The sequence below is a fragment of the Glycine max genome, chromosome 13 (assembly GCF_000004515.6).
Source record: "Glycine max cultivar Williams 82 chromosome 13, Glycine_max_v4.0, whole genome shotgun sequence".
In the NCBI taxonomy this organism is placed as follows: Eukaryota; Viridiplantae; Streptophyta; class Magnoliopsida; order Fabales; family Fabaceae; genus Glycine; species Glycine max.
In genome coordinates this window covers 12,181,224-12,239,869 of record NC_038249.2, presented here as the reverse complement: position 1 = coordinate 12,239,869, position 58,646 = coordinate 12,181,224, and the positions used below count along the sequence as shown (strand labels likewise).

General features: G+C 36.4%; 1 protein-coding gene across 3 annotated transcripts; it reads right to left on the bottom strand.

Moving 5' to 3' along the window:
• Window positions 1–8,784: 8,784 nt before the first annotated feature.
• Window positions 8,785–15,184, bottom strand: LOC100796580 (RNA polymerase sigma factor sigE, chloroplastic/mitochondrial). Of its 3 annotated transcripts, XM_006593695.4 has the most exons (7): window positions 14,961–15,114; window positions 13,805–13,978; window positions 13,187–13,732; window positions 12,674–12,817; window positions 12,231–12,467; window positions 11,530–11,793; window positions 8,785–9,188 (listed from the first exon to the last, which is right to left on the bottom strand). In XM_006593695.4, exons 2-7 carry the CDS (start codon window positions 13,880–13,882, stop codon window positions 8,991–8,993), a joined length of 1,467 nt encoding a protein of 488 aa, XP_006593758.1. In that variant the 5' UTR covers window positions 13,883–13,978; window positions 14,961–15,114; the 3' UTR covers window positions 8,785–8,990. The 3 variants fall into 3 exon arrangements, with proteins under 3 accessions (XP_006593758.1, XP_006593757.1, XP_003541542.1); XM_006593694.4 differs by having other exon boundaries at window positions 13,187–13,892; window positions 14,961–15,184; XM_003541494.5 differs by having other exon boundaries at window positions 13,187–13,978.
• Window positions 15,185–58,646: the final 43,462 nt, after the last annotated feature.

Genomic DNA, 58,646 nt, shown 5'->3' with positions numbered 1-58,646 from the left:
ACCTCACTATCATTCCCCACCCAAAACCTTATAAACTTCAATGGCTTAATGAGCAAGGGGAAATGATAGTTAACTAACAAGTGAAGGTACCTTTCTCCATTGGGACATATAAGGATGAAGTTAATTGTGATATAGTTCCCATGGAGGTAGGACATATTCTTTTAGGAAGGCCATGGCAATTTGATAGGAAGATCATTTACAATGGCCTAAATAATGAAATTACCCTCACCCATCTTGGCACTAAATTTGTGTTGCATCCTCAAACACCTTCACAGGTGGCCAAAGATCAACTAACTATGAAAGATAAGAGGGATGAGGAAGAAAAACTAGAAAAACAAAAGAAAAAGAAGGATAGTAAGGCCTTGTCTTCAGAGGCCAAGGAGAAGGAAAAGGAGGAAAAGGATTCCTCCAAGAATATTGTTAAGAAGGAAAATCATTTTGCAACAAAAGGTGATATTAAAAGAGCACTCCTTCTTAAACAATCTTTCAACCTTCTCCTATCAAGGGAAACATCCCTTAGCACCGCCATACCTCTTGAGCTTGAGGTTATTCCTCAAGCAAAGGAGTTGTTGGATGAGGGTTTGGTTTACAAGAGCTTAAATCCTTGTGCTTTGTTGGTGCCTAAAATAGGTATTATTAGGCACCAAATCCCTATGATAGGTGGTATGATGAATGTGTTGAGTGGTGCAACACTCTTTTGGAAAATCACTCACGCACCCAACATCTTCATGATTTGTGTACATAGGGACTCATTAGGTAGGTTTGTTCTTATTTTTTGTTTCAATGCAAACCTAGGTGCTCATCTGGGACACCTTGGGTTTGTCGTAATTTTTTGTAGGAATAATCAACATGAAAATAAAGAAAAAGGTATGTTTTATTCCATTACTTTCCTTAACTTTTTAAATAGTGATCAAGGGCTTCCCATGGATCCTAAGAGAATAAAGGTCATTCCTGAGTGGCCTACTCCACCAAGTATAAGGGAAATTTGGGGCTTCAATATCTTAACAAACTTTTACAAAAGGTTTGTCCCATATTTTTCTATACTTGTAGCACCACTCATTGAGTTGGTGAGGAACTATATTCTCTTATGGGATGATGGCTAGGAAAGGGGTTTTCAATCCTTACCGTACTCTAACATACCCAACATCACTAATACATATGTTTTTATTCTTTTAACAGGTGTTGAGGAAAGAAATAATGAGTTTCAAGAACCTCAGGATTTGAGGTCAAATCCTTTTCAAGGGGGAGAGAATGATGCAATCCTACCCCCCAAGGGCATTGGATAGAAGACTCCAAGAAGATTGGGCCAAAGATGCAAGAGAAGGCCCTAGGGTTCTCTTGAGCCTTAGGGTAGATTTCGGGCCCATAGACTAAGTATGAGCCCACTTATCTTTGTACATATTAGATTAAGGTTTCATTAATTTTGGGTCTTGTATTTAGGGCTCCATAATGTAGGTAGGGTACCCTAGAAATATAGGATTTTCCAGTCCTTGTATTTTAGGGCATCTAGACTAGTTTTTGTATTAGGGGTAGTTTTGTAATTTCACATGCACTAAGTGAATATTTGATGTGTGTGGTTGGAAATAAATTTAATTGAATTGGTAGAATCCCAATCCAATTAAATTTTAGAGGGGGAGGTGAGCATTTGCTTACTACACCCCATTGCCACATCATATAGTCACACTTTGTGCATGTCCTTCATGCTTTACATGTCTCATGACACCTAAGCACACTTAGTGAAGAATCTTGGAATTGATCTTGGATTAGTGGGCTGAACCATAACTAAAATTCACTAATCATAATTAGTGAAATTTTGGCTCCAAAGTTTGGCTCCACAAATTCAAGTAAAATTTGATTGAAATTCAAATTTCCCTCCAATTTTGTGTGCACTTAGGCTATAAATAGAGGTCATGTGTGTGCATTTTTTTTAACTTTGATCATTTGAAAATTAAACTTCAGATTTCAGAGCTCTTTTAGAACACAAAATTTCGTGCTCTTCTCTTCCTCTCCTTTCATTCATCTCTTTCTTCCTCCAAGCTCTTATCCATGGCCTCCTATGGTGATGAGCTTCTTCTAGACTCATCTTCTCCTTGAAGTGGCGTCTCTTCTCTCTCTTCCTTCTCCATTCCACTGCCATTCATCTTCCAAGAAGCAAAGGAATCCATTGTTGAAGAAGATCCTAGTCCTACAAGCTCCAATGGAGCTTACATCAGTTCCCATGGAGGCAGGGCATATTCTTTTAGGAAGGCCAAGACAATTTGATAGGAAGATCATTTACAATTGCTTAACTAATGAGATTTCCCTCACCCATCTTGGCACTAAATTTGTGTTGCATCCTCAAACACCTTCACAGGTGGCCAAAGATCAACTAACTATGGAAGACAAGAGAGATGAGGAAGAAAAACTAAAAAAACAAAAGAAAAAGAAGGATAGTAAAGCCTTGTATTCAAAGGTTAAGGGGAAGGAAAAAGATGAAAAGGATTCCTCCAAGAAGATTGTTAAGAAGGAAAATCATTTTGCAACAAATGCTGATATCAAAAGAGCACTCCTTCTTAAATAATCTTTCTACCTTCTCCTATAAAGGGAAAAATCCCTTAGCACTGCTATACCTCTTGAGCTTGAGGTTATTCCTCAAGTAAAGGAGTTGTTGGATGAGGGTTTGGTTCGTAAGAGCTTAAATCCTTGTGCTTTGTGGGTGTCCAAAATAGGTATTATGAGGCACCAAATCCCTATGATAGGTGGTACAATGAATGTGTTGAGTGGTGCAACCCTCTTTTGTAAAATCACCCATGCATCCAACATCTTCATGATTCACATACATAGGGCCTCATTAGGTAGGTTTGTTCTTATTTTTTGTTTCAATACAAACTTAGGTGCTCATATGGGACACCTTAGGTTTGTCATACTTTTTGGTAGGAATAATCGGCATGAAAATACAGAAAAATGTATGTTTTATTGTATTACTTTCCTTAATTTTTTAAATAAAGATAAAGATCAAGGGGTTCTCACGGATCCTAAGAGAATAAAGGTCATTCCTAAGTGTCCCACTACACCAAGTATAAGGAAAATTTAGGGCTTGCATGACTTAACAAACTTTTACCAAAGGTTTGTCCCATATGTTTTTATACTTGTAGCACCACTCATTGAGTTGGTGAGGAACCATGTTCCCTCATGGGAAGATGCCTAGGAAAGGAGTTTTTAGACCTTACCCTACTTCAACATACCAAACACCACTAATATATATGTTTTTATTCTTTTTATAGGTGTTGAGGGAAGAAGCCTAGAGCATCAAGAACCTCTGGATTTAAGGTTAAATCCTTTTCAAGGGGGAGGGAATGATGCAATCCTACCCCCAAGGGCATTGGATAGAAGACTCCAAGAAGATTGGCCAGAAATGCAAGAGAAGGCCCTAGGGTTCTCATGAGCCTTAGGGTAGATTTTGGGCCCATGCGCTAAGTATAAGCCCACTTATCTTTGTACATATTAGATTAAGGTTTCATTATTTTTGGGCCTTGTATTTAGGGCTCCATAGTGTAGGGAGGGTACCCTAGTAATGTAGGATTTTTCAGCCCTTGTATTTTAGGGCACCTAGACTAGTTTTTGTATTAGAGATAGTTTTGTAATTTCTCCTGCATTAAGTTCACTATTTGATGTGGGTGCTGGAAGATAAATTTAATTGAATTGGGAGAAGCCCAATCCAATTAAATTTTGGACCATATTAAGGGGGAGGTGAGCATTTGCTTCCTACATCCCATTTCCACATCATATAGTCACATTTTGTGCATGTCCTTCATGCTTTACATGCCTCATGACACCTAAGCACACTTAATGGAGAATCTTGGACTTGATCTTGGATTAGTGGGTTGGACCATAGCTAAAATTCACTAATCATAATTAGTGAAATTTGAATAGAAATTTGAATTTCCCTCCAATTTTATGTGACACTTAGGGTGTAAATAGAGACCTTGTGTGTGAATTTTTTGAACTTTGATCATTTGAGAATTACACTTCAAAGTTCATACCTCATTTGAGGCATAAAATTTCATGTTCCTTCTCTCATTCTCCCTCCACTCATCTTTTCCTACCTTCAAGCTCTTATCCATGTCTTCCTATGGTGGTGAGCTTGTTCTTGACTCATCTTCTCCTTGAAGTGGCATCTCCAATCATCTTTCTTCCTTCTCCATTCCGCTGTCATTGATCTTCAAGAAGTAAAGGACTCCATTGATGAAGAAGATCCAAGCCGTACAAGCTCCACATGGAGCTACATCACCTTGTGTTGTGCCAGTGTTGTTGGTGCCCAAAAAGGATGGTAAGTGGAGAATGTGTACAGATTGTAGGGCCATCAACAACATTATTGTAAATTATAGGCATCCCATTCCTGGACTTGATGATTTGCTTGATGAGTTGCATGGTGCCAATATATTTTCAAAAATTGATCTTAAAAGTGGTTATCACCAAATCAGGATGAAAGAGGGTGATGAGTGGAAAATCACTTTCAAGACCAAGTTTGGTTTGTATGAATGGCTAGTCATGCCTTTTGGGCTCAATAATGCACCAAGCACCTTTATGAGGCTTATGCATCATGTCTTAAGGGATTTCATAGGTAGATTTGTAGTTGTTTATTTTGATGATATTTTAGTGTACAGTAGGAGCCTAGATGATCCTTAGGACATCTAAGGCAAGTTCTTTCAGTTCTTAGGAAAAACACTCTCTATGCCAATATAGAGAAGTGTACCTTTTGTGTAGATAATATAGTTTTCCTATGATTTGTAGTTGGTAGAAATGGGGTCCAAGTGGACCCTGAGAAAATCAAGGCCATCTGAGAATGGCCCACCCCAAAAAATGTAAGAGATATTAGGAGCTGCCATGGGTTAGCAAGCTTCTACAGAAGGTTTGTTCCTAATTTCTCTACACTTGCCTCACCTCTCAATGAGCTGGTGAAGAAGAATATGGCATTCACTTGGGGTGAAAGACAAGAGCAAGTCTTTTCTTTGCTCAAAGAAAAGCTCACCAAGGCCCCTGTTCTAGCTCTTCCTAACTTTTCTAAAACTTTTGAGCTATAATGTGATGCCTCTAAAGTGGGTGTGTGAGTTGTATTGTTGCAAGGTGGACACCTTATTTCTTATTTTAGTGAAAAAATTCATGGTGCCACCCTCAACTACCCCACTTATGATAAAGAGCTTTATGCCTTAATAAGAGCCCTCCAAACTTGGGAACATTACCTTGTTTCCAAGGAATTTGTCATTCATAGTAATCATGAATCACTTAAGTACATTAGAGGGAAAATCAAGTTAAACAAAAGGCATGCAAAATAGGTAAAGTACATAGAGCAATTTCCATATGTTATCAAATACAAAAAGGGAAAAACAAATGTGGTAGTTGATGCCCTCTCTAAGAGGCACACATTGTTTTGCTCCTTAGGAGCTCAAATTTTAGGATTTGATAACATTAAGGAATTGTATGCTTCAGATGAACATTTCTCTCCTATTTATGAGAGTATTGGGCAAAAGGCCCAAGATGGATTCTATTTGGCTAAGGGGTATTTGTTCAAAGAGAGAAAGCTTTGCATACCCCAAGGATCCATCAGGAAATTACTTGCGAAAGAGAGCCATGAGAGTGGGCTCATGGGCCACTTTGGGATAGACAAGACCCTTGTCTTACTAAAAGAAAAGTTCTATTGTCCCTATATGAAGAAAGATGTCCATAAGCATTGCACTAGGTGTGTGGCTTGTTTACAAGCCAAGTCTAAGGTGATGCCTCATGGGCTATACAACCCTTACCCATCCCATTTGCACACTGGGTAGACATTAGTATGGACTTCGTCCTTGGGCTTCCTAGAATCCAAAGAGTTGTATACTCTATCTTTGTGGTGGTGGATAGGTTTAGCAAGATGACACACTTTATACCATGCCACAAGGTAGATGATGCTTCTCACATCTCAAAACTCCTCTTCAGGGAAGTTGTGAGACTCCATGATTTGCCTAGGACCATTGTGTCAGATAGAGATGCTAAGTTCCTTAGTCACTTCTAGAAAACCTTATGGGCTAAGCTAGGAACTAAGTTTCTTTTCTCTACCAGTTGTCATCCACAAATTGATGGCCAATCAGAGGTAGTGAATAGGTCTCTATCCACCCTTTTAAGAGCTTTTCTAAAAGGCAACCATAAGTCTTGGGATGAGTATCTTCCTCATGTAGAATTTGCCAACAACAGGGGGGGTTCATAGAACCACCAAGCAATCCCCTTTTAAAGTTGTCTATGAGTTCAATCCTCTAACACCCTTAGACCTAATTCCCCTCCTACTTGACACTTCTTTTATACATAAAGAAGGGGAATCTAGGTCAGAGTTTGTAAAGAAGTTGCATGAGGGGGTTAGGAAACAAATAGAGAACCAAACAAAGGTGTGTGCAACTAAAGGCAATAGAAGAAGAAATGAGCTAGTTCTTAATAAGGGGGATTGGGTTTAGCTCCATCTTAGGAAGGATAGATTCCCTACTAAAAGGAAATTCAAGCTTAGTCCTAGAGGTGATGGACCTTTTCAGGTCTTGGAGAGGATCAACAACAATGCCTATAGGTTGGACCTCCCAGAAGAGTATGGAATCGACACCACTTTTAACATTTTTTATTTAATTCCTTTTGCAGGTGGAGCTAATACTAAGGAGGAGGAACCAACAGATTTGAGGTCAAATCCTCTTCAAGGGGAAGGGGATGATGCAATCCTCCCTAAGAAGGGACCAATCACTAGAGTCATGAGTAAGAGACTCCAAGAGGATTGGGCTAAAGCTGTTGAAGAAGGCCCTAGGGTTCTCATGAATCTCAGGGTAGATTTTTGAGCTCATGGGCTAAGATTGGGTCTACTTTTCTTTGTAAATATTAGAATAGGTTTTCCTTCTTTTGGGCCTTGTATTTTGGCCATTTTAGGTTTGTAGGGTACCCTACAAATTAAGGGTACAAGTTAAGGGTACCCTAGTAGTATAGGGTTTTAGCCTTGTATTTCAAGGCATTTTGAGTAGTCTTTGTAGTAGGAACTTTTTTGTATTTTCATGTATTTTGGCATGGGGTGAGCTTAGCTATTAGAGGGTGTGAGTAGCCCCCTCTAGCTTTTCAAGGAAGCTTTCTTCCTCTAGCTTCCCAAGGAAGTTGCATTCTTTACTTCTCAAGTAAGCTTCTTATGTGCTAGGCTATAAATAGAAACATGTGTAACACTTATCATAACTTTGTTGAATGAGAAACTTGTAAGACACACTTCAAAGTTCAACTTCTCTCCCTAATCTCCTTCAATTCCCACGCCCCCCCCTCTCTGTCTCTCTCATTCTCTTTCTCCATTGAAGTTTCATCTCTAAGCTTCTTATCCAAGGCACTCTTTTGGTGGTGAAGCTTCTCCTTCCATGGCTTATTCTCTAGTGGATGATGCCTCCTCTCACCTCTTCTCCTTTATCTTCCGCTGCAACTCCATGGCTAAAAATCACTATTGAAGGACCTTGTTGGAGCTCAAAGATTTAGCCTCCATAGAAGCTTCTCAAGTAAGGGTCCATCAATAATTTATAGAAACTTAGTTATTTTAAAATCTTTTTGTCATGACATGTATTTTGTAGAAGTTTGTGAAAATATTATAAACTATTCACTAAAATATGTTTTTCGCCCTCATAAATATAGAAATGCTCAAAATTCGTATTTGCAAATTTTTTAGTATATCTTTTTATCCTCACAAGATTGAAATTTGTTACTTACTGGATGTAGATTCAGGTAAATTTGAACCTACAATAATGAGTTTTTTACATCAACTATGCATATAACAAATATAAACATAATATTTTTTACATCAGTTATACATATAAATGATGCAAAAAAATAATACATATAAGTTCAAATATTTAAACCTTCCTTCTTGCCTAAAATTGACCCATTTTAATATTGTGAGGACAAAAAACATTGAAATTTTGAATTTGGAACAATTTGAAACATTTTTATATTTATGAAGACAAAGAACATATATTAATCTAAACTCTTTCTTGCCCCCAGTAAGAAAAGTTTCTAATTCTATCACTGTTCGTATCCTAGCTACCCTGCCTTCATCATATCTCACATGATAAATTTATTGATAAACACTAATTAAACTTTCTTATGAATTAAAATCATTTTGTACACTTAACATTTACTAAAAAAAAACTCTTTTAATTTGCTTAATTATCAGTTTGGTCCTCAAATTATTTTATAAGCTTCAATTTGATCCCAAATTTTTAAAAGCTTTAAATTGGTTCCCAATTTGTTAAAAAATACATCAATTTAGTCATTTCCATTCAATTAAACTAACGTCGTTTGAATTATGTATTTTGACAATTTTCTTTTACATAGATTTTAGCTACCACTATATTTATTATTTTCTAAAAAGCTTCAGATTTAATTCCCTAAGCACCACCGCAGCCACCATCCCAATCTTTCTTCCATAAACACCACAACTGTTTACCATCAACGCCAACACACTGCCACCTCCTTCCCTGCCTATACATCACTATTATTGTCAACACCACCATGCCCACCTTTAGTTGGATGAAAAAGACTAAATTGATGCATTTCTTAAAATTTTTGAGACTAAATTAAAGTTTTTAAAAATTTAACGACCAAATTGAAATTTTTAAAATGATTTTAAAACCAAATTAATAATTAAGCCTACATTTTACGATCTTATTACCCTCTTAAGTGTTTATGGAAAAAAATGATCTAAACAACTTAATTCACAATGCAAAGACATGAACTCTAGCAACTATTATATAATTTGGAATGTAATTCATGAACACAACACATTACATGTAACATGTATTGGGTTGTTATTTCTTATGAGCAATAACTCCTTCATATACAAATTACATGACAAATGATTATAATTTTGTATACTTAAATAATTGTTATGAGAATTATCAAGGGCATGGCTATAGGTAGCGTACGTGGGACTAAAATGACACCAATGGAAGCATATATATATATTTGTTAATTTATACAACATAACGACGAAGATAATCCAACCGAGCTGGATGCTTAAGCTTCATGAGAGCTTTGACTTCATGCTTCCGGACAATTTCCCTAGAAATATTCAAGTTCCCAGCAATTTCTCCCAATGTTCTGTCACCCTTGCCATCAAGTCCATATCTCTGCCTGATCACTAGGCTCTCCTTTGGCTTCAGGGAATCAAGCTAGAAAAAATTCAAGAATTTTTTTTAAAAAAAATTAAAATTACTATAGTTCCTATATATAAGAAACAAATACCTAATTCATTAAGACCAATAAATTAGTTAAGTTGGTTAACTTTAATTAATAATATCATAAATTTAAAGTTTAATCCAATAATATATGTTGAATTAAATGGTTTTAAGTGGTGGTTGTCAGAACTTCAACAACTCAGGTATGTATTTGGAACTACCGCAACGACAAAATTTGGCAGCAACATGGAACAACCACTGCCGCTATCCATTTCTTGAGCCCATCAATATGCACGAATGGAATGCTATCCAAACTTCCAGAGTTAAAACTCTGGTGAATGCTCAATTTTTTCCGGATAATTAGTGGTCTCCTCCTTCCGGTTTTGCAAAATGCAATGTCAGTGCCACTCTTTTCTCCAGCAGCACTTCTTTTTCTGCTGGCCATGTCCATTCAAGATAGCAATGGCCAGCTCCTTTCGGCAAAATCTTCTGTTATCCATGGTCTTGTTCGTCCATGAAAAGCTGAATCATTAGCACTCTATCAAGCTATATCTTGGGCAACTGACCTTGGATACCAAAATGTTAATTTTGAAACAGACTGTAAGTCCATAGTGGATCATCTCTTAAGCAACAAACCTGGTTCTTCTGACCTCAATGTCATACTCAGAAATTGTAGAACAAAATTATCTAGTTCTCCAAAGTCCATAGTGAGTTTTTGTTGGAGACAAGCTAATCTTGTGGCCAATAAGTTAGCAAGGAAAGCAAGACGTTATGCTAGAAACAAAGTGTTTAACTATTTTCCTGCTTGTATTTCCCACTTGTTGAGAAATGATATTATATAAGTTTGTTTCTTCCAAAAAAAAAAGTGGTGATTTTTTTTTTTGTTTTAATGACACTACTCATTTTTCAATGGATAACTTTGTCCACCAATGAGTATGAATTATCTTATTAATAGTCTTTCTAATAAATAAGAGTATAGAATGAAATTAGCAATCAATGTTTCCTATATTTAGGAACAAAAATATGTTTCCATTGGTTTCTTAAATATATGAACGGAGATAGAATTATGTTATGATTTTAGAAATATCACTAACTGGTAGACCCAACATAAGATGAGAAAAACCTTCTGTAATGACAAGCTGAAAAGTAATATCATTCTATAAATTGATCTACAGAATTTCATTTTCCACTGATTAACTGAATCATAAATAAATGATCTGCCAGTGAATTAGGCAAGCGCTTGTTTATGTATGGGAAAAGACATCTGGACATGAGATGTCTCTTAGCCATGGTTCACCAACGAAGACAATTGTTGCATGGGCACAGTGCTTATAAATGTAATTATTCAAACTTTGGATAACATTGAAATAATTTGAATGGATTACACTTCTTTTTCTTGAAAAGCACTTAAATGTAATTGTTCACCAAAGTAATGGTGGTGAACAACTTAATATGTAATGTAGTTGTTTACCTTAATGGAGGTGAACAACTTAATATGTAATGTAGTTGTTTACCTTAATGGTGGTGAACAACATAATATGTATATACCTTAATGGATATGCCTTGTCGGTTGTAATGTAAACAACCTATGGGGTAAACAACTATTATGAGCCCCATTTTTTCTTCCTCTACAGCATTGAATATTAAGAACAGTCAATTTTAAACACCATATTGTTGATTCTAGGACTGTGGAAGATGAAATAAAGTTTACACACGTTTTAAGCTTTTAGAAATTCTGTCATAATCTTTATAACATCTAAAGTTTCAAATTTGTAAGTAGAGGGTTTAAAACTAGTTGTTATAATGTCCAAAAACTCAGCAAGAGAGAAAAGAAAATATAGGGTTTTCTATCTTTTTAGTCTCTTAACTTTTTAGAATGTTTGTTTAGTCCCTGAATTTTTTTATCTGTTTCTAATCCTTTAACTTTTTTTTCATCCTAACTTTTAAGTAAAGACGAAAAAAAAGTTAAGGGACTAAAAACACGGTCTTTGTTGTCTTTTTTTATTGTCCTTACCTCTAGTCCCTTAATTTACTAGAGTAATTTTAGCAAGGTCTTGTTGTCTTTTTTATTAATACTTATATATTAAGCTGTTGAGTAGTTATGCTTTCCATATGCACTGCACTCATGCAAAAATTACACCATCAAGGATGGACACCAAAAAGGACAATGGAAAAAAGATTTTTGGTTGGCAAGAATGTGATCATCATACTTATTTAAAGGTAAAGCAAGCAGCAAAAAACTTTGACATTTATCTAAGTTTCACTAACTTCTAGCATGTTAATCAAATTTCACTTATCATCAAAAAGAGAGAATATCAAGGAGTTGAGTAATTACCACATCATCAAGAGCAAGTCTTAGAACAGCAAGTTGCCTCCTATTATCACCATTAACACCATCAACATCAGTAATCCCATTAATATACTCCTCTTGCGTGGTTATATGTCTTGAATGAAGGGATAAAATGGGTTTTGATGCCTTCATTACTTCATGATATCTTTCAAGTGAGATCCCAATTCTTTCTACTAACTCTTCTTCCGTTGGTGACCTCTGGAGCTCAAATGTTAACTTAAGTTTTGTTCTTTGGATATCTACTCTAACCTGTACCAAATGAATATGAGATGTTATAAAAAGCTTCTACCTGAGCAAAGTCAAATAATATAACTAAGTCTACAAATAATTTCCTAACCTACATATCTTCTTTGAATATCTTTGGAAAAATTAGATGTCGTCAAACCAGCAACAATCAGATTCTTTTTATATTGTATTTTATTTATAAAATTAAAAAAATTAAAAAGTAAAGCCTTCAAAATCTAGTACCTAAGGAAAACAATATTGGATCTTTCCTTCTTTCACTTTCAACCACAACAAACAGGCCAATTAGTAATTTCAATTTCTTTAAATTGCCATATGATTCTGGCCAAATGTAATAAAGAATGCTGCTTATCTAAAATCTAAAATTAGAAATAAAATCTATTCATCCATTTGATACTTAAACCCAAAATTAATTGCCATGCACTGATAAGAAAAATGCATACCCTTTCAAGTCCAAAAGGAACACGTGTGAAGCTTGAGAGGGTTATGGAACGAACGATAGAATGTCTTATCCAAAATAAACTGTATGTAGATAGCTGAAGTCTTCTTTTTGGCTCAAAACGATCAATTGCTGTGATAAGTCCCTTAACTCCTGCCTGACAAAGATCTTGAAACCTCGGGCCACTTGCAAAATCTTGAAAATATTTGTTGATCACGAACAATACAAGCCGGAGATTGTGCTGCAAACGATATCACCATGATTTCTTAATCTCAGTATAACTATTACTCATTCCAAAGAATAGCAACAAACACAGCAACAATTAATCCATTCATATCCAAAGAGACAGAGAAAGAGTAGTAAAAGGAATGGAGATGTAACATATCACTGATCTTCGAAGGCTTCTTATAAGCAAATCTAAAATAAGAGTTGAACATTCCATGATACCTTTATGAGTTTGTTTCTCGCAGCTCGACCAACCTCTATAGCTTTCCTTACTTGAATAATACTCATGTTTGTTGCATCAGCTAGTTCACCACCTGTAATTTCTTTATCCACTTCCTTTAAATCTTCTTTTGCTTGTAGGAGTGCCTGAACAATAATTATCGCTTAATATCCGAAATTCATAGATTTTCACTCAGCATCTTAAGCTGTTAAATTTAAAAGATTCCTTGACAACAAAAGCTTTCATGACCATATGCTCAAGAAGCAGATCCGGGACAACTCATTCTCATGATTAAATTTCCATACAGTTAAGAACAACCTCTGCTTTATGCATCCTCCAAACCCAAATTGACTTTGACATTAAGTGTACCCAATACAAAATCAGTTCAAAACCATCATCTGCCAGCTTAAGCTTTTAGGTTGACTAGTTCATTGACATTCAGCAATTGAAGGAGATATACATCTATTTCAAGAAAAGAAAAATCATAAAAGACAGTGTGCATTAAAAAAAATCACCTTCATTGGCTGCATCAACTTGAACAACCATGCATGTTCTGAAGAAGGAAGAACTGGCGGAATCTTCATTTTCTTCCAGTCCATGCTAACTAAATCAGTTGATGCTGAATAATCCCTGATAAGCACATCAATATTTTGTACTCTATTCTTAACATTCCTTTTCTTCTGAGTTTGATCAATCACCTCCTCCTTTGCATTATTTTTCAATGCAATCCTCTTATCAAGACTCAATCGTTTGGCCTTCTTATTCTGGTTTCTAACCACATTATCACAATTTCCATCATCACGTTCCTCACTAACCTTCTTCCTCCTCCGCAAGACTCTCTCGATTTTACTATCTATATCTTCCACATTACAGGTATCAGATACAGGGCTGAGTTTATATATATTTTCAAGTTTGGCTGCAGCTTCATTGTAGTCCACATCCAAGGTGCATGGAGAGGTTTCAACAGTAGAGACGGCTCTCACTCTCTTCAGTGACTCACTAGTCTTTCCTACTCTTTTCTGGTGTTTCTTCGCTGTTTCTAGGGGTAGAGGAATTTTCTCCTGAGGTGAAACCAAAGTGGTTTTATTCGATTTATTTCCTTTAAAAGCTAAAATTATGGGTCGTTTATGCACCTGCTGATGACTGATCAACCTTGTATTCAATCTTAATGGAGTCCTAGCAGCTGAGGTAGAAACAGTAATAACTCCCATGCCAGGTTTCCTAAGCCGTGTTTAGAACATATAAAATGAAACAAATTTCCAGTGCAGAGATCCAACAGCAGAGCAATTCAATATCAATCACATGTGCTAGTAACAAAAGTGCATAAAGTATTGATTAACCATCATTGTAGCATCAATATCAATACCAATATCAACATTACTACCCAAAATAATATTACAGTGAAAAGCCAAGATATTTATTATTTTTTAGACACCGATTAGTCCGATACCAATTTTATGCCAGTAAGATGGTTTCAATTGATACACCGGCACTTCAAAATAACAGCAATAACTTCATAACAAATCAACAAAAAAAAAATTCAATCAGCAAATATTAGTTTGTTAGTTTTGTTAGAAATGTTAGTTAGTGGGAGGTATTCCAACCCGCGACCTCTCTCTTCCCCCTTCTCCTTTCACCCTTAAGCCCCCCTTCCCAATCATCAAGTCAATCTCATATCTCCAATCAACAAACTATAAAACTCACAATTACGTTTTTCTTTTCATTCACAACTCTTGAATCCAAGACCTTGCTTGAACGATCTGTGCCTAATGTCACTTAGACTAACGAGTAACGACTCATTGATGAACAATTTTCTTGGTTTTACTTTTATCTTGGGTTAGAGACCACGGATGCCCCCAATCCACTAGATCAGAGACTAATCACACTCGCGGATTGTGGCTGTGGTTGGCCCAAGGATATTTTCACAAGGTGAGAATCCAACACAAGTTCTCCTATTAAATAAATTATTCTGACTGATGTGAATAATTTTTTTGGATTTTTTTATTAGTGAAAATCAAAGACCATTTCAGAAAACTTACAATAACTCAAGTAATCTTATTCAATCAACTGAACTAAGTCCCTTAAAATTTTTTTGGTTTGAGATTCAATCAACTGAACTAAGTCCCTTAAAAAAATTTTGGTTTGAGAATACATGTAATCAATCAAATAATTAAAATTTGTAACCAAAATGAAAGGCTGGTTCAGTTCTACTATAAATACCAATGAACACAAAGATACAATGTTTCAAAAAAACAAATGAAGCGAAGTAGGAGGCAGCATTACTCTTACCTTAAACTGCAATGTCCGAGCCAGATTTTTCGACCAAAGCGAAAATCTATGAGAACGCACGCACGCGTTGAGGTGGTGGTTTTGTTTTGTAAAACGCGAGATACCCAAAAAATTCGCTGTCCACAATTTTTTGTGTTTAAAAAAAAAGAACGGTGAGATCGGACGGTGGAATTAGAGCAGTGGCCTATGATCGAGACGCGTGGCAGGATGTGGCGAGTAAGCCATGACGTGGCGAAGAAAGTGAATGTGGCGCTTTTAGAATGGGGGAGCAGATATTTCTCGGGGGAAGCAGTGGATCACATCTGGGACACGTGGTTGGCTGTTGGTTGAAGTGGAAAACATTTGATTTTTTTTGTTTGGACCGTGTTACGTGTGGTGGTGGTGTGTCCAATACATGGCGGAATACCCACCATGCTTCACTAATAATGCAACGAATAATAATAATAAAAGTTAATGTTAGGGTAAATAAATTAAATTTTAACTTCTTAATTGAGTCCATTTGAGTAAATAGCTTAATGAAGATTCGATTTAAATCGAAGAGTTTATGTTACATGTGTTTAAAATTGAATAAGTTATTTGTATTTACATGTTAAAGTGTAGTTATGTAACTCTGGACAGGGGTATAGGGACGATCCGAAAGCGTAGTAAAGGGAGTAAATTTTTTTTATACTATTATTTAAATATATAACTTTTAATAAATAATAAGTTTAACAAAAATATTTATTATTAATTTTATATGTAAAATTAAATATATAATTTACTACTAGAAAAAAATTAAATATATCAACTCAAAAATCTATTTTTCTTGATTAGTACTTTTTAGTTTTAATTTTTCTTTTTTTTACCTTATATACACGTAAAGGATCCTAAGAATGCTCCCTTGGATGTTTCACTTTTGTAGTGGAGGGGAAAGACACGATATATACCAAAAAGAAAATATGCTTAAGGGAATTGCTATTAGTCTCACTCTAATTGCTGTTGATCCATGCCAAGAGATTGATCCCCTTTTCTTATTCCCAGAATGTCATTTTCATATAATCACGGTTCTGTTATAGGTCATACATAACATTACCATGATTTCATTGTAAAACAATATTTGCACTCCCTTTAACACAACGAAATCGCAATTTCGTTATATTATTATTAAGTCAAAATATATTTGTATCTTAACACAAATTAGAACCTCTAATAATTTTGATTAGAAGCAAATAAATGTAAAAGTTAAAAGTTGTTTTAAGTGATATCAGCTCATGCTTCATGATCATGAATCTTAAATATCATACAAAAGCCGGTTTAAGTTATTATTTGATATAACATTAAATGATGTCATTTAAGACTTCATTTAATACTTTATGTTTAAGATTCATTTTGCAAAAATATTCTTCTAAGATCTGTCAAATCCTATAAAAAATAAATGAGACTCAAGTTCTAAAGACATCAAAAGATGCACTATGTTGTGACAGACCTGCTCTCACTCAAAGAAAGTAGCTTTTTGCTTAAGTATTCAACATGAAAGGCAATCTACGTGAAGAAGGACATGCATTTAATGCTCACTACTAGAAAATATAGATTTAACATTGCTAAGTTAACATTGGTTTTCGATAAAAGCGATGTTAACATAAACATTATGGCATAATAGTAAATAACGTGTATTCGTTCACATCAGTTTTCTAAAAAATCGATGTTAATGTATGATAAGTTAACATCGGTTTCTTCCAGAAAACCAATGTTAACGTTAACATCACTTAGTTAACATTGGTTTTCAATAAAAAAATCGATGTTAAACTTAAATTTAAAAATTTCAGAATATGAGCCCTATTTTCCTTGTGCTCTCTTCTTCTTTGACTCAGCTCTATCTTAGCAGCGTTGCATCTTCTTCGTCTCAGCTTGGTCTTCCCGACTCTGCCTCTCTTTGCAACCTTATCGCCACCATGCCCTTACCACTATGAGTAGGTATTTTTCTTCTTACTTTTCGCGATTGTGTCTCTCTCTACATCTTTTTGTGTTGAATACCATGGCTGAGTTTGGCTCACCTTGCATGACTGAGTTTTTGCCAAGTGCCATGGTGGAGTGGCATGGCATGGCCTCGACTATGGTGGCCACAACGTTCTTGGCTAGATCTTGCATGGTTGTTTTGATAATTACATTTAGCAGGTTGCTGTAGTAGCCAAGTTTGTACAGTGACATGTTTAGGCTTCTTCTATTTAGGGCTTGCAAACGTTTGTGGCATGTAGGATATTACTCCATACTTTTACCTTGTTTCAGTTAAAGTCATTTGCATAGAACATTTTCATTCAACTGCTTAATAAACGTTGGTGTCAGTGGCCCTCTGACTCATGACTACTGTCATGCATAGTCTAAAATTGTTAAGCAATTTTTGGTTTGACTAGTTAAAATCTGTAATAGTGCTTGCTTAAGTACATTTATGTAGTTCACTATACAATCTTGCAGGGAACCATTAACACATTTTGCTCAACACATAATGAACCTATTTAGCCTTTGGTTATAGGAAATGTAAAAGGTAGATAACTTCTTGCAAGGGCATGGTATCAGGAAAAAATAGTATTAAGTAGAAACACTAGAATATTTAACTCATGTAAGGTCTTTTAACTTTCTTTAGTTCTTGATCCCTGTAATGGATGTTGTATTCTTCATCTATTATCACATGGTTTCTAATACATCCCATCCCATATTAATTGATACTTAAATGACCAAAACACCCTTGGTATCTACTCAAGAGGGTCACTTACCTATATAGCATGGGAATTGAAAATTATTTTCCACTTTATATATATTAATAGTGTTGAAGAATGTGATGCATCATTTTATATATATGTTTGTTACTTCAACCCAAGTTGACACTAGTTTGTTACTACAATTGTTGGTAAGTTTGATTCATTATGTATTAAATTGTTGAACTTTGTCCAGAAAAGGTGACTCCCTGTTGCAGCTAAGGCTTGTGTTAGTGTTTTGTACTACAAATTCTATATTATCGGTACAATAAACTTTTGTATGTCACATGTTAGCAATATGGTTGAACAAATATGGTTGCTTTAATTCCTTGTCTCCATTTTTTGCTGTTGGAAACTTGTAATTCAATGGTAGTAAAGAACTTAATGTTTTCAACTGGAGAATTAGTTGCTTTATGCCTTTGGTATTATGTTATTTACTTATATAGAGTTAGGGATTATGGATCATGGGGGGTTTTGGACTGTGATTTTCATTGTTTTAAACTTTAAATTTAGTTATTATTGTCATAAATAATAACTTTGGATAATGTTTAATTTTTAAAGGATGTGCGAAAGAAGGCACAGTCCATTCAGAAACAAAAACATTATCCCTCATGTGTTGTCTCATGGGGATTCTGAATTTCTAGAAAATAAGTTGATGGGGGAGAAGAAAAAGAAACAACTAGAGGAAGCTACTAAATCTGGAAGCACTGACACTGTCATTGATCTTCCATCTCCTATTAGACGACACGTGAAGTGAAAGATGGCTCGCACCAAGAAAACTAGCCAAATGACGTCTGAGGCAGCAAAGGAAATTGCTGACAAGATTGTAAGTCACTTTCAATTGTCAATTGCAATTATTTATATTTATTTTTTGATTGAGTAAACCAATAAATGTGTTTGTTACAGGATTCCATGAAGGAGCAGGCCTCACAGGGTTCCTTTGTCGCCCATGGACGTCAGGATGTACTGATTGCTGCCATTGGGCGACCAGAACACCCTGGTCATGTGTGTGTTGCTGGAGCCAGTGTCACGATCAAACAATACTTTGGACTGGCTCCAAGGACCTCCTGCACGTCTTCGTCCATGGCTCTCGAAGACCTAGAGCAGCTAACGCAAAAAATTAGGGAAGCTGGAGGAGTCGATCACAAAAAAAGTGACTTGACAACTAATGTTGTCCTTCAGCTAGATGCAATCCCAGTTTCAATCGCAAATAAAATCACATGGACTCGCACTGCCTCCTGAGCCTGAGGATGGTCCTTCATCTGCTCGTCTCAGCATAAAGAAGAGTTGTGTTGATCCCTCAGGGAACGACCTAGACATGGGTGACTCAGTGAAATTCGGGTTGTACGTCAAAGAAAATCCTCCCCCTTGGTAGCCCTAGGAAGACATTATGAGGGGTCGAAAACCGTTCACAAGATCCCTTTGGGCAATGATCAAGTCAAGGTTGGTGTTGAGGAAGTTAGAGATGCAGATGCTCATATTCCTGTACCCACTCAAGAGGTTCAATTAGTGGGGCAAGCACTTAACACCTTCGTTGCTTGGGTGACACATCTTGTCAAGTGTTTCTTAGAACAAGTATTTCACTATCATTAAATGTTTTTTCCAATTAAAGTGTTCACTGTCATTAAATTATGTTAATTAATTGTGTTGGATAAACACGGAGCTGTAGGACCGGAGAAACTTGCAGATAGGCCAGATCATGATGTCGATGATCCCCTATATCTGATGACATTGACCATCCCACAGCTTTTTCTAAAGCCGTTGCAGGTTATGTGGGATGCTACCGTTTTTGGGGTGTTTAATGACAACTTCCCCTTGTACATAAAGCATGAAGATCTGTCTTAAATAGCACACAGTGGTCAATGTCTCAGCATCTCTGTTATACAATTGTGGATTCTATAAGTCACTTCAAATTATTGTTTATTAACTAACTTACTGTTTTAAATTCATACATAATTTAATTTATTTTAACAACAATAGGCATATGATTGAGAAAGTATGCGAGCGGGGAATGTCGATGTGTATGGATTCCTCAAGCCACAGTCCATACAGAGATCTAGGCAATCACAATTTGAATAATAAAGTTATATTAAGAACTGGATGCAGAATTCAAAGAGGGATGTGTACCTAGGAGCCTACTTGAATGTGTAAGTTAAACTGAATAAATGAATTTAAATAATGTATAATAATATAATAACTTAAATTGTTCTCCACTGCAATGCACGTTGGCAAATGTCGTCATTTTGCCTAAGGAAAATGTTGTCATCTGGTTTTGTTCATTGCTCAATAGGCCAAATGATAAGTGCCAAATTTCAGTTGTTTTGAGATTAAATTGTTAACACTTATCCTTTGATTGTAATAGTTTTCTTATAAACTACCCTTAAATCTAGTTGTTTATATATATTGTACATTTACTAATATTGTTGTTTAAATATGAAAGATTCATCCATGGTTTTGTAGGTTTTGATGGTTGTTTGTTAGATCCAGAAAGAAGCTAAAATGTAGGGCAAAATGGTCTTTTCATGAAGGTTTCTGACCCCAAATTCGCCCAAGCTAGCATCTAGCTCGCCTGGGCTAAAGGGAAAACTTCAGCCCTGAGCAAGCCACTCGTCTGGGCGAGCTGATACCTTCAGCCCTAAGCATGCAACTTGCCTGGGCGAGTTTCCCCTGCACTAAATGGCTTTTTCTATAAATAGCCATGCAGGGGAAGAGAAGAAAATATACCAGTAGCCTAAAAACTAGAGAAAAATGTAGAAGAAGAAAAAGAAGAGGAAAAGTGGAGTCGAGGCACTGCAAAGTTTTGACCGTAGATCACTTCCTTTGTCATTTCTCCTGTTAGTCTTGTGCTCTGCACAATGATTGGTTTGTTTTTCTAAAGGATTGGATGTAATCTTTGTACCCTTATATATCTCTTTTGATATTATATGTATTAATTTTTTCTACTCATTATTGGTAATTTCATTCTACTCGTAATGCTTGATTCTATTTGAATACTAGTGTCATGAAATTGTATTTTAAGTGAGACTAGAAAGTAATCTTAGAATTTGAACCAAATGATTTTACTCTTTACGTTACGTTGCTAGGAATAAAGCATAACGTTTTGATTGGAAAAAGCACGAGAATATAATTGTAATGTTGGGATATTTACTGCACATGCGAGGGATCAATATTTAGTAAATATTCTTAGGTTCCAAGTGTGAGGAATCGACTTGGGATAACTATGTGTGCATTAATAATGTTAGAAAATGATTTATATATGTTAATCTTATTAGGGTAATAAGGGTATAAACGATGAAATCCAATCCTATGTTTTCTTGAATTAATTTAAATCATTTCAGCAATTTTCGTATTTCCGATGCACTGAATTCCATTATTTTCGTATTTATGTTATTTTTGTAAATCCGTTATTTATACTTTTCTTTTACTTTAAGTTGTCTTTAGTTAATCAAACCAAAACCAATGACATTCGATTAAATTTGTACATAACTGTTAAACTGATAACCTTTATCCGAATGAATTAAGTAAACTCAAGTCTCTGTGGAGACGAACTCTTTTATAAATGTGAAACCTACAACGACGATTAGTACGCTTGTCGAAAGTTCTAACAAGTTTCTAGCACTGTTGTTGGGGACTCGAGTCATCCACTTAGTTCTTTCGGATTTAAACTTTCAGTTTGATTGGTTAATTTCCTTTGTAAATTTCTTTTGATTTTGTATAAATTCCCTCTTTTATTTTTTCTTACCTTTTTACTTATTGCTTTCATTTTAAATTTTGTATAAATTTTCTCGTACTTCTATTTTCACTAACCTTGGTGCTTACGGGTTATTGTAGTGTGTTCTTTTTTCCTTTATGTGAGGTAAAAAGCCATTGGATACAACGCCGTTTGATCCGAAAATTACCAAGACAGAAAGGAAGAATAGAAAGATAAAGAAACAAGCAACCACTAAAACACCAGATAAGTCTTCTTATTCTTATTATCTTTTAACCGATAAGCCACTTGTAGAAAATAACATGGTTGAAAGAGGAGAAGGAAATAGACCACCATGGAGGACGCTGGGTGACTATGCTTATCAACAAGGCCCAAAACATTACGATAGCATAGTCATTCCTCCTTTCAGCAATAAGGACGTGGAATTAAAGCCAACACGGCTTAGTCTAATTGGCTCACATCCATTTTCTAGAATGGATTATGAGGATTTATACACACATTTGTCTACCTTCATGGAACTATGCAGTACTATGGGAGCCTCTGATGAAGATGCTAAAGCTGTCTACCTCAGAGCTTTTCCATTTTCATTAGTAGGTAAGAAAAAAACATGGCTCCAATCACATCCAAATAAAAGCCTTAACACTTGGGAAGAGGTGGAGGAGAAATTCATAGCAAGGTTCTTTCCTCCTTCAAGATTTATTAGTGCAAAATCTGCCATCGCGACTTTCTCCCAAGGATCTGACGAACCTCTCTGTTAGACATGGGAAAGATTCAAAGCTTTGTTGCAGAGGTGCCCAAACCATAACTTTGATGATGCTGCACAACTGCATATCTTTTATAGCGGTTTGAAACCTCAAACAAAGATGATCCTTGATGCCTCAGCTGGAGGCACTATGATGTCCAAGAGTCCAAAGGAAGCCATAGTAACCATTGACTCCATAGCAGCCAATGATTATCAAAGTCATCATGATAGAGCTCCGACTCAAAAAAAAGGTATACTGGAACTGGATACTCAAAATGCAATTCTAGCACAAAACAAACTCTTAACGCAACAAATGAAGGCCTTAACAAAGTAGATAGGCCAACTTCTTCAGCAATATCACCAAGGTGGACCACAGAAAACACACCAAGTTCAACAAATTTTGAGATGTGATTTTTGTGGAGGCAACCATCAAAATGGCCACTGTTCAACACCTGGTGACGGACAACAAGAAGAGGAGGACCATTATCTATAGAACCAAGCTAGACCTCAACAAAACTTTCAAGGAAGCTACTAAGGCTATAGGGGTGGCTCAGGTTCAAATTAGCCTTATGGTTGGATGATGGAAGCTTGCTTGTGAAGCTTCAATGGAGGCTGAATCTTTGAGCTTCAATGAGGTCCTTTAATGGTGATCTTCAACCATGGAGATGCAGCGGAAGACAAAGGAGAAGAGGTGAGAGGAGGCGCATCCACAAGGGAATAAGCCATGGAAGAAGGAACTTCGGCACCAAGAATGTGCCTTGGATAAGAAGCTTGGAGAGGATGCTTCAATGGAGGAAAAGAAAGAGAGAGAGAAAGAGAGAGGGGGGAGCATGAAAATGAAGGAAGAAAAGAGGGAGAGAAGTTGAACTTTGAAGTGTGTCTCACAAGACTCTCATTCATCAAAGTTACCACAAGTGTTACACATACTTCTATTTATAGCCTAGGTAGCTTCCTTGAGAAACTTCCTTGAGAAGCTAGAGCTTAGCTACACACTCTCCTCTAATAACTAAGCTCACCTCCTTAAGAAGCTTCCTTGAGAAGATTCCTAAAGAAGCTAGAGTTTAGCTACACACACCTCTCTAATAGCTAAGCTCACCTTCTTGAAATGAGAAGCTAGAGCATAGCTACACACACCTCTCTAATAGCTAAGCTCACCTCCTTGAGATAAGAAGCTAGAGCTTAGCTACACACCCCTTATAATAGCTAAGCTCACCCCCATGCCAAAATACATGAAAATATAAAAAAAAAGTCCCTACTATAAAGACTACTCAAAATGCCCTGAAATACAAGGCTAAAACCCTATACTACTAGAATGGCCAAAATACAAGGCCCAAAAAAAAGGAAAAACCTATTCTAATTGGGCTCATAAATCTACCTTGAGGTTCATGAGAACGCCAGGGCCTTCTTTAGCAGCTCTAGCCCAATCCTCTTGGAGTCTTCTATCCAATACCCTTGGGGGGTAGGATTGCATCATCCCCTCCACCTTGGAAAGGATTTGACCTCAAATCTCGAGGTTCTTCATACTTTGAGCTCCTTCCCTCAACACCTGTAAAAAGAATAAAAACATATGTATTAGTGGTGTTGGGTATGTTAGAGTAGGGTAAGGTCTGAAAACCCCTTTCATGGGCATCTTCCCATGAAGGAACATGGTTCCTCACCAACTCAATGAGTGGTGCTACAAGTATAGAAAAATATGGGACAAAACTTTTGTAAAATTTTGTTAAGTCATGGTAGCCCCAGATTTCCATTTTACTTGGTGGAGTGGGCCAATCTGGAATGACCTTTATTCTCTTAGGGTCCGTGGGAACCCCTTGATCACTATTTAAAAAATTAAGGAAAGTAATGCAATAAAGCATACCTTTTTTTGTATTTTCATGTTGATTATTCCTACAAAAAAATACAACAAACCTAAGGTGTCCCATATAAGCACCTAAGTTTGTATGAAAACCAAAAATAAGAACAAACCTACCTAATGAGTCTCTATGTACATGAATCATGAAGATGTTGAGTGCATGACTGATTTTACAAAAAATGGTTGCAACACTCAACACATTCATCATATCACTTATTTTAGGGATTTGGTGCCTAATAATACCTATTTTGGGCACCAACAAAGCACAAGGATTTAAGCTCTTACGAACCAAACCCTCATCCAACAACTCCTTTACTTGAGGAATAACCTCAAGCCCAAGAGGTGTGGCAGTGCTAACAAGTGTCTTTTTACAAAGGAGAAGATGTGGAGGTTGTCTAAGAGGGGAAGTCTCTTTAATATTTGTCTTTATTTCAAAATGACTTTCCTTCTTAGTTAACCTCTTGGAGGATACACTTACCTCCTTACACTCCTCCTTAACCATTAAAGGTTGTCCTTCTTCTTGGGGGTAGATTTCTTCACTAGATTCTTCCATTTTTGCTTCTTCACTTTCACTAGAGGAAGGTGAAGTAGTAGCCTCATCTTGGCTACTAAAAATGTCTTGGCCCCTCATAATCATGGTTTTCTTGGTGGGGCATTGAGAAGTAATGTGCCTTCTTCCAAGCACTTCATGGAGCTAGTTTTCTCTTGCATACTAGCCTTAAGGGGTTGCTTTTCTATTTTCTTTCCCTTATCATCTTTGGGCTTAGAAGGTGTCACCCTTAAGATGCCTTGACCTTGGTCTTTCTTTGGATAAGAGTGAGAGTCATAAGATTTTGAAGTAGACTTCCTTTTAAGTTGTTGCTCTACCCTTATTTCCCAATCTAAGTTACCCTATACATTGTCCTTTCCATGGAAGTATAGGAGGTTAATGTTAGCCTCTCGAGGCTTTCTTTCCTTTTCTCTCCAATGGGAGTGAGGTCTAAGATGTGCCCTATGCCTTCATTCATAATAGTCACAAAATTCTTCACTTAGGCTATTGCAAGAGTTATGACTACTATAGGAGGCATGTTTTTCTCTTTTCATTTCTTTCATTATTTTTCTTCTTTCTTCCTCTCTTATTTTCTTTCTTTCATCTTGAATTATTTCTTCCACTTTTTTTTCCCTATTTTCTCTCTTGTTTTTCTTCCACGACAAAAAGGATTTCAACTCATCTAATATCTTATACAAGGGGTCCATAGGAGTAGAACCCTCAACATTAACACTAGATGAAGAATGAAGACTTATGTTGGTTTCTAAGTTGTGGTTCTTTCTTGTTGGGGGTTTGAAAACAAAAGGTAAAAGAAACTATGGTTGAAACTAGCCAAAATAAACACTAAAATAGGTGTGAAAGATAAGGTAAAAACTAATTGGTAAAAGGCAAGCAATCTTGGTGGTTTGACAATGGAAGGTAAAGGAAATAAGCTATGAAAGTAAGCAAGAAATGTAAACTAGGTGAATCCTAAGAGTGTTTGGATGACCACATTTAAGGTTCCCAAAAAAAAACTCAAAATCCTAAGGAAAAATTGCCTAAAATTATTACACACAAATGGAAGTAGGGTGACCTATTGGAGGCTCCCAACTTACTTCCAATGAAAGACCTTTTTGTTACAAAATTTGAAAGTAATGAAAGTAAGTAACTTGTCAATTACAAAATTACAAAAAGGTCCTCAATTTTGGTGGTTGTTCTCTCTTTGGTGATTCACTCAATTTGGAGTGCTTCTTAGTCCAATACCTCTTAAGGTGGTTGGCCCCTTGTGATGCAATCCTACCCCCCAAGGGCATTGGATAGAACACTCCAAGAAGATTGGGCCAAAAATGCAAGAGAAGACCCTAGGGTTCTCATGAGCCTTAGGGTAGATTTCGGGCCCATGGACTAAGTATGAGCCCACTTATCTTGGTACATATTAGATTAAGGTTTCATTAATTTTGGGCCTTGTATTTAAGGCTCCATAATGTAGGTAGGGTACCCTAGAAATATAGGATTTTTCAACCCTTGTATTTTAGGGCACCTAGACTAGTTTTTTGTATTAGGGGTAGTTTTGTAATTTCACATGCAGTAAGTGGATATTTGATATGTGTGGTTGGAAATAAATTTAATTGAATTGGTAGAAGCCCAATCCAATTAAATTTTAGAGGGGGAGGTGAGCATTTGCTTACTACACCCCATTGCCACATCATATAGTCACACTCTGTGCATGTCCTTCATGCTTTTCATGCCTCATGACACCTAAGCACACTTAGTGGAGAATCTTGGAATTGATCTTGGATTAGTGGGCTGAACCATAACTAAAATTCACTAATCATAATTAGTGAAATTTTGGCTCCAAAGTTTGGCTCCACAAATTCAATTTCAAATTCAAGTGAAATTTGAATTTCCCTCCAATTTTGTGTGACACTTAGGCTATAAATAGAGGTCATGTGTGTGCATTTTTTTCAACTTTGATCATTTGAATATTAAACTTCAGATCTCAAAGCTCATTTAGAGCACAAAATTTCGTGCTCTTCTCTCCCTCTCCCTTCATTCATCTCTTTCTTCCTCCAAGCTCTTATCCATGGCCTCCTATGGTGGTGAGCTTCTTCTAGACTCATCTTCTCCTTGAAGTGGCGTCTCCTCTCTCTCTTCCTTTCTCCATTCCGCTGCCATTCATCTTCCAAGAAGCAAAGGAATCCATTGATGAAGAAGATCCTAGGCCTACAAGCTCCAATGGTGCTTGCATCACCTTGCTTCTTGACTCAAATTCTTCAAGGGATGGCACCAATCCTCATTTCCAATTTCCTATATGGCAACTCACAAACAATGAAACAAAGAGACAAGCAATAACCAAAGACAAAAAATGAATTGAAAGCTAAACCAGTAGAGTTTTAACAAGACAATTTTTCAAGGATTATTCAACAATTAAAGCAATGAAAAGGACATAGAAGCAAGCTAGGACTCAAAGAGAAACTTAAAATGGCTCTAGAGTAGAGTTAAAAAACTAAAAAAAAAGACACAACAAACCTCTAGCTTTGGCACTTGTTTTCACACTAATTTTCAATTGAAATTTTGGAATTAAGATTGGCATAAAATAGGCGCCAATTATAGAATAAATTTTGAGTCAAAACAACAAGCACACTTTCCTTTCACCTTTTTTTTTCTGGATACTAATTTTTTTGCGAACTTGTGTGATTTTTCGTATTTTTTCCTTTTATCCAAATCACTTGATTCTTTTTTGCTAACTTGTTTCCAGATGTCTAGAAAATTCAGTGAAAATTTCAGCTCAAAATTCGAAGTAACCGATTCTAAGTAATTTTACAAGTTTGTATGTCCAAGCTGCCAGCACCAGCGATTTCAGACTTCGAATTTTTTTTTAGCATGGAATATTGATTGCCTTAGGCTTACTTTCAACCTTCCTATGTATGTTGAACTCAATAGGCTTGTTTACCACAGTTTTAGGAGTTCAATATTCACTTAGAATCAAAATTTCAGCCAGTAATTCATTCACCAAAACTCAAATTCACAATAGACACAATCATAAGGAAACCTAAAAGTTCAAGAAAAGGATCACAGTCAAAGACTCTCTAAGAATTTTGCATGAACATGTTAAGGACTAATTAACATGCAAAGATTTGAATCAAATCAAATAATAGGCTAAAAGAATTTCATACAATCATGAACAAATGAGTTAGACAAAGAAACAAGAAAAATAAAATTCAGCACAATATAAGAAATCTTATGTGACAAGTTTCATGACTAGACATGACTTCTATGACAAAACTACAATAGGTGAACAAGCCACTCTATATTTTTGAGGTTTTCTTCTAATTTAATGTTTTTGAAATAATTTTATGGTTTAGGTTTCAGCCACAAAAAATAACAAGACAAAACTCAAAGGAACCTAAACTCAACACAATTCATGGTTCAAGAACAAGAACAAGAACAAGAAATTTGAACCATAGAAAATCAAATGTAGCTTCTATAGCAAGATTAATCGGTGGAAATTCTAAAGAATCATGTTATTCATTGATGGAAGCTTGCTTGTGGAGCTTCTATGGAGGCTGAATCTTTGAGCTTCAATGAGGTCCTTCAATGGTGATTTTCCACCATGGAGATGCAGCGGAAGGCAAAGAAGAAGAGGAGATGGGAGACACCATCCACTAGGGAATAAGCCATGGAAGAAGGAGCTTCACCACCAAGAATGTTCCTTAGATAAGAAGCTTGAAGAGGATAATTTAATGGAGGAAAAGAAAGAGAGAAGGGGGGAGCACGAAATTGAAGGAATAAAAGAGGGAGAAAAGTGGAACTTTGAAGTGTGTCTCATAAGACTTTCATTCATCAAAGTTACAACAAGTGTTATACATGCTTCTATTTATAGACTAGGTAGCTTCCTTGAGAAGCTTTGTTGAGAAAACTTCCTTGAGAAGCTTCTTTGAGAAAACTTCCTTGAGAAGCTAGAGCTTAGGCTACACACACCCCTCTAATAACTAAGCTCACATCCTTGAGAAGCTTCCTTGAGAAGATTCCTAAAGAAGCTAGAGCTTAGCTACACACACATCTCTAATAGCTAAGCTCACCTCCTTGAGATGAGAAGCTAGAGCTTAGGTACACACCCCCTATAATAGCTAAGCTCACCCCCATGCCAAAATACATGAAAATACAAAAAAAAGTCCCTACTACAAAGACTACTCAAAATGCCCTGAAATACAAGGCTAAAACCCTATATTACTATAATGGCCAAAATACAAGCCTAAAAGAAGATTTACAAAGAAGAGTGGACCCAACCTTGGCCCATGGGCTCATGAGAACCCTAGGGCCTTCTTTAGCAGCTCTAGCCCAATCCTCTTGGAGTTTTCTATCCAATACCCTTGGGGGGTAGTGTCGCAACATGCCCTTTTGCGGGCGTGCGAGGCGAGGCTCACGGGTGCGCTTTCCAAAGGAGGAAAGATGCACGGAGTCGCCACCAACGTTTATTTGTGGAAAACATCGGAAAAACCGAAGGAAACCGGTCAAAATGAAAATTCTAAGTTCGGGAGTTGTATTTACGTTTGAGGAAGGTATTAACACCTCTCACGTTTGTCTCAAAGGACAACAACCTATTTTTAGAATTGTGAAATTGTGATATCTTACCTTTTATTTCTTTTTTATTTTTTGAGGTCGACAAAAGCGGGGCCTTTGCTCCTACGTATCCTCCATCAAAGAGGAAATCCGACCTACGTAGTTCTTTCTTAAGGGTGAATCAAACGATTCTTTTTACTTGGAAGGTGATCATTTTAAGGCGTTGGACCTTAAAAATGATCCATTTACTTGGTAAGAAAAATGAGATATTGAACTTTCAAATCCTTTTTTAGTGATTTTTTGTGGACGAGCTTGACTTTGCGGGTTGATTTTAGCCTTAGTTTCACTTTAGTTATTAGTCAATTCAATTAAGAACGAGAAATCCCAAAGAGAAACGTCCGATTGATTTTTTCGCTTTTATTTTACTAAAAGGTATTTTTTGATTATTATATTATTATTTTACTTCTTTTTTTATTTCCAACGTGGTTATGGTACGATCGAACGGTCGGAATTCATTTTAACAAAAATTAACGGATATTACAAATCAAATGATCGGTGGAAATTTATTTTATTTTTTGATTAGGCGAGAAATGACTTAAATAAATGACTGAAGCACGTCAAAAGGGGGTACGGAAAGTAAATGAAACGAGAATAAAAGTACACAAAACAAATGGGGACTACCACGGGTACATAGAATGAATTGAAAAGCTCGATTTGGAAACTTACCCGTTGAAGAACGAAGAACGGATGAAGAACGGTGAATAACGGAGGAAAACCTTCACGGATTTACTTACGGAAACATCTCGGAAGCGTTACGAAAGCACCTCAACTTGGATTTTCTTCACGAAAATGATTTTTTTCACCCAAAACAGCTGAAATACATCATCAGGGGGATCCCGAACGCTTAGAATAACCCCCTTCAGCCTATTTATAGGAAAAAGGGGGAGGAGGTTGCCGCCCAGCTCGCCCAGGCGAGCTAGGTTGCTTCCATCTTAAGCATGAAATTGCCCAGAAACCTCTAGAAGGGCCCAGATTCGAAAATTACTATTTGCACCCCCATTTTACTAAATACACCCCCTTTGCTTGGTGATTCTTTTTCCGTAATGTTACGAAACTTTACGAATTTCGTAACGATACTTATTTTCTTTTCGTAAGGTTACGGAACCTTACGGATCATGTAATTACTCTTTTTTAGCTTTCGAAGAAGTTACGGAAACTCACGGATTGTGTAACAATACTTCCTTTTGGTTTCCGCCACATTACGGAATTTCACGGATCGTGTAACCATGCTTTCTTTTGATTTCCGGCACATCTCAGGACTTCACATATTGTGCAACAAAAGGTGCTAAGTACTTCGAAGCGGTCAATCAAAGGTTGCATGCCATCAAGCAATAGTCTCCGGACGAAATTAGGGTATGACAGTTGCCCCTCTTTACTTATCTTTTATCGGAAATAAGAGGAAAGTAAAGATAAAAACACTGATTTCGTCCGTCTTTGCCCTTTCCGTGATTAGTCTATGACGACTCTCGTCTCTACTTCTTCTTTTTTCTGCACAACACAAAACAAAATACAAACAACAACAAAAACAACAATAACATAATATACATATACACACATGTTTGGCGAAGGAACCAATCGGGAAAATAACAAAAACCACATTTCCCAGTCACCGGAGGCTCCACACTTGACGGTGGAGGACACATGAACAGCGCTAGGCAATCAACTCATGGGTCTCCGAACAAAAGGGGAGAATGGAGAATTGCACTAGGCAATCACTTCGCGTGGCTCCATACTCATTGGTGGAGGATGCATGAACGACAATCAATTCATGGGGCTCCGAATAAAAGTGGAGAATGGATAATTGCACTAGGCAATCACTACGTGTGGCTCCAGACTCATTGGTGGAGGATGCATGAACAACAATCAATTCATAGGGCTCCAAATAAAAGTAGAGAATGGAGAATTGCACTAGTCAATCACTACGCGTGGCTCCAGACTCATTGATGGAGGATGCATGAACGAAAATCAATTCATGAGGCTCTGAATAAAAGTGGAGAATGGAGAATTGCACTAGGCAATCACTACGCGTGGCTCCAGACTCATTGGTGGAGGATGCATGAACGACAATCAATTTATGGGGCTCCGAATAAAAGTGGAGAATGGAGAATTGTACTAGGCAATCACTACGCGTGGCTCCATACTCATTGGTGGAGGATGCATGAACGACAATCAATTCATGGGGCTCCGAATAAAAGTTGTTGGCAGGACCGAATGGTCCACCGGGTTTTTTTCCACCTAAGAAGGCAAACATGCTTTCTACAAAGAAAAATAAATCATTCGCGAGAGCACCATATCTTAGAGAAACAATATACTCATGCCAAGGGTAATCTTCCTTGTAACCGAAAATGAAGGGCTGGATGTCAACATTTAGCTTTTAAATGAACATTCAGGGGAAACATCGGGTTAAGCTGAAACTGGGAATAAATCACTCATAGTGTATAAAAAACTCACACAGGCAAGTGTTTTACCCTAATCCCAAACCATAACTGCACCATGACTTTATTTTGCACACGATTTCCTATCGAATCAAAGATCAACACGTACGATATGTTTGCTGGGTGGTTTGGTCTTTTCCTCTTTGTTTATGTGGGACGAGATATCGCCAGTCGAGAATGACTTTGAGTGGCAATCCGAAAGGAAGAACCACCAAAAAATGGGTTTTCCTTTACTGGCAGTCACTTACCTTGTCGAAAATTTATCTGGTTTGAAGAATTTTTGTTCTCTTTCTTTCATTGATCGGGAATTACTCTATTTTCCTCCGATCTTTTCCTTTTTACTTTCTTCCGATCTTTGATCGGGAATCCTTCTTTTCCTTTCTTTTCATTTTTTTTTCTTTTCTTACTTTTCATTTTTTCCTTTTCTTTCTCTTCGTTTCTTCCTTTTCTTTCTTTTCATTTCTTCCTTTTCCATTCCTTTCTTTGGGAAATCGGGTTTTAGCATTCCATTTGCTCTCCCTTGAGGAGATTCCGCTGTCCTTTGCTTTGGGGGAAAGGATGAGGATTCTTTTTTATAGGCCAAGGTTCAAAAAAGTCTAAGGTTGTGTCTCAATGGGGTCTTTTATCGTGGGAGCCCGATCTTGATATCTGGGGCAAAACAAATTTGTGCGTCAAGGTATCGATCTTGGGCCGAACTTCCATATTATTCCACAAGGCACACGCAACAATGATGATTTGGAAACAACGTGCAAAATTAGTCATGGCCACAACCAGGTGGGCACTCAAGCATCCCGTTTATGGCATTGTGATACTACGGTTGGGAACTTACACAAACAGACCCAACGTTTCCAAATTATGTTCTTTCATCAGTTCAATGAATCCATCCATTCTTATCTCGGTTATTCAGGAAAATAAAATTTTCCAGAAGATATGTTTGCTCTCTACGAATGATTTATGCTTCCTAACCATAACATGCCGACCTTCGAGGTCTTTCTGTCTTTTTCTTTTTGTTTCATTTTTTATATTTAAAAAAACTATACATTCCTCGTTATCTATGAGAAAAACTTTTTCTTTATACACCTACATTCCTATACACGACAAACTTTTTATGTATACACACGCATTAAAAACTCTTTCTCTTTATATCAACACGGTCTACATAAAAACTCTATTCTTGTTCAAATAATTTTCTGAAAATCTCCTTTGGTAATCGATTACAGGATTTGTGTAATCGATTACAGGTTTTAAAATTTGAATTAAAACGTTTATTAATTGCTGGTAATCGATTACCAATATTGTGTAATCGATTACACAGTCTAAAATTTGAATTCAAATTTTTAATAGTTGTTGTAAACCATTTTTGGCCACTGGTAATCGATTACATCCTCTGGTAATCGATTACCAGAGAGTAAATCTTTTGAAAAACACTTTTTAACTTAAATTACTTGGCCAAACCTTTTGCTATATCAATTAGGAATTCCCTTCCTAAAATACTAGTGATCATCTTGATGTTGTGTCTTGTATTCTTGAATCATTGTCTTGAATTTAAACTTGGATGGCGCATTTGCATCATTTGCATCAAATCATAATGATCATCATCAAAACATCAAAGTCATTTGCTTCTACATTAATTCTTTTTACAAACACTTGCATTTTGAATGAAAATTTTCCAAGTAAAACAAGTTCCCTAAGTTCGATACTCGGTTCATTCTGTTTTAATTATTTACTTGACGACCCGGTGCACTTGCCGATTAGATTTTACATCCACAAAAAAAATTAGTAGTACCAAGATGTGAATAGTGGACAAAGGAATCTTCCTAAGGTATTCTGATACATCTAATGCCTATATATTTTTTAATACAAAAAAATTAGTTGTAGAAGAATCTATTCCTGTTAAATTCACTGATGGACTAACATTTGATAGGAAGTTATCAGATCTTAAGGATGATTATGCATATAAGCATATTGAATTGTCTGTTGCACCTAAAGGAGATGAAGTCAAATAGTCTGATAAAATTCTTCCTTAGACTAAAGGATCATCTTATCAACAACCTCAGACAAAGGACTAGAAATTTGTTCACAATCATCCTCATGATCAAATCATTGGAGATCAAATAGAAGGAATTTGAACCAAATCATCATTGAAAGACCTCGCATCGTGTGCTCTCGTATCAGACATAAAGCCTAATATTATAAATGAAGCATTCACAGATGATGACTTTATCATTGCAATGGAAGAAGAACTTCACCACTCTACCAGAAATGATGTATGGACACTTGTTCCCATGACTGAAAACAAGAGCATCATCAGAACATGATGGGTGTTCAAAAACAAACTGGATGAACAAGGTAAAGTGGTAAGAAATAAAGCTAGATTAGTAGCTCAAAGCTATAACTAGCAAGAAGGTATAGACTTCACTGAAACCATTGCTCTTATTACTAGACATGAAGCTATAAGAATCATGCTTGCTTTCACTGCTCATAAAACATAAGGTTTTTCAAATGGATGTTAAAAGTGTTTTCTTAAATTGATTTATTGAAAAGGAAGTGTATGTCAAACAACTTCCTAGTTTTGAATATCATACACTTTTAGACCATTTTTCAAACTTAAAAAGGCTTTGTAGGGTCTGATACAAGCACCTTGTGCTTGGTATGACAAACTGAGCTCTTTTCTTTTTAAAAAATATTTTTATGAAAGACAAAGTAGATACAACTCTTTTTAGAAGAGAAGTTGGAATGATTTCATTATAGTTCAAATATATGTGGATGATATTGTCTTTGGAGCTACTAATGAATCTTTGTGCAAGGAATTTTTTTATCTAATGAAGACTGAGTTTGAAATAAGCATGATGGAAGAACTCAAGTTCTTTTTGGGGGCTTCAGATCAATCAGGACAACAAAGGTGTGTGTGTGTGTGTGTGTGTGTGTGTGTGTGTGTGTGTGTGTGTGTGTGTGTGTGTGTGTGTGTGTGTATCCATCAGTAAAAATACACTAAGGAACTTCTAAAGAAGTTTAAGATGAAAAATGTCAAACCAATGAAGATATTGATGCATGCTTCCAAACCCTTATGTCAAGACAAATCAGGTAAACTAGTAAATTAGACGATCTATAGAGGTATGATTGGTTCACTTCTGTATCTGATCGCTAGTAGACCTGATATTATTATGTATAGTGTATGTCTATGCTAGGTTTCAGTCTAATACTTGAGAGTCACATCTCAAATATGTAGGAGACAAAAGTTTGTTTTATAAGAAAAATCAAGATTTCAGGTTTGTGATGCAAACTATGTAGGAGACAAAGTTGAATGAAAAAGCACAAGTGGAGGATGTCACTATATTGGACCTTGTCTAATATCTTGGGCTAGTAAGAAACAAAACTCCATTTCTTTGTCTACAGTAGAAGCTGAATATGTGTACGCTACAAGTTGTTGCTCACAATTGTTATGGGTAAAGTATTAGTTAGACACTCTAGTTATGAGAACAATTTATGTGTATATTGTCACGACACTAGTGCAATCAATTTATCTAAGAATCCCACACAACATTCAAAGGCTAAGCATATTAAAATAAGATATCATTTCATTCGTGATTATGTGCAAAAAGGTATATTTGATATAAAGTTTGTAGACATGAATCATCAATGGGTTGATATATAACTTAAGCCTTTGTCTGAAGATCGTTTCATTAGTATTCGGGAACATTTAAATATGGCTAGTCTAGAAAACTAGTGATGTATGTCATATTTAAATATGGTTAGAACAAGATGAGAAGCCCCCAACAGACGAAGTGCATCATGAAGTTAAATGATGTTATTAGACTTTGAACTATACTCCTTTCACTGAAGAAAATCCTTTCATCATGGTCTGCCCGTGGAAAAGGGAGTTCAGTGTTGTGTCTGACCACAACTTCTTTTTTATTGTGCATCTATCTTATTCTAGATTCATCTTCACTCATCACTTACAACCTATCATTAAGGAAGTGGATTCTGATGTTGAAGTTGGAGTTGATCCTGATGCCATGGCTATTAAAGTCTATGATCCTCCACCCTCAAGGGAGTATGTCAAACTTATAGAGGCTAAGCTTCTTAGGACAAGGGAAGCACTTGCATAAGCTCTGGAAGATCGAGACTATGCTAAGAAAGAAGCTAACAGGATATTTCTCTAGGCTTGAGCCTCGTCTGTGTGTGTGTGTGTGTGGGGGGGGGGGGGGGGGGGGGGGGGGGGGGGGGGGGGGGGGGGGGGGGGGGGGGGGGGGGGGGGGGGGTGGGTGGGTGGGTGTGTGCGTGTGCATGTGCGTGTGCATGTGTGTGTGTGTGCGCGCGTGTGTGTTGTATGCGGCATGAGGGTTATACATGAAATGCAGCAAAAAGATGCAAGAAGATTGAAGGGAGAGTAAGGAACTGTTAGTTTTATCCCATCTATAGGATGAGGTGTTTTGTTATTAGGATTCATGTATGAGATGGTGTGGTTATGGTTAGATTTCATCTATAAAATGGTGACGTATATGATTATGGTCCATCTGTGAGATGTGTTGGATCGAGTGGCCTCAGAATAATTAAGAAGGGGGGTTGAATTAATTATTCCTAAACCTTTACTAATTAAAAATTTACTCTTCTAAGGCTTTTACTTATGTTGTTAAGAGAATAAGGAGTAGAAGAGAAACTTAACCAAAAGTAAAAGCGGAAATTAAAATGCACAGCGGAAATAAAAGAGTAGGGAAGAAGGAGACAAACACATAAGAGTTTTTATACTGGTTCGGCAACAACCCGTGCCTACATCCAGTTCCCAAGCGACCTGCAGTCCTTGAGATTTCTTTCAACCTTGTAAAAATCCTTTTACAAGCAAAGATCCACAAGGGATGTACCCTCCCTTTGAACCTAGTGGATGTACCCTCCACTAGAACTGATCCACAAGAGATGTACCCTCTCTTGTTCTCAGTCAACAACCCAAGTAGATGTACCCTCTACTTGTACCACAAAGGATGTACCCTCCAATGTGTTAAGACAAAGATCTCAGGCGGTTAAACCTTTGATACTTTGTGAATGGGGATACAAAAGAATTCTCAGGAGGTTAGTCCTTTGAAAACTTTTGTATAAGGGAAAGGGAAGAATCAAAAGAATTCTCAAACTGTGTCGTTTTGAATTCTTTGACAAGGGAGAAGGGAGACACAAAAGAATTCAGGTGGTTAGTCCTTCGTTCTTTTGGAAAAGGGAGAAGATAGACACAAAAAGAATTCAGGCGGTCAGTCCTTGGCGAATTCTTTTTGGCAAAGGGAGAAGAGATGAAAAGAATGAATAGCACAAGTTTTCAAGGTTTAGAAAATAAAAAAACTTTGGAAAGCTTTTGGCACAAAGAAGAAGAAGAAGTTCAAAGAGATTCAAGGCTTGTAAAGGATTGTATTAGATTGATTGGATTGATATAAAATGCAAAACAAAGTCTTGCTTTTATAGACTCTTCATGTCTGATCAAGAGGACCATTTAGAAGAGTTATGACTTTTAGAAAAACTTAAAACCAATTTGAAAAAGTCAAAAACCATTTGAAGAGTTACATCTTTTGATTTATTCAGAAACAATCACTGGTAATCGATTACCAAATCAGTGTAATCAATTACACAAAGCTTTTATATGAAAGGATGTGACTCTTCACATTTGAATTTGAATTTCAACGTTCAAAGGCACTGGTAATCGATTACCAAAACATTGTAATCAATTACAGCTTTTTTGGAATCAATTGGAACGTTGTAAGTTCATTTGAAAACTTTTTCAAATCCATTTTGCTACTGGTAATCGATTACAACAATCTGGTAATCGATTACCAGAGAGTAAAAACTCTTTGGTAAACATGTTTTGAGAAAATTCCATGTACTACTTAGTTTTTTGAAAAAACCTTTTCATACTTATCTTGATTAAGTCTTCTCTTGATTCTTGAATCTTGAGTCTTGAATCTTGATCTTGATTCTTGGAAGCTTGATCCTTGAATCTTCATTCTTGATTCTTGAAATTAACTTTCCTCTTGAATCTTGAAGTGTTCTTGATTCTATCTTGAACTCATTCTTTGATTGACCTTTGAGCTTTTTGTCATCACCTTTGTTATCATCAAAACATCTTTGAATCAATCTTGATTCATCATGAAGCTTTGCTTCTACAAGATGATGAGGTATGTGATTATGTTTCATCTATAAGATGGTGAGGTATATGATTATGGTCCATCTATGAGATGGTAAGGTATGTGGTTATGTTCCATCAATAAGATGGTGAGGTATATGATTATGTTTCATCTGTGAGATGGTGAGATTTATGTTGAGAAATGGATGATTTATAGGGTGCAATGGGGTATAGTAGGCGAAAAGGTTTAAAGAACCTAGGGGAATTAGTGAGTGGTGACTACTAGACATTTGATGCACTCATTTGGCATGGGAAACTCACAAGTCTCACTTTGCTACTCTTGACGGGCTCCAAGACTATACTTTTTGGAGTTGGGAGCTTAGAGATCGATATACGTTGTACTCGTATGTAGCGATCACTCCCAATTGTCATCCATATGGTTGTGAAAGACCACCCAATACCTAGGAGGCTTGGTGGCATTGTTGGGCCTTGTTATGTGTCAAGTGTGACAGTCAGTTGTGTCTAGTGTGATTATCAATGATGTCAAGTGTAGCATTTGACTATGTCAAGGGTGATAGTCAACAGTGTTAGGTATTATAGTCATTTATGTCAAATGTGATAGTTATGTGTTCTAAGGCATCAAGAATGTTATTTGCCTAGAAAAACCATATGCCATAGTTAAGTAAGTTGTATGCTTTGTGTGTTGTTTGTGGTGTTTGAGGAGTAGAGGACTCACCCCTACAACCAACAACTTTCAGGTACCGATGTTAGAAGAGACCATGATGATCTCATGCATGTGGAGATAGAGGAGTACAAATAGTTGTTGGGGTAGTTAGAGTCTTCATTTAAGGAGGATGAGGATGATCCTTTCTAGGATTTGTCTTAGATACAGTTTGGTACCTTGGGTCAAGAAGATGTATGTGCTCTGAGACCTAGGTTTTCTTTTGGATGTATCTGTTTTAGAGTTGGGTGTACCTAGGTTCAAACAATCATATTTGTTACAAATTTACATGTTACACTTACTTTCTGACATTTATGGGTTGTAATTACATTTTATTTTCCTGTGACATAGTATTATGGTACTTTTTATTATTATGTATGAAGACTATGTCATTTCATCATTGTATTCAATTATTCTGTTGCAAGGCTCATATCTTTCCGAAGGTCATGATTATTGTAAACCTATTACTCATTTTTTTTAATTGTATTGACTTTCAAGAAATGATGTTAATGTGCTTTTATAAGTTTTAATGGGATTTATTTACCTGAGTTTTACAATGAATTTTATCCGCATATGTTTTCAAAAAAAAATATTACTCAAGTTGTGAAGAAGGTATTAATTTATTGACATATATTTCAAGAATAAAACGAATTAACGAGAACTTTCCAAGCAATATTTTAATCTAAAATCTGGGGTGTTACATTAAGGACAATTGATCTTACTTAAATCTATGTAAATAGGGAAACTCAAGATGTAAACAAGGTCCACGACCAATATCAATGCAAATTTCCTTATTTTCATTTACTTGCCCAAATTTATAACTTTATTTACGGCTTTTATTTATTCATTTACAGCAGCATTCCTTTGTCGCAATTCCTTTGAGTAGCATATAAACCTCAATATCACATATTGTTAAAAAAGCTCTTTGGAATTAATGAACTAAAAATCTAGTCAAGAAACATATTCTATTTCTTTAGTTAATTAGTCGCCTATTTGGGAATTGACTGGTATTAGCCTGCACAATGGCTGATAAATTTTTGCACAACACTCCTCAAACTGAGTTTGGAGCAACTCCAAATGAGAATCCAAACATGCTCTAACTGATTATGTAGTCTCTACTGAATAATTGCAATAAATTTCCTACAATTTTGTAGGAAAAATCAGCTATTCAATACATTCATGTTTGCACACACATATAAAATTGGTTCAAGATAGTTGAGATAAGCCTTAGGAATATACCATTAAGGCATTAACCAACAATATGCCTCATTCCTCACAGTGAAAATGACGGGGAAAGAGAGTGATCGAGTGTTAATTACACGTTTAGAACTTACAAACCTAGTTTACATGCCTCTCATTATATCAGTTGAATTATCTTAAAGGAATTGAAGATATTTTAAACTACACGAGACATCTTTTTTTGTTTATCTCTATGAATTATACCAATTGTCATTGTAACATCAAGTTTATCAAGTGATATTACTAAGGTTTTTGTTCCTAGCTTAGGCTAGAACTCTTATTCGCTTTGATTGAAATTAATTTGAAATATTTGTGAACCCAAATAATGGTCTCTTTTTCTTTTGTTGGAGGGGGAGGGGGCATTGCTGGTGTTATGAAAATGCAATTTCATGATTATAGACCAAGAAGTATCACACACTTTCACTCTTTCAATTTCTTTTTATTTATTTACTTTGCCTTCATTCCATAGTCAATAACTAACGAACTAAAAAAAAATACAAGCACAATAAATAAACAACTGAAAAATCAAAATGAGATTATCCTTGGAGCAAGAGAAGATAAACAAAAATGCATCGGTCCAATTAAAAAATCTTTCTTCCTCCTAAGTGCTTTTGACACGTCCTTGAAATAAAAATGCCCTATAGCCCTCATCAATTAATTTAGGGCGTGTCATTGCTCGTAGTTGCCTTAATGCATGATGTAAGTTAGAACCAAGGCAACCAACATTAGAACATACGCTACAGCTTGGTCAATTGAGGTGCCTACAAATTGCAAAGAACAATTTAGTAGCAATGCATTATGCTACCCAATAACAAATTTGGATTATTCAATAATTTAAGCAATGCTCTTTATTTAAATTATTAAATGTGAGTTTTCATGTGAGAGGCTACTTTCTCTGCCCGAGATTTAGGTTTGAAAGCTATGAGAGTTGAAGATGTAAAGCCCAATTTGGTATTAGACTGTTAATCCAAGATATGTCTTTATGATGCATGACTGATACATATATTGCATAAAGAAATGAAGAAATAAATTCAAAGGAGATTATTCACCAAAAAAAAATCAAAGGAGATTGAGATTATAGAAACAAAAAAAAAACGACATTGACATATTATTGTCCTATTGTTCTTTTTTCTGATATAACCTGTATGTAGTTTTTATTCTAGTCATTCTCACAATGCGGTTGTAGTTGTTTTAAGGGATTAAAAATTATTTATAGCAAAATAAATTCAGAAATATCTTTGGTAGTTTTGAAAAGTATATTAATCTTAATTGAAATACATCTCTATCATTCAATATTTAATATTTTAATTTATAAACATTGAAATAAATTAACTGAACAAAATATTGACTAACATAAATATTAATTACATATTTCAATAGTTTAATAAATAATTTTGCATTTTAAAATTTTTAAAATATTAATTTTTTTTTTGTTCTGGATCAAGATCATAGGCATAGTTATAAGAATCGAATTGGCCCGATCGATTGGACCATAACCCGATACCCTAGGTAGTTCGGTTAAGGTGTAGGATTGAAAAATGTAATCAACCCGATTTGGCTCAGTTTGGTTTGGTGAAACCAGTGACCTGACCCGGGTTGAGATGTTTTTTTATAAAAAAAAATTATTGTTCCTATAACATTTTAAATTGTTAATAACTAATTGTTGAATAACATATAATATGTTCTTATAATAATATTTTTTTCCACCTTGATAACGACAAATATATAATAACTATTTATTATCATATTAATCCTGAAATGATTTAATAGTTATGTGTTTTATACATCTTCACCAGACTTGTTTAAGGTCATCCGATAATTTTTGTATTTAGTTCAGAAAAATAATACTTTCCTTAGTTATTTAATGATAGTACCCACAATTTAATTTATAATAATAAATAATTATTTAATATTTATAGTTTGATCATAATTAATTTAAGGCTTAATTAAGTTTTTCATACCTGAAATATAGCTTGTTTTCAAAAAAATACCTAACATTCATTCCCCTCCACCCAAATACCTAGAAAATTTTTGCATTTCATTTTGGTACCTGTCGTCAAGCTGCATCCGTTAAGTGATGATGTGACAGAGAGAGTGTCACCATCACGCCTACTCACTAATCACGTAAGCATAGGCCTCTCCACATCATTATTTTTGTTTTTATTTTAATTTTAAAAAAAGTAAGATAGTGGTGGTTAAAAACTGCCAGTATCTTTATTTCAATCATGTTCACCTTGGGATGCTCTTCACAAACACCACGATCCTCTCTCTCAGGGCGGCGCTCTTTGTCCCACACAACTCAACCACGGGCCTCCCCCCCCCCCCCCCCCCCCCCCCCCCCCCCCCCCCCCCCCCCCCCCCCACTGGATCCCCTCCTCCTGCCTTACCACATGGTTCCGCAACGCCTCCCCTTCTCTGACCTCCTCTTCCTCCCTTACTGTGCCCGCCTCCCCACTCTCTTCGTTGGAAAATCCATCTCTGTTATTGACAACTCCCCAACAACTTCACCCTCGACGACGTCCCCCTTAGCCACCCCGACCTCTTCTCCTCTCCCTCCCTCACTATCCACAATGTTGACCTTCCTCGACTACTCCCTTTTCTCCGACGGAGTCCCCCCCCCGCCCCCAAATTGGCAACAATGTCATTTTGTTGCTCTTCATCTACTTTGTTCTTCCGATGTTGCTGCTCTGAGACAAGGCTTGCTAGGGTACTTACGCTGTTTAGTTCGTTCATTTTATATACTCAATTTTTTTCTTTTAAAAAAATGAAGAAATTGCATTAGGTTTTGGAAGATTTTGACGTGTGTTGTTACAATGAAAGGGTTGGTTTGATGATTAGTTATGCACTTCGGCATGCACTGATTTGAAGAAAAAGGTGAACAAGATGGAATTAAAGATAGTGACAGTTTTTAACCACCACTATCTTTCATTTTTTTAAATTAAAAAAAAAACAGAAATTAATGACGTGGAGAGGTCTGTGATTATGTGGTTAGTGAGTAGGCGTGATGACGTAACACTCCGTCTATCACGTCATCACTTAATGGATGCAGCCTGATGGCATGTACCAAAACGAAACACACAAAAATTTTAGGTATATGGGAGGAAAAAATAAATGTTAGGTAATTTTTTAAAAACAGATTATATTCCAGATATGAAAAACTTAATTAAACCTTAATTTAATTTTGGAGTATAAAAATATGGACTGATCACATTTTGTTAGGTATTTTATATATATATTTTTTGTGGGGATGATAGTAATAATGTCAATAAGTGACCTACCGATTAGACCTCTGACCTACTAATCCGGTGCCTTGATCAAGTCGATGACCAAACCGGTTTTCATAACACTGATTACAGGTGTCTTTTTTATCCATTGGATCAAAAACTAATTTTATTTGCAATGCATAATTGTCAGAGACCCAGCAAATTTTGCACATGAAGGGAATCAATCACGGATTCTTTCATTAAATAGATCATTCTTCCCATGTGAACGCAATGGGAAGTTATACTATTGTGCAAATTATATGGTTTGAAATATCAAATTTATAATAACATTAAATTGATATCATTAAAATAAATTAATAATAATTAATAAATTGTTCTAATTAATTAAAAAAAATCACCTTAAAATTGACTTTAGACGAAAATATATATTGGACCAACACTGCGCTAGATCTAATTTCACAATTCTTAGGATTAGAAAAAATATATAAAAAGTGTAACCAAGCCAAACAAAGAATCACATAATTATGGGGATAATAATAATAATAATAATAATAATAATAATAATAATAATAATAATAATAATAATAATAATAAAAGGGGGTATGCCATCTATGAATCGGAGAATGGAAGCATCAACATAAGATTTAAGAAGTTGAATGAATTATCAATTATGTGGTATTGTAATGATGAGAATAAAATGTGAATGGGAATGAGGCAGTTATATTCGACCCCGAACGGGAACGGAGATGGATACAAATTTTATCATGTTGAGGATAGAGAAGGTGTTGGGGAACATAGAAGGTGTTGAGGAACGGGGACGATCGAGGAACAATATAATTCCTAGGTTTATAAGAGAATATTCTATTTTGATCAGTTTATAAAAAGAATTATATAAAATATAACTAAGCCAAACAAACAATCAAGGAATTATGGGGATAATAAAAAGAATGTGCATGCCATCTATGAATTGGAGTATGGAATGATCAACATAAGAGGGAGAAGTTGAATAAATTATCAATTGTGTTATTGTAATTACAACAATAAGGTAGTATTAAAGAGAAAAAATAATTACCATCGCTTGTGGGAGCAGGAGCAGGAGCCGGAGCAGCGGATTGGGAGCAAGCCACTGACATAAGGGCGGCGAGAATCAGACCAAGAAAAACAACCACCTTGGAAACAACCATTTTTTGGTTTTCCTCTCTCTCCTTGCGTTTCTCTCTCGTAATATTTTCAACGTCAAGAGAAGAGAGAAAGAAAGGAGAGAGAAATTCGATTAACAACAAAATAGAGAGTGAATTATGCGCGGGAGGTTAAAATGAAGATCCATTTTGTCCTCTTTATAATGGTATTGTAAAAGCTCTCACAAGAAAAGTAAGCCAACCATGTTGAAATGTATAATGAGAGGTGCGCCCGCAAGTTAAGGGGGACTCATTAATCAATTTTAGCTTTCCATTCATGTCTTTCATTTTGGCTCTTTTATTAAAAAAGAATTACTAAATTTATTTTTCATTTTTCTAGAATTTGTTGAGTTGGTGGTGTGTTTAGTGTTCATTATCCTTCTAATGTCTCATTGATTTTAAGGTTGTATTTAGGACAGATAGATTGTATATGTCTAATTATTGCCTGAATATTTCCTCATGTTTGTGGTATTGAATGGAAAGAATGCAATGATGAAAATAATTCCTACCATTTAAAAATGTCTACTGGTAGAATAAATGAGTAGAATTTATTTTGACATACTTTGTAAAAATGCTTTATTTATATGATGATCATACTATTTAATGATTTTGATAATTTATCGATTCTTTTCATTGTAATTTGTTTTGGACCAGACTTGCGGCTCAATTTGTATAGTGACCCACGTTAGCTAAAAGTAGATTAACCAAAGCCATAAGCATTGACCAACGTCAACGCCAAATACAAGACTCTTAATATACACTTGTGAACAATAGATGGAGCAACATTACTTCATTACTATACGTAGACAAAGTATTATTGGCCATGAGAGGTCTTGGACCCTGTTCCAGAAAATCCAGTCCATCTCATACTTCTATAAATACAGCTAACGTCACTACACCGAGAAATCATTTAATAAATTAATATTACCATTTTGGTGGAATTCTGACTAATTTGAGCATTAAAATGTATTTTTGCATGTACTCACCATTTTCACAATGTCTCGACCTTGCTAGAATTTGTACGTCATAAAAAAAATCTCAAAAGCATGACCCATTCAAGATTCCATCCAATCTTGCATCCACCACAAAGCTATTTTACTCAATGGTCCACCCGAGATACATCAACACAGTTTATCATAATCAAAATCATTAAAGGTGGCTTAAAAATATAAGACATGTTATGTTAGGCTTGGCTTTCGAGGCCCAAGCAACCTCCATGGAAGGAGAAGGGTAGAGAGATAGAGAGATAAAGGACGGAACTAAAGAATGCGTTTTCTGATATTATTCACGAGCATTTTTTCTTGCATTTTATACATATGTTATTACGTAACTGCCTAACTGCTTAACAGAAATGTTAACAACGAATATTCTTTATTCCTCCTAAGCTTTTAGAAGATACCTACGCTATCCTTGTGCCTTTGCATGCACCCGTGAACACTTAAGCTTCTAGCACGTAATCTTTCAGATAACTAGGAGTGTTGCTTCCTCTTTTGGGCCTTCCTGCTACTAACTCCTTGTTGTTATCACTATTGGCCCTGGTTGCTTGCGGTTCATAGCTGCTACTTGTAACATTCCCGCGTGCTACAAACAACACCTTGTCCTCAAGGTGATGAAGCTCCTGAAGGCGTGACCAGTCTTCCCACGACGTTTCGTCAGGGTGAAGTCCCTGCCACTGCACTAAGACCAGCTGCTTTGGCCCGTGGTTAGTCGAGAGAGTCTTGTGGCCCAGAATAGCCAAGGGTATGGGAACTGGCTGATTATCAACCGCCCCTGGTGGCAGTTTCTCAATCTGCACCGTGTCCAGTGGTCCAATAAAGGGCTTTAGAGGGGAACAATGAAACACTGGATGAATGCGTGAGTGCTCGGGTAGTTCAAGCTTGTAGGCAACTGGACCCATTCTCGCACTGATTCGAAAAGGTCCATAAAAACGCTTTGAGAGCTTGGACTGGGCTGCTCCCGACACCGTGGTCTGTCGATATGACCGTAGCTTGACCAGAACCCAATCGCCCACCTGGAACTCATGGTCCCTACGGTGACTGTCAGCAATCTCCTTCATACGATCATGGGCTTTCTGAAGCTTTTGTCGAAGTAAAGCAAATATGGCTTCCCTCTGAGTGAGTAAATCGTCTACGGCCGCCACCTTTGAGGTGCCCGTCAGGTACTGCGAAAAGCTCGGTGGTTTGCGGCCAAAGGTTACTTCGAATGGCGTCAATCTCGTGGCTGAGTGAGTGGACGTATTGTATGACCACTCAGCCCACAATAAGAAACGGCCCCACGTGCTTGGCTGGCAGTGTATGAATGCCCTTAAGTATTGCTCAATGATCCGATTGGCAACTTCGGTCTGCCCATCCGTCTAAGGATGATACGCAGAACTCATTCTGAGTTTAGTGTCGCTTAGGGAGAATAATGCTTGCCAGAATTTGCTGATGAAAAGCGGGTCTCTATTGGACGTTATGCTTTGAGGCATGCCGTGGATTTTTCCCACCATCTCCATGAACAGCTGAGCCACAGCTTGTGATGTGTGGTGAGGGGGAAGCATGCCAAGATGCACCCCCTTAGAGAAGTGGTCCATGACAACGAATATGCATGTGTTGCCACGGTAGGCTGGTAGTCCCACGATGAAGTCCATCGAGAGATCTTCCCATGGCTGAGACGGCACTGGTAACGAACATAGCAGGCCTCTGGGTTTTGCTGGTTCATATTTTACAAGTTGACAATCCAAACAACTGGCAACGAAGTTTCGCGTGTCAATCGCCATAGTGTCCCAAATGAAGTTCTCAGCCACTCGATCTAAGGTTTTACGGAAACCCATGTGACCCCAGTTGGAGATTGATGAAATTCCGAAAGTAAGGTCTTGATAAATGAACAATCTGAGGGCATCCAAATGCGGCCTCGACATAAGATGAAGTGAGGAGTCAACGAATGATCAGGATATGCCTTCGTATCAGAACGTATCCTTTCCTTCAAAGTTACAAATTTTTGGTTTGTCTGCAACTCCTTACGTAAGTCTTCAAGGAAGGTAAAATGTGGCACTGAAAGGATGAAGAGTGAAGCAGTATCTGATCAGCACGCTCGAGATAATGCGTCTGCCACTACATTGCTCTTGCCTACTCTATATTGGATAACATAATCGAATCCCAGCAAGCGTGCTAAGTACCTGTGCTGTTCAGGTGTCTGAATGGCTTGATTCATAAGTTCCTTTAGGCTCCGATGATCTGTTAAAATCACGAAATGATGCCCTAACAGGTACTGCTGCCATTTCTTGACAGAGGCGGTGATTGCGGCGAGCTTACGAACATAGGTGGAGCTCCGAAGCAACTTGGGACAAAATTGCTTGTTGAAGAAGGCGATTGGATGTCCTTCTTGCGAGAACACAACACCCATACCTGAGCCCGAAGCATCCGTTTCTACTGTAAAGGGCTTGGCAAAATTGGGAAGAGCAAGCACTGGTGCCATCGTAACTGCATCCTTAAGAGTTTGAAACACGTGCTCCGCTTCTGGTGACCACACAAAAGTTGCCTTGGTTAATAGCTGTGAAAGAGGGGTGACCAAAGTAGCGTAACCCCTTATGAACCTGTGATAAAATCCTACTAAACCAAGGAAGCCACACAGAGCTCGAGTTGTACGCGATTGTGGCCATCTTTGAATAGCTTATACCTTCTCTGGTATAGGTTGAACACAATTGCCGGAACCAATGTGCCCTAGGTAATCTATCTGCTTCTGTGCAAAGGAACATTTAGCAAATTTGTGAGTAAACTTACCATCCATCAACACTTGAAACGCGGTTTCCAAATGATTCAAATGTTCCTCCAAGTTACGACTGTATATTAATATATCATCGAAGAAGACAATGATATATTTCCGTAGATAGGGCTGAAACAATCTGTTCATCGTTGCTTGGAAGGACGAAGGGACATTACAAAGCCCGAAAGGCATCACACAAAATTCATAATGCCCATGGTGAGTGTGGAAAGCGGTTTTGCTCGTGTCGGATTCTTTCATCAAGATTTGATGGTATCCTTGCATCAAGTCCAACTTAGAAAACCAGACTGCGCTTCCTAGGTCATCCAAAAGTTCATCCACCGTAGGTATGGGGAAATGATCACGTACTTTAATCGTGTTGAGTGCCCTATAATCAATGCAAAAATGCCAAGTTCCATCGCGTTTCTTTACCAACAAAACCGGAGATGAGAAGGGGCTCGAACTATGTTGAATGTGGCCTTGACTGAGCATAGAAGCTACTTGGTTTTCTATTTCTTTCTTTTGATAATGAGGATAGCAATAGGGTCTAACGTTAATAGGGGCAGAGTTCGGGAGAAGTGTGATAGTGTGGTCTGTGGGTTGCGATGGAGGTAGAGTTGACAATGGTTGGAACATGGAGGAGTGTTTAGTAAGAAGTTTCTGGATTGCTGGTATCGGGTGAGTCAATGGTAACGATGTCGTGGTGTGAGGTTCCATCTTAATGTGAAAATAAGTGTTGGTATTACCTGTGTCTACTAGACGACGCAATTGGGAGGGTGAAATCTAATCAAGAGAGGTATCGCGATCCCCCATGAGTTCAATTAACTTGCCATCATAAATGAATTTCATGGTAAGAGCTGTGTAGTCCGTTAGGACAGGTCCCAAGGATTTCAGCCACTGCACTCCGAGGACGATGTCAGCCCCTCGAATGGGTAGCACATGGAAATCCACCTTGAAGTTATGCTTCTGAATCTGCACTGATACATCCATGCATACCTGGTTGCATTGTAACTCCTCGCCATTACCCACCGTTACTCGTAGTGTGGAAGTATCTTGAGGACTCAATTGTAGGGAAGAAACCAACTCCTATTGCAGAAAGTTGTGTGTACTCCCGCCATCGATAAGGATTTGGACACGATGATTCTTGATTAAGCTAGTGAGACACAAGGTCTTCGAGCTCCTTGGCCGAAGAGTGCATGCAGGCTAATCTGTGCTAGTGACGAGTCCTGCGAAAAAGGAGGAAGAGTTGACAATGAAGGCCCGGGATCAATTTCCTGAGCATACTCATCCTCCTCCGTGACAAACAGGAATAAGGAAGAAGCGCATTTATGACCACGCGAATATTTCTCATCACAGTTGAAGCATAAACCTTGTTCGCGGCGAACAGCTAGTTTCGTTAGCGTCAATCGTTTGAAGGGAATGGTGGAGGAACGTGGTTTGGCCACGGACAGCAGTAAGGTTGATTCCGGCGAAGTCACGCTAGGGGAAGACGAGAGTCGTGCAGGAGTCGCAATAGAGGTTGTAGTAGGGGATGACCGGCCTCCCTGCCGGCGACTGTCTAGCAACTTTTCTTCATGGAGTCGTGCAAACGAAACTGCCTGAGCCAAGGAATGAGGTTGCATGACCTGCACCTCCCTTCAAATTGCAGGACTTAGTCCTGATACAAAGCAACTAAGGACAAATGGTGTCGGAAGGCCGATAACTCTATTAGCGAGAGCTTCGAACTCCGAGAGGTACGCCGACACAGTTGAGCGTTGCGTCAATTTACATAGTACTCCCTTAGGATCTTCGTAAGCTGAAGACGAAAACCTTGCGTGGATGGCATGGAGAAAAGCTGACCAAGAGGAGAGTTGGCCACTGCAATACATCCACTCAAACCATGCTAACGCAGGACCTTCCATATAGAACGAAGCTATCATAAGTCGATCATGATCTGGTGTCGCATGATATTCAAAGAATTGCATAATCTTGAATATCCATCCCTCAGGATCTGATCCATCAAAGCGAGGAACCTCCAGTTTCAACTGATAAGCTGCATTTGCCGTTGCAGCTAATGAAGCACCAGGAAATGCCTATGGAACATGAGAATTGGTATGCGAGATCTCTAACTGGTTTATACGGTTAAGGAGCTCGTCAAACTTTGAAGACATTGATGCTGAAAGCTTCACGAATGCATCTTCCCAGCGATCAACACTGGTCTTGGATCATGTAGCTTCGGCCATGGCGGAAAGGATCAATGAAAGCACCAATGTTAGGCTTGGCTTTCGAGGCCCAAGCAACCTCCGTGGAAGGAGAAGGGTAGAGAGATAGAGAGATAAAGGAAGGAACTAGAGAATGCGTTTTCTGATATTATTCAAGAGCATTTTTTCTTGCATTTTATACATTCTGTTATTACGTAACTGCTTAACTGCTTAACAGAAATGCTAACAGTGAATATTCTTTATTCCTCCTAAGCTTCTAGAAGATACCTACGCTATCCTTGTGCCTTTGCATGCACCCGTGAACACTTAAGCTTCTAACACGTAATCTTTCAGATAACTAAGAGTGTTGCTTCCTCTTTTGGGCCTTCCTGCTACTAACTCCTTGCTCTTATCACTATTGGGCCTGGTTGCTTGCGGTTCATAGCTGCTACTTGTAACATGTTACATCTTCTATAAAAAATAACTTCCTTTAATTTTTCATATTTATTTCAACTTTTCAAAATAATCATAAGTTGAAATAAATATAAAATTTGATTAAAATCAAAAGTTAATTAAGCCCTTGCGGCTAATTTTCTGTAATGATAGTTTAAACAAAAGACCCAATTAAAAAATAAATACAAGAACTCAAATGAAAAAAAAAATCTAACTAAAAATGATCAAATAATTCAGAAATTTACAGCATAAATTAACCTTTGTTTATGAAACATTATTCATTATAAAAGGAGTTATGACTACCAAAAAATATGACTTATATTGGATCTCATCTCTTTTTTTCGTAGAACTAACTAGGATAATCTTCTTGATACGAGGTTCACCCAAGAATCGAATACATAATTAGTTACATATTTGAAAATTGAATATTTATAGAGTATTTCCAAAGAATTTCCCTCCACGAAAATTTGATTAAAATTTATTTTATTTATACATGCACATAATCTGAGTCCAAATCCCACTAAATTACTTAATAAAAGGATTTCAAGATTTATTGTTCCAATATCATATTATAAGCTCAACATTTATATTCAATTATGTCACATTTAGCATTAAAATTGGCTCTTCGATTTAAATTATATCGATTATTTTAATTATTCTTAAGAATCATGATTTCCACAATTCATGATTCCGAACATATATATTCTACGGTTAGGATGAATTCCTTGCAAGCTTTCCTATCAGTTTTTACCTATAAACTTATTTTTTTTATTTGAAAAAAAAACTAATGAACTCTCATCACCTTCCCCATAGTCGTTGTTGAGCGTCGCACTTGAAGAAGCGGGTGGTGTTGCAGTAGATGAACTCAGTGGCGCGCATGTTGTTAGCAATGATGGAGGCGGAGAGGGTATAGCAATTGGGGAGTGATTCTCAGCCTCGACTGTCGCATGCTCATGTCATCGCTACGCAAGTCGACCGTGTATTCTCCTCCCTCTTTAGAACTCTATTGTAAAAAAAATTCAGAAACCTAATTAAAAATTATCAAATAATTAAAAAATCTACAAAGTAATTTACCTTTATGAAATATTATTCATTATAAAGGAGTTTTGGCTACCAGAGTGTCACCTTCTTGGATCTCATCTCTTTTTTTTAGCTTAGAACTAAATTATATATTCCTCTCAATACAAGGTTCATTATAAAAGAGTTAAGACTACCAAAAAACATGACTTATGTTTCCACAAGTTTGTTTTTCATAATTTTTATCAACCAAGTTTTCAATTTTCACATTTTACAATTTAAGTTTTTTTTCGTATTTTATCACGATACAAGGTTCATTACAAAAGGAGGTAAGACTACCAAAAAACATGACTTGTTTTTCATCACAAAAATTGATAACAAAACAACGTTGATTTGCAAAATAAAATTAACTTTTTTAGTCATACATCATCATCAATAAAATGTGCAAAAACTAAAAAATGTGTGATAAATTTCACAAAATAAAAACTTGTGATAAATTTTACGAAATGATAAAAAGTTTGGGAGTAAAATATACCATTAAACCTAGATTTTAATTATTTTTAAGAATCATGATTTCCACAATTCATGAATCCCAACATATAAAATTTATCTTAAAACATAACCTACCTTCGAAAACAACAAATCCTAAAAAGATGTATTAGTAACAATGTAAGTTTAACAAAGAAAATTGACATGATTAACTTAATTTTCAATAATAAAACTTAACCATCATTTTATCTAAAATAAAAATATCAATTTAGAACCTAAATAATAAATAATGACCCTAAATGACTTGCTTATTTAAAGATTCCGTCAATGACATTTTCATAATCTTAATTAAAGGCATTTTTAATATTATTTTCATCATTAATTTTCATTATTACCTTCGCCTTTTCATGATTAATATTATTTTCTAGATCAATATCAACTTTTGATGGAATAAAAAATTCACACATACACATTGATCTAAAATATTAATATCTATCAATTTTATAAATGACTAATTTCCATAAAAAAAAAGTAACTATCACCTTGAGAGTCTTCCCTCCCAACTTATGTTTATATGTACAAAATTTTATGCATGATACATACACAGTATAGTTTTTTAACCTCTAAATTATAAATAATTGTTCTTTAGGTAAAATAGTCAAACCAAGCCAATAATATAGTTCAAAAGAAATCTAAAATTGTGGCCAAAATCATGTTGACAGCCTAACCAAATTTAATCCTTTTCAAATTTGGTTGGGAAGCTCCGCTAGAAGATTGGATAAAATTTAATGTGGATGGGTCCGTTAAAAATGGTGTTAATGATGCTGCTTGAGGAGGAGTAATTAGGAATCAACAATGTTACTGGATAGGAGGTTTCTCTTGTAACTTGGGTGCTTGTAGTGTTCTTATGGAAGAGCTTAATGTTATTGCTATTGCCCTTGAGATGGCTTAGCAGCAAAATTACAGGAGAGTTTGGATTGAATCTGATTCAACTATTAGTGTATATTTAATTCGTAAAAAGGGACATGTGAGTCATCATTATGGTGATGTTCTGAGAAGGATTAATCCGCTTCTTGAGAGAGAGTGGGAAGTTAAGTTGACTCACACTTACAGTGTGTTTGGTTTAGATGAGAAAAATGAGATAGATAAAAATAAAAGAGAGATAATTTAAAAAATAGAAATAAAATATATGTTGTGTTGTTTGGTTTAAGAGAAATAAGCGAAATATTTTTTTGTGTCAAAGAAAATTGATTTTGTTGACTAAAAATCATTTTTTTGGTCTAAATAAATTCAATTTTTTTTCCATAAAAATCAATTTTATAACATGAAAGATAGAAATTTGAAACTATGGCCCACCACTCGTAAATTTTGTAATGACCCCAAATATTGTTATATGAAACATTAACATTACTAAAGACTAAAATATTAACCATCCTAGTGTAACCTGAGTTAGTTGTTAGTTACCTAACTAAGTCTGTTATAATTAGTTAGAGGTGGTTAGTTTTCTGTTATGGTAGTTATAAAGAGTATATAAGTAATGTAAAATACTTTGTATTCATTAATCAATAATAACACAATTTCTTATCCATTTCTATGATAAGATATTCTCTCTATTTCAATAGCTTTCTTCACAAGCTATCTCTTCTTCATTTGAGTTCATCCATGGCATTCCTATATACCTTTATTATGGTATCAGAGCTCTTCATTTTTCTCTCGTTTGTTTGTTCAATCTTGTTAGTACTATGTTGATTCTAAGTCTGTTATAATTAGTTAGAGGTGGTTAGTTTTCTGTTATGGTAGTTATAAAGAGTATATAAGTAATGTAAAATACTTTGTATTCATTAATAAATAATAACACAATTTCTTATCCATTTCTATGATAAGATATTCTCTCTATTCCAATAGCTTTCTTCACAAGCTATCTCTTCTTCATTTGAGTTCATCCATGGCATTCCTATATACCTTTATTATGGTATCATAGCTCTTCATCTTTCTCTCATTTGTTTGTTCATTCTTGTTAGTACTATGTTGATTCTTCAAGATGAGTGAAGAACAGGATGAATCTCTCAGTGTTCATAGCCCTTACTACTTGCACCCTAGTGAAAATCCAGCAATTGCATTAGTTTTTCCTCTTCTGGATCCAACGATTTACAATTCTTGGAGCAGATCAGCTTTCATGGCCTTGAGTGCGAAGAACAAAGTAGAATTTGTTGATGGTTCCTTTCCTCGACCAGCCTCAAATCATTGATTGTACGCAGCTTGGAAAAGAGCAAATAACATGGTGGTTTCATGGCTTGTACGCTCAGTTGCAACTTCCATTCATCAAAGCATCTTATGGATGGACAACACAATTAATATCTGGAAAGATTAGAAAGCACGATACTCACAAGGTGATTTGCTTCGAATTTTTTATTTACAACACAAATTAGCTTTGATTAAACAAGGAGACATGAATATTATTGATTATTTTACATAGCTAATAATAACTTGGGACGAGCTTGAGAGTTATCAACCAGATCCTGTGTGTACATGTGTTTCTAAATGTAGTTGTGATGCTCTTGTTGAAGTTAAGAAAAGGAAAGATCAAGATAGAATAATGGAGTTTATGTGTGGTCTCAATGATCAATACAATCATGTTAGATCAAACATACTCATGATGGATCCTTTGTCGTTGATTAACAAAGTTTTCTCTTATATGGCACAACAAGAAAGGTAATTTGCAAGTTTTGATGCACTTGGCAATCTGAGTTTGGTTAGTGTTGTTGCTAATACAGGATTATCTAATTCTTGTAGCTACTATGGTAGAGATAATCACACAGCAGAAACATGTTATAGGAAAAATGGTTTACCGCCTAACTTCTTCTCCAATAGAGGAGGTAAAGGAGGTGGAGGTAGAGGGGGGACAGGAGGCAAAAATAGTAGTGGTAAAGTTTGCACCTGCTATGGTATCATTAATCATACAGTGGATGAGTGCTATAAGAAGCACAGTTATCCACCTAGTCACAAATTCTATAAACTTCAAGGAGTTTCAGTTAATAACACTGTTAAGGAAGAAGAAAATGTTTCAAGTTCAGAGACTAGTGATAATGGCCATGACATTAAAATCACTCAACAATAGTATCAAGCACTTATGTCTTTGTTGGCTGCCAACAATAATTTCTCTCATGAGTTTTTACACTTAGAAGATGTGCTATACTTGCCATCTTTCAATTTCAATTTAATCTCTATATCAAAATTGGTTTTTTCATTGAATTGCTAGTTAACCTTCTTTTCTAATTCGTGCTTGATTTAGGATATAAGCAGCCAGAGGATGATTGGTACAGTTGATGTAGTGGAAGGTCTATACAAGCTTAGAGTACTTACTGCCAATCCAGTTCCCAAGGCTAACAACAATTTCATTTCTATTAAGTCTGTGTTGTCTTGTAATAAAGAAGTCGTTGATGTTTGGCAGTTTAGGTCATCCTTCATACGTAGGATGCAATTGTTAAAACAAACTTATCCTATGTTGACTTGTGATAAAAATTTTGTCTGTGACACTTGCCATAGAGCGAAACAGAGAAAACTTCCATTTCCCAATAGTGACACCTATGCTTCTAGTCCTTTCTCTTCGATACATGTAGATATTTAGGGCCCTTGTGCCACAACTGCATTGAATGGACACAAGTATTTTCTTAAAATTATGGATGATCACACTAGATTTGTTTGGATTTTTATAATGACTTCAAAAGCTGAGACTCAAACTCATTTGCAAGCCTTTTGTTTCCTATGTTAAAAGGAAATTTAATACAAAAGTGAAAGTTACTTGATTAGATAATGGTGCTGAGTTTATCATGAAACAATTTTATCACAGTACTGGTATCATACACCAGACTTCTTGTGTTGAAACTCCACAGCAAAATGGAATAGTGGCGAGAAAACATCAGCATTTATTAAATGTTACTCGAGCCCTTCTTTTTCAGTCCAAGTTACCACCAATTTTTTGGTCTTTTGCTTTACAACATGTTTTTTTACTTATCAATTGTTTGCCAACTCCATTTCTTAATAATATATCTCCTTTTGAAAAATTATATGGCACTACATATGACATTTCTTCCTTAAAAGTCTTTGGTTACTTGTGCTACACCAGCACTCTCACTAATAACAGGAAGAAGCTTGATCCTAGAGCTTCTGCTTTTGTTTTCTTGGGCTTCAAGCCTCACACTAAAGGGTATATTATCTTTGATCTTTCCTCTAGAGCTACAATGGTATTTAGACATGTCATTTTCCATGAAGATTGTTACCCTTATGCCTCTTCTAGTGCCTCTCAATCTTTTCCCACATTCCTTGGACATTCTTGTCCTACCATTTATGATCATGGTAAAGAATTGGATTTTTCCTCACCACCTTCACACTCTACTATCCTTGATAATTCTCAATCACCTAACACTTCTATTGATCATTCACAATTGGATTCCTCAGACACTTCTTTTGATATGTCAAATTCACCAATTATTGTTGCTCGTAGAAGATCTAGCAAGGAAAGAACCAAACCAAAGAAGTTTCAAGATTTTCACACTACATTCACATCAACTATTACTGGTCAATCCTCAGTTACTTGTTATCCTTTAGCCTTTGTTTTATCTTACCAAAATTCGTCTCCTACATACCATAGTTTTATTATGGTTGTATCCTCTGAGACAGAACCTAAGTCATTTAAAGAAGTTTCCTAATCAGACAAATGGATCAAAGCAATAAATGTTGAAATTGAGGTTTTAGAGGCTAATCATACTTGGATTTTGACTGACCTCCCTCCTAACAAATATGTTATTGGATGCTAATGGGTTTGTAAAGTTAAACACAAGGCTAATGGGTCAGTAGAAAGATACAAGGCCAGGTTAGTAGCCAAAGGATATACTCAGATTGAGGGTCAAGATTACCTTAATACTTTTTCACCAATGGCTAAGATAACTACTATGAGATTATTATTTGCTTTAGCTGCTGTTAACAATTAGCATTTAAAGCAATTAGATGTGAATAATGTATTTTTGCATGGAGACCTTAATGAAGAAGTTTGCATGACTTTGCCTCCTGATATGCACTCAACGAAATTTAATCAAGTTTGTAGATTACAGAGATCTTTTTATGGCCTTAAACAAGCTAGTAGACAGTGGTATGCTCAATTGTCCACTTTCCTCATCTCACATAGACAGTGTTCTTCTGATCATTCTTTGTTTCTTAAGCAACATCTTCAGTCTTCTACTACTTTACTACTTTATGTAGATGATATTGTCTTGTCAGGCAATGATCTTCTAGAGATTAAGTCCATCACTCAGCTTCTGGATCAAGTTTTTAAAATCAAAGACCTTGGTGACTTGAAATTTTTTCTTGGATTTGAAGTGGCTCGCAGTAAACAAAGGATCAATATTTGTCAAAGAAAATATGTTCTTGATATATTGCATGATGCAGGCATGTTAGGGAGTGTTAGTCGATGAATACGACTAACTTTTGTGCATAAAACTTGTGTAAATTGTATCGAACTTCCCCAATTTATGGTTATTTTGTAGTGTTATAAGTACTTTCTGTTAAGTATAGGTAATAAATACTTAGTACTTCCATTTTGTATGTTTAATAATCATTTTCTCTCAATTTCAGGTTAATTAGGCAACTTTGAAAAGTGATGTTTTTCACCTTCTCACTAAGCCAATCTGCTAGCTTAGCGAGCGTCCGCTAAGCGCAACACTCATTGGCTAAGCACGAGGAAGAATCTGGAAGAAAATGAGTTGTATAGGTTCAATGAGCACACCGCTTCATCTCACTAAGCGCACCGCTTCAGTCCATCCACTGAGCGAGAAAAGCACGCGCTAAGCCGAAATTCACTAATGTGTGCTAAGCGGTTCAAAATTGCGCTAAGCGCACAAGCACAAACAAGGCCACCTATTTAAGCCTGAAATCAGATTTTGTGAGGGGAGTTTGGGATGAGAGCTGAAGCTTTGCATGTCTAGTGATTCTAGAGAGAGAAAGGTCCAAGTTCCCGAGAATTTTGAGAGATTTTGTTGTGTGAAGATCTGTAGAGACCAGAGCTTGAAGAGGAAGCTGTTCTAAGAGCTTGAGATGAGTTTGTGAGTGGTTGTGAGATCCTAGAGGTGAAGGAGAAATCCTCACCACTTGTATTTTTGCAATTTTTCATCTTGTTTTTCTCTTTGTTGTAAAGGAGGCTTCCTGGTTATGGAAAGCTAAAATCCTCTATTGGATCTTCCCTATAGGTACTTGATGTAAATATTTTTCTATCTATTTAATGATGTTTTGTGTGTTCTCTGTGCTATCAACTTTTCATTCTAGTATGCCTTTACCTTGATCACGTAGATGCATGCTTTGTTAGGGTCATTCAGCAGTGGAAACTGGTCTGATTCTGATGACCTTGATAGGACAGGGCTAAGTTGTTGTACTAAAACGAGGAATCAGGGTGCGATAATTTAGTTGTAGTATGTTTGTCTTAATGCGGTCCTGGTTGAGTTTAGTCCAACAAGAGGAATCTGAGGATGATGCTTGATCAGGATTAGGCTAAACTATCATGAGGAATCGGGGTTTAGCATCTCAGGAGACACCATAGGAACACATGAGCATTGTTAGATAGAAAATATCCTTTTAGCATCAGGCACCTATTAGGAAGACCAACGCATTTTCTACTTATTTTTACACATCATTTCTCTCGTGTGATTTTCCTTTTTGCATAGATAGTTTACATACTTGTTCATATTCAC

Excerpts from the sequence above, each read along its gene's own strand:
- LOC100796580 (XM_006593694.4), bottom strand. The coding sequence starts at position 13,882 with ATGGGAGTTATTACTGTTTCTACCTCAGCTGCTAGGACTCCATTAAGA. Across the intron at positions 12,818-13,186 it reads AGTTGATGCAGCCAATGAAG|GCACTCCTACAAGCAAAAGA; the intron begins GTGATTTTTTTT and ends ATTATTGTTCAG. Across the intron at positions 9,189-11,529 it reads GACTTGCTCTTGATGATGTG|CTTGATTCCCTGAAGCCAAA; the intron begins GTAATTACTCAA and ends AATTTTTTCTAG.